This window comes from Zea mays, chromosome 1 (assembly GCF_902167145.1).
Source record: "Zea mays cultivar B73 chromosome 1, Zm-B73-REFERENCE-NAM-5.0, whole genome shotgun sequence".
NCBI lineage: Eukaryota > Viridiplantae > Streptophyta > Magnoliopsida > Poales > Poaceae > Zea > Zea mays.
The window spans coordinates 260,945,878-261,017,966 of NC_050096.1; the positions used below are offsets into that span (position 1 = coordinate 260,945,878).

The 72,089-nt window shown below is 47.2% G+C and overlaps 2 protein-coding genes and 1 non-coding gene across 4 annotated transcripts; 1 reads left to right on the plus strand and 2 right to left on the minus strand.

Moving 5' to 3' along the window:
- Positions 1-28,770: 28,770 nt before the first annotated feature.
- On the plus strand, positions 28,771-30,720 carry LOC118476160 (uncharacterized). The gene is made up of 5 exons (XM_035964317.1): positions 28,771-28,809; positions 28,891-29,103; positions 29,205-29,297; positions 29,400-29,525; positions 30,095-30,720. The coding sequence occupies exons 2-5, from the start codon at positions 28,945-28,947 to the stop codon at positions 30,482-30,484; spliced, it is 768 nt and encodes a 255-aa protein (XP_035820210.1). The 5' UTR covers positions 28,771-28,809; positions 28,891-28,944; the 3' UTR covers positions 30,485-30,720.
- A 14,883-nt stretch (positions 30,721-45,603) lies between these two features.
- On the minus strand, positions 45,604-45,709 carry LOC111590681 (small nucleolar RNA R71). The gene has a single exon (XR_004855724.1). It is a non-coding gene; the product is annotated as a small nucleolar RNA R71 (small nucleolar RNA).
- Positions 45,710-52,907: 7,198 nt separating this feature from the next.
- LOC103643733 (B3 domain-containing protein) lies at positions 52,908-57,091 on the minus strand. Of its 2 annotated transcripts, none has more exons than XM_008666910.3 (7): positions 56,823-57,091; positions 56,490-56,575; positions 54,816-56,101; positions 54,556-54,731; positions 53,919-54,279; positions 53,614-53,846; positions 52,908-53,334 (listed from the first exon to the last, which is right to left on the minus strand). In XM_008666910.3, exons 1-7 carry the CDS (start codon positions 56,823-56,825, stop codon positions 53,083-53,085), a joined length of 2,397 nt encoding a protein of 798 aa, XP_008665132.1. In that variant the 5' UTR covers positions 56,826-57,091; the 3' UTR covers positions 52,908-53,082. The 2 variants fall into 2 exon arrangements, with proteins under 2 accessions (XP_008665132.1, XP_020402427.1); XM_020546838.2 differs by lacking the exon at positions 56,823-57,091 and adding an exon at positions 56,708-56,758.
- Between the last annotated feature and the right edge of the window lie 14,998 nt (positions 57,092-72,089).

The following is a 72,089-nucleotide window of genomic DNA, read 5'->3' on the forward strand; positions in this document are numbered from 1 at the left end:
ATGTTGGCAAGTCACTTCACTTTAATGGACAAATTAAGACTATTAAAAGAAGCATATGTGTTTGCACTTGAAGACCATGAGCTAGAATATATGGGATGTTGTGGAGGAGCCTGTCGGAGGGAAAATCCTCTGGCCGGGTGGCGGAATGCACCCGCCCTAATCCTAAGATGAGGAGGGGGCATAAGCGATTGCCTGTTTGGTGAATTCGGGATGAACACAAGAGGACTCGAGGGGTTATAGTGGTTCAGGCCGCCGGAGCGTAATACCCTACCTCCACTTTATGTAAACTATATTGAGTGTAATTGAGCGTGTCTCCCCTGTAACGCTATGTGCCTTCCCTTTTATAGTTTAAGGGAGGCACATACAAGGATGCTGAGCCCCGACATGCGGGCCCAGGAGCATAATGGAAGAAATACATTATGTGAATAACTAATGCTGACAGAGTAACACATGAGTAATCAGCGGGAGTCATGCTGGCTGCAGTTCATGCAGCATTGATAGGTAGTAACCCTTTTCCTGGTAACACGGGAGTAATGGCGAGTCATTGCCCTCGATATGGTAACGTGTGAGTAACTGCACGGCCCACGTATCGTGGACTAAGCACGCCGTCTGTCAGTGGAATGGACAGGCGCACGTCTTATCCGTAATGAATGCAAAGGCGCGTGTAGCCCAGAGGCGTCATGCCAGGTTCTGCCTGTTGGCTTATGCCGCGCACACGTGGCAGTATCGGGTCTCCGCCTAAGCGGGTGTCACACCCGGTTTCAGAAGGCAAACCGAATGCGAACTATGTACGTGCCAGGATCAGAACTCACGTACACAGTGATTACATAAATGAACATCATCGCACAATGCTCGAATAATAACATAAAAGGGTATTAACTTATTACATCACAGAGTCATAGACATCCACATAGTCATCAACTTAACAGATAAATCAAAGTGCTAGCGAAACACAGTAAAGATAAGGCCTTCACAGGCAGCTGACTGGGGGTTGCCGCCAACCCACACCTAAAATTTGTCGTAGTCTTGGGACTCCTGGAAGTCTCCTTCCACGGCTTCGTCTTCTCCTGAGCAGTGGTTACAATGTGGACAACCTGGTGTTTTGTGGTAAAGCAAGGATGAGTACACATCAACGTACTCAGCAAATGCCCCGTTTGGCTGAAGTGGACTAGCTTTTATGTGGGGTTAGGCTCAGCAGTTGCTTTTAGTTGGTCAGGTATTTATTATTTGTAGGAGCCAAGTTTTATTATATAACCATCCCCTGAGTCATTTCCTCATCGAGGAAACATCATGATCATCATCGAACCAACAACATTAATAGAACCATTGTATCTCTAATCATCTGTATCTCTAATCAAAGAGGATCCCAAGGCTGCTCTTAACCGTGAGCACGGCTGATATATCAGTTTCACTACCCTCTGCAGAGGTCGCACACTTTACCCATGAGCCGTGATTCCCGTTCTGCCCGGGGAGAGCTAATCCCCATTGATCACTTCCTAGGTGGTCCGGCAGGGTATCACTACGTAGCTTTTACAAAGATTCCCTAGAGATCATAGCCGCCCGTTAGGTTTCTCCAGTTTGATAAACACAGTACCCCTCCCCGCAGGAGAGTGATTAACAAAAAGCAAAACGAAAGAACCTCGGCACTCGGCCTCGGCAGAGCAAGCACTGTGCCTGGACCCCATTGACGGCACGACGGCGAAGCAACTACACCTCTAGTTCCTCTAATTAATTAGCTAAGGGCATCCCATTTCACCCTCATGGTTGCACTGTTATCCCGGGTGGTCTCTCAACGAACAGGTCCTTACGGAGAGGTGCTCGGGAAACGGCCCGAGTCCCCTAAAATGCCACAAGTATATTACCATCGTATCCAAAATAAAAACATCGTATCATCATTGTATCTCATCATGTTCATTGATTAAATTAAAGCGCTAGCATGAAGCTAACCATAGCAATCCGAAAGGTAAACAAGGATAAGGTAAATAGAAAGCTAGTAAATCCTTAGGTTGTTCAAAGTATGCGGGACAATGTATTATAAAGTAAATGAGACATAATAGGACTGAGGACACTTGCCTTTACCAAGCTGCTGCTGCTCAGGGTCTTCTCCTGCAATTCCCTCAGACTCCACGAACGGCCCGATATCTACGCGAGTGCAGACATACATCCAACATTCTTGAAATGGTAGAAAACAGTACACCATACAACAATATAGATCAAATAAATATGCACGCGACATAGAATTCGCATCTACACTACGCGAGAACGGAACCGAGACGACTGACGCTACGGTCGAGGGATATCACGTTTACACTAAGCAAATGTGAATTATAATATTTAATTCGACGTAATCATATTAACGGACAATAATCACATGCCGAGTAAAATTACTACTTAGTCCCGATTAGTGTGTTGTTCGAATAACTGTTGCTTAAATATATATTTAATTAGCGTGAGCTATTCTAGGTGAGATGAATTATTAACGTGCGGACAGCACGCGCAACGCGCGCGAACGACACGCGACGATTTATTGCGCGACGCGTGGGCGATGGCGAACGACACGAACGCACACGAGGTTAGACGAGGGGTAGACGGGGGGTAGACGAGAGTCGTCTAGGGGTAGACGAAGTCCCGTCGACGCACTGCGCGCAAGCGGACGCGAGCGCGCGCACTAGTTGCGCGATGACAGCTGCGAGAGCACGGCGAGACACTGCGCACACGCGACTTAACGTGTGTGACACAGCTGACGGTGAGTCCGAGGCATGGCGATGGTAGACGAACGGTCGGGGCGGGCTGCAGGGACGTCGGCGGGGTCAGACTCGGTGATTCAGTCACCCTAGCTAGCCACGGCGGGGGTGCTGGGCGTGCAGCGAACGCGGCGAGCGTAGCGACTCAGCTGCGATAGCGCGGCCACGGCAGCTAGCGAGGCACGAGGGCCGCTAGGCGAGCGACGTGCTCAGGGCAAGACAGCATCCTGGCCGTACTCGCAGCAGGATGCACCGCAGGAACGATGAGGTGGGGCTGGGGCGAGGACGAGGCGCGTTGCGCAGATGGCCGGGGCTAGGTGCTGCGCGGCAAGGGAGCAGCCGCGCGCAGGGCCTCCTGGCAGCGAAACTGGACAGCGACTGAGCGAGGTCTTGCCGGCGAAGTGAAACGGCGCGACGAGGGGCTGCGGGGACGCAGCAGACGCGTACGGCGGGGGAGGAAGAATGGGAAAGGAGAGAGAGGACGGGGCGGGCTCACCTCGGCGGCGCGCACGACGACGACCGCAGCGGGATGCAGAGAGCGAGGGCGAGGCAAGGAGGAGCGGTGCTGGGCGAGAAATTAGGCACTCGGGCGAAGAAAACTGCGCGTCGGGCGAAGAAATCGTGCGGCGTGCGAAGAAATCGTGCGTCTGGCGGTTTCAAGGAGATGAACAGGGCGTCCTGACGCGCGGGCCCGGCTGGAGCGGCGGCGGCGGACGCTCCTCGCGCACTGGGCGCGGTCGCGTGCGCGGTACGCGCGCCTGCTGAGCCGCGAGCGCGACCTGGGCTGGGGGCGCGGCGCTTGGGCTGGCGCGCGCTGCTGGCTGGGCCGCGGCCGCTGGCGAGCGCAGGCGCGAGCGAGCTGGGCCGCGCGGCCGTCGCGCGCGCGTGGGGCTGGCACGCGGGCCCCACTGAGCAGCGGCAGCGGGCGCGTAGCTGGGCTGCACAGGCGCGCGCGGGCCCACGGGGGGAAGCTGGCGCGGTGGGCCGAGGGGGGGAAAAGGGGAGAGAGGGAAGGGGCGGCTGGGCCGGCCGAGCTGGGCCAGGGAGGGAGTTGGGCTGAATTCTGTTTTTCCTTTTCTTTTCTATTTCTTTCTCTTTTCTATTTATTTCAGTTGGACACTATGCGTAAATAAATAATTAGATGAAAGATTAAGCAACTCATTCATCAACCAAAAAGAACAAATGCTTTCTAACATGATGCAACAGCCATTGTTCTCTTTTCTACTAGATTATAATTACCTTTACACTTAAAAATAACCACTCTTCTTCTATAAAAAAGAGAAGGAGAAGGTTGGGGAAGATGTGAAGAGAGAAGTAACACCTGAATTTGTGAATACGAGCAAAGAAAATTTTTTATACCCCAAATTCAGGGTGTTACAAACCTATTCCCCTTAAAAGAATCTCGCCCCGAGATTCAAGGTTGGTCAGCAAAGAGTTCGGGGTATTTGGCTTTCAGATCATCTTCTCGTTCCTAGGTTGCTTCTTCCTCAGAGTGGTGGCCCCATCTGACTTTGCACATTCTGATGGTGTTCCTCCGGGTGACTCTGTCTGCAAACTCCAGAATCTGTGTTGGCTTCTCTATGTAGGTCAGATCCTCTTGGACTTCCAAGTCCTCCACTGGCAACTGTTCTTCTGGTACTCGCAGACACTTCTTCAATTGCGACACGTGGAACACATTGTGCACTGCCGACAAACTTTCTGGTAGGTTGAGCTGGTAGGCCACTTCTCCACGCTTTGCTTGAATCTGATATGGTCCAACGTACCGGGGTGCTAACTTGCCCTTGACTCCAAACCTTCTGACTCCCCTGATAGGCGACACCTTCAGATAGACGTAATCCCCCACTTCAAAATTCAGTTCTCTTCTCCTTCTGTCAGCATAGCTTCGCTGCCTTGATTGTGCTATCTTCAGATTCTCCCAAACCATTTTAATATTCTCTTCGGCTTCGAGCAAAATGTCGGGGCCAAACACCTGTCTCTCTCCAGGCTGGTCCCAATGCAGCGGAGTCCTACAACACCGTCCATAGAGCGCCTGAAACGGTGACATCTTCAAGCTGGCCTGGTAACTATTATTGTAGGAGAATTCTGCATAAGGTAACCTTTTGTCCCATCCTGACTTGTCTTGCAACGCATAGGCTCTCAGCATATCTTCTAGGATCTGATTAGTTCTTTCAGTCTGACCGTCTGTCTGCGAGTGATAAGCCGAGCTAAAGTTCAAATGCGTGCCCAAAGCTTCTTGTAGCTGCTGCCAAAAATGAGAGGTAAACTGTGTTCCTCGATCTGACACTATCTTCTTCGGCACACCATGAAGGCAGACTATTCGAGACATGTACAACTCCGCTAATGTTGCTCCAGTGTATGTTGTCTTCACAGGTATGAAATGGGCCACCTTTGTTAAGTGGTCCACAACCACCCAGATGGAATCATAGCCAGCCCGGGTACGAGGCAGGCCAACTATAAAATCCATCCCGATCTCATCCCACTTCCACTGAGGAATCTGTAATGGCTGCAACAGTCCGGTGGGCCTTTGATGCTCTGCTTTGGTTCTTTGACAGCTATCACAGATGGCGACATATTCTGCGATCTCTCTTTTCATTCCATACCACCAAAACCTCCTTTTTAAATCCTGATACATCTTTTCACTTCCAGGGTGTATGGAGTAGGCTGTCTCATGAGCTTCCTTGAGTATCAGCTCCCGAATAGGTTTGATGTCAGGAACACACAGTCGGTCCTTGAACCATATTACTCCCTCTTCATCCTCTCGAAAGTCTTTGCCTCTTCCTTCTAAGATCAGCTGTCGGATCTTGTTGATGTTTTCATCATCCTTCTGTCCTTCTTTGATCTCCCGCTCTAAGGTGGGCTCTAATTCCACTTTTACTCATTGTGTACTGTTCAGAAAACCGAGACTCAGTCTGTCGAACTCCTTGGCTAACTCATATGACATTGGGTACGTAGCCATCATATTGACTTGACTCTTCCTGCTCAGAGCATCTGCAACAACATTGGCTTTGCCTGGATGGTAATGTATCTCCAACTCGTAGTCCTTGATCAATTCCAACCATCTTCGCTGCCTCATGTTTAACTCTGACTGGGTGAATATGTACTTCAGACTTTTATGATCTGTGTAGATGTCGCACTTCTGCCCATACAGGTAATGTCTCCAGGTCTTTAAAGCATGAACCACTGCTGCCAACTCCAGGTCGTGTGTGGGATAATTTTTCTCATGGATCTTCAGTTGTCGAGATGAGTATGCTACAACTCTTCCTTCTTGCATTAGCACACATCCCAATCCGGTGTAAGAAGCATCGTAGTACACCGAGAATGGCTTGTGAACATCAGGCAGAACTAACACAGGTGCTGTAGTCAATCTATTCTTCAGTTCTTCAAATGCCTCTTGGCACTTTTGGGTCCACTTAAACTCAACTTTCTTCGCTAGCAACGCTGTCATTGGCCTAGCAATCTTTGAAAAGCCTTCAATGAAACGCCTATAGTATCCAGCCATTCCAATGAAGCTCTTGATTCCACGAACATCCTTCGGTGCTTTCCAGTTCAGGATATCTGCTACTTTCTTTGGATCCACAGCTAACCCATCTTGGTTTATGATGTGACCCAGAAACAAGACTTCATGAATCCAGAACTCACATTTGCTCAGCTTGGCATACAACTGATGCTCTCGTAGCCTTTGCAATACCATCTTCAAATGATCCACATGTTCTTCCTCACTTTTGGAATATATGAGAATATCGTCGATGAACACTACCACAAACTTGGGCTGGGGGCGCGGCGCTTGGGCTGGCGCGGCGCTGGGCTGGCGCGGCGCTGGGCTGGCGCGCGCTGCTGGCTGGGCCGCGGCCGCTGGCGAGCGCAGGCGCGAGCGAGCTGGGTCGCGCGGCCGTCGCGCGCGCGTGGGGCTGGCACGCGGGCCCCACTGAGCAGCGGCAGCGGGCGCGCAGCTGGGCTGCACAGGCGCGCGCGGGCCCACGGGGGGAAGCTGGCGCGGTGGGCCGAGGGGGGGGGAAGGGGAGAGAGGGAAGGGGTGGCTGGGCCGGCCGAGCTGGGCCAGGGAGGGAGTTGGGCTGAATTCTGTTTTTCCTTTTCTTTTCTATTTCTTTCTCTTTTCTATTTATTTCAGTTGGACACTATGCGTAAATAAATAATTAGATGAAAGATTAAGCAACTCATTCATCAACCAAAAAGAACAAATGCTTTCTAACATGATGCAACAGCCATTGTTCTCTTTTCTACTAGATTATAATTACCTTTACACTTAAAAATAACCACTCTTCTTCTATAAAAAAGAGAAGGAGGAGGTTGGGGAAGATGTGAAGAGAGAAGTAACACCTGAATTTGTGAATACGAGCAAAGAAAATTTTTTATACCCCAAATTCAGGGTGTTACAGCGGGGAGCAGGAGCGTATGCGGATAGGTCCAGATCCCACCAGACTAGGTCTGGACACGTGTCGGGTCCGGACCCCCGCCTGGGTCTTGATTAAGGTCCGGTTATGTTCTGTCCTGAAACCCTGGGACCCCACTGTGGGCGGCCCGGACCCCATATGGGGGGTCCGGATCCAGATCCCATTCTAGGGGTCTGGTTCGCACACGTGGAGGTCCTGGGCCAAACTTGGAGGCTTGGACCGTATATACAGAGGTCCAGCACTCTCCCATGGGGGTCCGGACTCACTGTTGATGCCTTGGAGTATATCACTTTCTCTAGACACGTGGTGGCCCCGGACCCGCCCATGTGGTGGGGTCAGGTGCTGTTGCTGACCCAGAGTAGTCGCCCGAGGCTGAGGCAAGTCATGGCCTGGTCCCACGTACAACTCTTTTACCACGCGACTAAAGATAGTCGTGTGGGTACTGCATCTTTATACAGTAGTAAAGTGTACCCTAGTTTCAGGGTACCGACAGAGCCTTTTGTGGTGCTTGACATGAAAGACCCAACACCAAGAGAGTAAAAATTTGCAATAGAATAATCAAACTCTCAATGTGATTTATGAGGCTCTTGATTCAAAAGTTTTCAAGTCAATCAAAGACTTAAAGTTTGCACATGAGGTGTGGAAAGACTTGATTCATATTAGGTCACATTAGTCGTGAAGGAGGCCAATTTGTACAACTTCAAGGCCACGTATGCCAAATTCAAGATGCTTGAAGATGAGAGTATGTCAGAGATGTTCTATAGGCTCAATGTCATTGTAAATGACATAAGAAACTTGGGTAACAAGGTGGATGATGAGGACTTCGATTTGACACTCTAGTCACCATCATTGTGAGAGGCAAATTGAAAGGTGAAACCCCTGCCCAAGAACTAGTTGATATGATTGTTGATGGTGAAAACATTATAATTTCATGCACTCAAAAAGCTATCAACAACCTCTAAATAAAAGAAAGACAAGAATATCATGATCATATTTTACAAATAACAAGTTCCACATGTACATGGATTAGTTCTTTATACCGCTTTGCAAAATAGAGAAATGTGAGTCACTAAGACCCACGTAGGAGGGTCAACCGAACCTGCCATTGGGTTCACTAGCCCTTATGAGTCGCCACAATTCATGTGACGCACTCTCAAGTGGTTCTCCACCCCCTATATACAAAGTGTGTTCCTTCTCAATGTCTCAAGATCAAGTGACATGGATTTATGGTCCCATAATCAAGCAAATCGACATACAAACTCAATCCAGGTAATGTGTATGCACTCTACATAAAGTGAGGACCCATCACACCAAATAGGATGGACCCACATGGTAGAGAATGGGTTGAACGACCTCCCCTAGGTCAACTAACCTTCATAATGCACCCACTGCATTAGTGCATGGTACCATGCAGGAAAGCACAACTCCAAGTGATCAAGGTCATCCATTTCAAGCCGGAATGATGCAAGGGAGGAAATCGAGAGCACATGGGGCTAGGGTCCACATCTATCCATGTACAAATAGAGACTCTCACCCCCTCTCCATTCACGCCTTCAACCACCAAAGTGAAGAGTAGTGTAGCTCTATTTTGTCTTAGTAGTGTAGGATAGTCTAGTGTGGGAGTTAGATAGAGTAGTGTGCTCTCCTCAAGTTTACAGAAGCAATCTTCTAGAGAGTATGGTATAGTTTTTGTGTCCTTCCCTTTTTAGTAAGACTTTTATTTATTCGATATATTTATATTCTCTCTCTTATTTACTTAGTGTCGGGAACCATAATTAGGGGTACCCTCAAGGCTCCTAATTCTCAGTTGGTAACCCCCATCAGCATGAAGCTGCAAAGGCCTGATGGGCGCGATTAAGTCAGGGATCAGTCCATTCGAGGGACTCGATCACGCCTCGCCCGAGCCTAGCCTCGGACAAGGGCAGCCGACCCCGGAGGATTTCTGTCTCGCCCGAGGCCCCCCTCTAGCGGCGAACATATTTCCGGCTCGCCCGAGGCCCTGTCTTCGCCAAGAAGCAACCCTGACTAAATCGCCGCATCGGCCGACCAAATCACAGGAGCATTTAATGCAAAAGGTGGCCTGACACCTTTATCCTGACGCGCGCCCCCCGGTCGGCAGAGCCGAAGTGACCGCCGTCACTTCACCGCTCCACTGACCGGCCTGACAGAAGGACAGCGCCGCCTGCACCAATCCGACTGCGGTGCCACTTGACAGAGTGAGACTGACAGGCAGTCAGGCCCTGCCGAAGGCACCATAGGAAGCTCCGCTTCGCCCGACCCAGGGCTCGAACTCGGGCTCAGCCCCGGAAGACCGCGAACTCCGCTCCGCCCGACCCAGGGCTCGGACACGGGCTCAGCCCCGGAAGACGGCGAACTCCGCTCCGCCCGACCCAGGGCTCGGACACGGGCTCAGCCCCAGAAGACGACGAACTCCGCTCCGCCCGACCCAGGGCTCGGACATGGGCTTAGCCCCAGAAGACGACGAACTCCGCTCCGCCCGACCCAGGGCTCGGACTTGGGCTCAGCCCTAGAAGACGACGAACTCCGCCTCGCCCGACCCAGGGGCTCGGACTCGACCGCGGCCACGGAAGACAGACTCGACCTCGGCTTCGGAGGAGCTTCCACATCGCCCAACCTAGGGCGCAGACCAGTCACGTCAACAGGAGGCGCCATCATCACCCTACCCCGAGCTGACTCGGGTCGCAGGGAACAAGACCGGTGTCCCATCTGGCTCGCTCCGCCAGATAGGCAATGATTGCGCCTGATAGTCGCCTAGAGGGGGGGTGAATAGGGCGAAACTGAAATTTACAAATATAAACACACAACTACAAGCCGGGTTAGCGTTAGAAATAAAAACAAGTCCGCGAGAGAGGGTGAAAAACAAATCGCAAGCAAATGAAGAGTGTGACACGTGGATTTGTTTTACCGAGGTTCGGTTCTCGCAAACCTACTCCCCGTTGAGGAGGCCACAAAGGCCGGGTCTCTTTCAACCCTTCCCTCTCTCAAACGATCCCTCGGACCGAGTGAGCTTCTCTTCTCAAATCAAAACCGGGAACAAAACTTCCCCGCAAGGGCCACCACACAATTGGTGCCTCTTGCCTTGATTACAATGAAGTTTTGATCACAAGAACAAGTGAGAAAGAAAAGAAGCAATCCAAGCGCAAGAGCTCAAAAGAACACGACAAATATCTCTCGCTAATCACTAAAGCCTTGTGTGGAGTTGGAGAGGATTTGATCTCTTTGGTGTGTCTAGAATTGAATGCCTAGCTCTTGTAAGTGGTTGAGAAGTGGAAAACTTGGATGCAATGAATGGTGGGGTGGTTGGGGTATTTATAGCCCCAACCACCAAACTTGACCGTTGGTGGAGGCTGTCTGTCGTATGGTGCACCGGACAATCCGGTGCACACCGGACATGTCCGGTGCGGCAGCCACGTCACCAATGTCGTTGGATTCTGACCGTTGGAGTTCTGACTTTTGGGCCCGCCTGGATGTCCGGTGCACACCGAACATGTACTATTCAATGTCCGGTGCCCAGTATGGGCGTGCCTGACTTCTGCGCGCTTCTGGCGCGCATTGAATGCGCCTGCAGGTGACCGTTGGCGCGAAGTAGCCGTTGCTCTGCTGGTTCACCGGACAGTCCGGTGTACACCGGACATGTCCGGTGAATTATAGCGGAGCAGCCGCTACGTTTTCCCGAGGCTGGCGAGTTCCGGAGGCCGCTCTTCCTTGGAGCACCGGACTCTGTCCGGTGTACACCGGACAGTCCGGTGAATTATAGCGGAGTCGCCTCTGGAATTTCCCGAAGGTGGCAAGTTTGAGTTGGAGTCCTCTGGTGCACCGGACATTGTCCGGTGGTGCACCGGACACTGTCCGGTGCTCCAGACCAGAGGTGCCTTCGGTTGTCCCTTTGCTCCTTTGTTGAATCCAATATTTGATCTTTTTATTGGCTAAGTGTGAACCTGTTACACCTGTATAACTTATACACTAGAGCAAACTAGTTAGTCCAATTATTTGTGTTGGGCAATTCAACCACCAAAATTATTTAGGAACTAGGTGTAAGCCTAATTCCCTTTCAATCTCCCCCTTTTTGGTGATTGATGCCAACACAAACCAAAGCAAGTATAGAAATGCATAATTGAACTAGTTTGCATAATGTAAGTGCAAAGGTTGCTAGGAATTGAGCCAATATAAATACTTACAAGATATGCATGGATCGTTTCTTTCATTTTTAACATTTTGGACCACGCTTGCACCACATGTTTTGTTTTTGCAAATTCTTTTGTAAATCCTTTTCAAAGTTCTTTTGCAAATAGTCAAAGGTAAATGAATAAGATTTTGCAAAGCATTTTCAAGATTTGAAATTTTCTCCCCCTGTTTCAAATGCTTCTCCTTTGACTAAACAAAACTCCCCCTAAATGAGATCCACCTCTTAGTGTTCAAAAGGGTTTTGATATATCATTTGAAATACTACTTTCTCCCCCTTTTGAACACAATAGGATACCAATTGATAATATGCTTGGAAACACAAAGTTTTTGAAATTGGTGGTGGTGTGGTCCTTTTGCTTTGGGCTCTTACTTTCTCCCCCTTTGGCATGAATCGCCAAAAACGGAATCGTTAGAGCCCTCGAAGTGCTTTCTTCCCCTTTGGTCATAAATAAATGAGTTAAGATTATACCAAAGACGAAGTCCTTTTCCTTGATGCTCATGCTTTTCTCCCCCAAGAATGGAGAGTGGCACGGAGCGACGGCGAAGGATGAGTTACGGAGTGGAAGCCTTTATCTTCGCCGAAGACTCCAATTCCCTTTCAATACACCTATGACTTGGTTTGAAATAGACTTGAGAACACATTAGTCATAGCATATGAAAGAGATATGATCAAAGGTATGTAAAATGAGCTATGTGTGCAAATCAACAAAAGAAGTTCCTAGAATCAAGAATATTTAGCTCATGCCTAAGTTTGCTAAAAGTTTGTTCATCAAGAGGCTTGGTAAAGATATCGGCTAATTGATCTTTAGTATTAATGTAAGAAATCTCGATATCTCCCTTTTGTTGGTGATCCCTTAAAAAGTGATACCGAATGGTTATGTGCTTAGTGCGGCTATGTTCGACGGGATTATCTGCCATCTTGATTGCACTCTCATTATCACATAGCAAAGGGACTTTGGTTAATTTGTAACCGTAGTCCCGCAGGGTTTGCCTCATCCAAAGCAATTGCGCGCAACAATGGCCTGCGGCAATGTACTCGGCTTCGACGGTGGAAAGAGCGACCGAATTTTGCTTCTTTGAAGCCCAAGACACCAAGGATCTTCCCAAGAACTGGCAAGTCCCCGATGTGCTCTTTCTATTGATTTTGCACCCCGCCCAATCGGCATCCGAATAACCAATCAAATCAAATGTGGATCCCCTGGGATACCAAAGCCCAAACTTAGGAGTGTAAGCCAAATATCTCAAGATTCGTTTTACGGCCGTAAGGTGAGCTTCCTTAGGGTCGGCTTGGAATCTTGCACACATGCATACGGAAAGCATAATATCCGGTCGAGATGCACATAAATAGAGTAAAGAACCTATCATCGACCGGTATACCTTTTGATCCACGGACTTACCTCCCGTGTCGAGGTCGAGATGCCCATTGGTTCCCATGGGTGTCTTGATGGGCTTGGCATCCTTCATTCCAAACTTGTTTAGAATGTCTTGAGTATACTTCGTTTGGCTTAGGAAGGTGCCTTCTTGGAGTTGCTTTACTTGAAATCCTAAGAAATACTTCAACTCCCCCATCATAGACATCTCGAATTTTTGTGTCATGATCCTACTAAACTCTTCACATGTAGATTCGTTAGTAGACCCAAAAATAATATCATCAACATAAATTTGGCATACAAACAAATCATTCTCAAGTGTTTTGGTAAAGAGCGTAGGATCGGCCTTTCCGACTTTGAAGCCATTAGCAATAAGGAAATCTCTAAGGCATTCATACCATGCTCTTGGGGCTTGCTTGAGCCCATAAAGCGCCTTAGAGAGCTTATAGACATGGTTAGGGTACTCACTGTCTTCAAAGCCGGGAGGTTGCTCAACATAGACCTCTTCCTTGATTGGTCCATTGAGGAAGGCACTTTTTACGTCCATTTGATAAAGCTTAAAGCCATGGTAAGTAGCATAGGCCAATAAAATGCGAATTGACTCAAGCCTAGCTACGGGTGCATAGGTTTCACCAAAATCCAAACCTTCGACTTGAGAGTATCCTTTAGCCACAAGTCGAGCTTTGTTCCTTGTCACCACACCATGCTCATCTTGCTTGTTGCGGAAGACCCATTTGGTTCCTACAACATTTTGGTTAGGACGTGGAACTAAATGCCATACCTCATTCCTAGTGAAGTTGTTGAGCTCCTCTTGCATCGCCACCGCCCAATCCGAATCTTGGAGTGCTTCCTCTACCCTGTGGGGCTCAATAGAGGAAACAAAAGAGTAATGTTCACAAAAATGTGCAACACGAGATCTAGTGGTTACCCCCTTATGAATGTCGCCGAGGATGGTGTCGACGGGGTGATCTCGTTGGATTGCTTGGTGGACTCTTGGGTGTGGCGGTCTTTGCTCTTCATCCTCCTTGTCTTGATCATTTGCATCTCCCCCTTGATCTATGCCGTCATCTTGAGGTGGCTCATTTGATTGATCTTCTTCTTCATCAACTTGAGCTTCATCCTCATTTTGAGTTGGTGGAGATGCTTGCGTGGAGGAGGATGGTTGATCTTGTGCATTTGGAGGCTCTTCGGATTCCTTAGGACACACATCCCCAATGAACATGTTCCTTAGCGCGATGCACGGAGCCTCTTCAATACCTATCTCATCAAGATCAACTTGCTCTTCTTGAGAGCCGTTAGTCTCATCAAACACAACGTCACAAGAAACTTCAACTTGTCCAGTGGACTTGTTAAAGACTCTATATGCCCTTGTGTTTGAATCATATCCTAGTAAAAAGCCTTCTACAGTCTTAGGAGCAAATTTAGATTTTCTACCTCTTTTAACAAGAATAAAGCATTTGCTACCAAAGACTCTAAAATATGAAATGTTGGGCTTTTTACCGGTTAGGAGTTCATAGGATGTCTTCTTAAGGATTCGGTGTAGATACAGCCGGTTGATGGCGTAGCAAGCGGTGTTGACCGCCTCGGCCCAAAACCGATCCGAAGTCTTGTACTCATCAAGCATGGTTCTTGCCATGTCCAATAGAGTTCTATTCTTCCTCTCCACTACACCATTTTGTTGTGGGGTGTAAGGAGAAGAGAACTCATGCTTGATGCCCTCCTCCTCAAGGAAGCCTTCGATTTGAGAGTTCTTGAACTTCGTCCCGTTGTCGCTTCTAATTTTCTTGATTCTTAAGCCGAACTCGTTTTGAGCTCGTCTCAAGAATCCCTTTAAGGTTTCTTGGGTTTGAGATTTTTCCTGCAAAAAGAACACCCAAGTGAAGCGAGAATAATCATCCACTATTACAAGGCAATACTTACTCCCGCCGATGCTTATGTAAGCAATCGGGTCGAATAAATCCATGTGGAGTAGCTCAAGCGGCCTGTCGGTCGTCATGATGTTCTTGTGTGGATGATGGGCTCCAACTTGCTTTCCTGCCTGGCACGCGCTACAAACCCTGTCTTTCTCAAAATGAACATTGGTTAATCCTAAAATGTGCTCTCCTTTTAGAAGCTTGTGAAGATTCTTCATCCCAACATGGGCTAGTCGGCGGTGCCAGAGCCAACCCATGTTAGTCTTAGCAATTAAGCATGTGTCGAGTTCAGCTCCATCAAAATCTACTAAGTATAGCTGACCCTCTAACACACCCTTAAATGCTATTGAATCATCACTTCTTCTAAAGACAGTGACACCTACATCAGTAAAGAGACAGTTGTAGTCCATATTGCATAATTGAGATACGGAAAGCAAATTGTAATCTAAAGAATCTACAAGAAAAACATTGGAAATAGAATGGTCAGGAGATATAGCAATTTTACCCAATCCTTTGACCAAACCTTGGTTTCCATCCCCGAATGTGATAGCTCGTTGGGGATCTTGGTTTTTCTCCCCTGTCATGTGGTTTGTGCACCCGCTGTCGATGATCCAACTTGAGCCCCCGGATGCATAAACCTACAAAACAAGTTTAGTTCTTGACTTTAGGTACCCAAATGGTTTTGGGTCCTTTGGCATTAGACACAAGAACTTTGGGTACCCAAACACAAGTCTTTGACCCCTTGTGCTTGCCCCCAACATATTTGGCAACTACCTTGCCGAATTTGTTAGTTAAAACATAAGATGCATCAAAAGTTTTAAATGAAAGACTATGTTCATTTGATGCACTAGGAGTTCTCTTCTTAGGCAACTTAGCACGGGTAGGTTGCCTAGAGCTAGATGTCTCACCCTTATACATAAAAGCATGGTTAGGGCCAGAGTGAGACTTCCTAGAATGAATTCTCCTAATTTTGTCCTCGGGATAACCGGCAGGGTATAAAATGTAACCCTCGTTATCCTGAGGCATGGGAGCCTTGCCCTTAACAAAGTTAGACAATCTTTTAGGAGGGGCATTAAGTTTAACATTGTCTCCCCTTTGGAAGCCAATGCCATCCTTGATGCCAGGGCGTCTCCCACTATAGAGCATACTTCTAGCAAATTTAATTTTTTCATTTTCTAAGTTATGCTCGGCAATTTTAGCATCTAATCTTGCTATATGATCATTTTGTTGTTTAATTAGAGCCATGTGATCATGAATAGCATTAATATCAACATCTCTACATCTAGTACAAATAGATACATGCTCAACAATAGATGTAGAGGGTTTGCAAGATTTTAATTCTACAACCTTAGCACGTAACATGTCATTCTTAGTTCTAAGGTCGGAAATAGTAGCATTGCAAACATCAAAATCTTTAGCCTTAGCAAGCAATTTTTCATTTTCAATTCTAAGACTAGCAAGAGATATGTTCAATTCTTCAATCCTAGCAAGCAAATCATCATTAACATCTCTAGGATTGGAAGTTGAAACATTACAAACATGAGAATCAACCTTAGCTAACAAATTAGCATTTTCATTTCTAAGGTTGTCCATTGTCTCATGGCAAGTGCTTAGCTCACTAGATAATTTTTCACATTTCTCAATTTCTAGAGCATAAGCATTTTTAACCTTAACATGCTTCTTATTTTCTTTAATAAGGAAGTCCTCTTGGGAATCCAAAAGGTCATCCTTTTCATGAATAGCACTAATCAATTCATTTAATTTTTCCTTTTGTTCCATGTTAAGGTTGGCAAAAAGGGTACGCAAATTATCTTCCTCATCACTAGCATTATCATCACTAGAGGACTCATATCTAGTGGAGGATTTAGATTTAACCTTTTTCTTTTTGCCGTCCTTTGCCATGAGACACTTGTGGCCGACGTTGGGGAAGAGAAGTCCTTTGGTGACGGCATCCTCGTTGTCGGAGGAGTCACTTGAGCTTTCATCGGAGTCCCACTCCCGACAAACATGGGCATCGCCGCCCTTCTTCTTGTAGTACCTCTTTTTCTCCTTTCTTCTCCCCTTCTTGTCGTCGCCCCTGTCACTATCACTTGATAATGGACATTTAGTTATAAAGTGACCGGGCTTACCACACTTGTAGCAAACCTTCTTGGAGCGGGACTTGTAGTCTTTCCCCCTCCTTTGTTTGAGGATTTGGCGGAAGCTCTTGATGACGAGCGCCATTTCCTCATTGTCGAGCTTGGAGGCGTCGATTGGTTGTCGACTTGGTGTAGACTCCTCCTTCTTTTCCTCCGTTGCCTTGAATGCGACGGGTTGAGCTTCGGATGTGGAGGGATCATCAAGCTCGTTGATCTTCCTCGAGCCTTCGATCATGCACTCAAAACTTACAAAATTCCCGATTACTTCCTCGGGGGTCATTAGTGTATATCTTGGGTTGCCACGGATTAATTGAACTTGAGTAGGGTTAAGGAAAATAAGAGATCTTAGAATAACCTTAACCACCTCGTGGTCATCCCACTTTTTGCTCCCGAGGTTGCGCACTTGGTTCACCAAGGTCTTTAGCCGGTTGTACATGTTTTGTGGCTCTTCTCCTTTGCGAAGCCGGAAGCGACCGAGCTCCCCCTCGATCGTTTCCCGCTTGGTGATCTTTGTAAGCTCATCTCCCTCGTGCGCGGTCTTGAGCACATCCCAAACCTCCTTGGCGCTCTTCAACCCTTGAACTTTGTTATACTCCTCTCTACTTAAAGAGGCAAGGAGTATTGTTGTTGCTTGAGAGTTGAAGTGCTCGATTTGGGCCACCTCATCCTCATCATAGTCTTTATCCCCTACGGATGGTACCTGTGCACCAAACTCAACAACATCCCATATACTTTTGTGGAGTGAGGTTAGATGAAATCGCATTAAATCACTCCACCTAGCATAATCTTCACCATCAAAAGTTGGTGGTTTGCCTAATGGGACGGAAAGTAAAGGTGCATGTTTAGAAATGCGAGGGTAGTGTAGGGGGATCTTACTATACTTCTTGCGCTCTTGGCGCTTAGAAGTGACGGATGCCGCGTCGGAGCCGGAGGCGGATGGCGATGAAGAATCGGTCTCGTAGTAGACCAATTTCCTCATCCTCTTTTTCTTGTCCCCACTCCGACGCGTCTTGTGAGAAGAGGATTTCTCCTTCTCCTTTTGGTGTGAAGAAGACTTCTTCTCCTTCCCTTTGGAGGAGTTCTTCTTCTCCTTTCTCTTGGTGCGGGACTCCTCCGATGAAGTGCTCCCATGGCTTGTAGTGGGCTTTTCGCCGGTCTCCATCTCCTTCTTGGCGTGATCTCCCGACATCACTTCGAGCGGTTAGGCTCTAATGAAGCACCGGGCTCTGATACCAATTGATAGTCGCCTAGAGGGGGGTGAATAGGGCGAAACTGAAATTTACAAATATAAACACACAACTACAAGCCGGGTTAGCGTTAGAAATAAAAACAAGTCTGCGAGAGAGGGTGAAAAACAAATCGCAAGCAAATGAAGAGTGTGACACGTGGATTTGTTTTACCGAGGTTCGGTTCTTGCAAACCTACTCCCCGTTGAGGAGGCCACAAAGGCCGGGTCTCTTTCAACCCTTCCCTCTCTCAAACGGTCCCTCGGACCGAGTGAGCTTCTCTTCTCAAATCAAAACCGGGAACAAAACTTCCCCGCAAGGGCCACCACACAATTGGTGCCTCTTGCCTTGATTACAATGAAGTTTTGATCACAAGAACAAGTGAGAAAGAAAGAAGCAATCCAAGCGCAAGAGCTCAAAAGAACACGACAAATCTCTCTCGCTAATCACTAAAGCCTTGTGTGGAGTTGGAGAGGATTTGATCTCTTTGGTGTGTCTAGAATTGAATGCCTAGCTCTTGTAAGTGGTTGAGAAGTGGAAAACTAGGATGCAATGAATGGTGGGGTGGTTGGGGTATTTATAGCCCCAACCACCAAACTTGACCGTTGGTGGAGGCTGTCTGTCGTATGGTGCACCGGACAATCCGGTGCGGCAGCCACGTCACCAATGCCGTTGGATTCTGACCGTTGGAGTTCTGACTTCTGGGCCCGCCTGGATGTCCGGAGCACACTGGACATGTACTGTTCAATGTCCGGTGCGCCAGTATGGGCATGCCTGACTTCTGCGCGCTTCTGGCGCGCTTTGAATGCGCCTGCAGGTGACCGTTGGCGCGAAGTAGTCGTTGCTCTGCTGGTTCACCGGACAGTCCGGTGTACACCGGACATGTCCGGTGAATTATAGCGGAGCAGCCGCTACGTTTTCCCGAGGCTGGCGAGTTCTAGAGGCCGCTCTTCCTTGGAGCACCGGACACTGTCCGGTGTACACCGGACAGTCCGGTGAATTATAGCGGAGTTGCCTCTGGAATTTCCCGAAGGTGGCAAGTTTGAGTTGGAGTCCTCTAGTGCACCGGACATTGTCCGGTGGTGCACCGGACAGTCCGGTGCTCCAGACCAGAGGTGCCTTCGGTTGTCCCTTTGCTCCTTTGTTGAATCCAATATTTGATCTTTTTATTGGCTAAGTGTGAACCTGTTACACCTGTATAACTTACACACTAGAGCAAACTAGTTAGTCCAATTATTTGTGTTGGGCAATTCAACCACCAAAATTATTTAGGAACTAGGTGTAAGCCTAATTCACTAGTAAGAATGTGATCATCAGTGACGATTTTCTAGTGACGCTGGTGACTTCAGTCACAGATTGATACATTTCTATGACCAAATTGATAGCTTCGTCAACAATTACAAGGGACGAAGATTAGACTTGAATATTAAAGACGAAAATGAAAGGAACGTCATAGACGAAAATGAAAGGAACGTCACAGATTAATTTGGCTTGATCGGCTGACGTAATGCTGAAATAAATTGGTCACAGATGAGTTTTAGTACAAAACGGCCCACGTGTACACACGGCGTGGGATCCTTGGCCTACATGGGCCGTAGTTTTTTGGGACACAGCCCCACCTGGCGACGCGGACCCGGCCCAGTACGAAGCGGCAGTTAGTTATTTGGCAAAAAAAAGGTGCGCCCGCGGAGCTTCGAACCAGGGACCTGCGGCTTGTGTTAAATCTTTGCTACCACCAGACTACGGACTTGTTCGTGTATATAAAGAAACTTCCCGTTTATTAATGTGTTCCCATCTGTCGTTATGTTAACAGGTTTTCCCAGCCGCCATTCTGCGATCACGCCTGTTCTGTTTTTTCCTGCTGCGATCTGCGCTTGTGCGATCGGCCGTCAGGTTACGGCACACAACGACGCCGGCGTCTGTCGTCGTCCGCTTGATCGGCAACTGGGTAGCGTCGCAGCGAACGAGCGATCTTGTCGCCTGATCCATTGATCCAACTGTGTTGGAAGAACGGCGTCGTCTGCAAACAGCGAGGCAGAGAAGCTTCGGGCGCGGCAAAGCAGCGGCGTCTTGCGCATAGCTACGGCGGGCGTGGACAGAACAGCGGCAGGGCGGGGAGAAAAGACAAGGTTTGATGTGTTGTGTTTTTGACAATAAGGTTCTATGTGCGTTTGAATTTTATTTCATATATGCATGTGTTTGATGTGGTTTTCAATTTTGTTCAATGTAATCATAGTTATGGAGTTAATGCAAGTTTTAATTTATTGTCAAAATAGATGGATAGAAGATGGGTTTATGGGAAACAATTCACACCTGCATATGTGAAAGGAGTTGAAGAGTTCATGAATTTTGTTACTGAAAGATACCCAGAAGACACAGACATTCGTTGTCCGTGCGTGAATTGTCTTAATCAAAGGTTGCGACCTCAGAGTGAAGTAGAAACTCATATACACATTTATGGAATGTCAGCTACATACACGAGGTGGATTCATCATGGGGAGTCGGCAGATACAGAAGTTGAGGGTATAGAGGAGGATGTCGAAGGATATGATAATGACTTTGGGATAAATATGGATGTGGACGATGATGTTTACGATGATGATCATGGAGTACCTGAGATGATCGGTGAACTGTTTGCAGCGGCAGAGGCTGATGGAGAAGAGCCAAGATTTGCAGGAGTTCTTGGAGATGCAAAGAAGGCACTTAGTCCGGGTTCTAGCCATTCAAAATTTTCTTTTATGGTGAGGATGTTGTATATGAAGTCTCGTTATCGAATCAGCAATACAGCATTTTCAGCAATGATGAAGCTGATGTCCGATGGATACCCTAATAGTGAGTTGCCAAAATCATATAATGAGGCCATGCAATATCTTAAAGAATTGGGCCTTGGATACGAAAACATCCATGTGTGCAAGAACAATTGTGTGTTGTTTCGGAATGTTAATGCTAAATTGAATGAGTGCCCAGTATGCACAGAGTCTAGATGGAAAGATGAAACTGGTTCGAAGCGGGTTCCACATAAGGTTTTGAGGCATTTTCCACTGTTGCCAAGGTTGAAAAGAATTTTTGCTTCAAAACAAACTTCAGAGGAAACACAATGGCACAAGAAAGTGAGGAAGCCAGTCGCCAATGTGATGAGCCATCCAGCTGATGGGGAAGCGTGGAAGGACTTTGACCGAAAGTACCCAGGTTTTGCAAATGATCCGAGGAACCTGAGGCTAGCCTTAGCTACCGATGGATTCAATCCATTTGGCAACATGAGTACCCAGTACAGTATGTGGCCAGTGCTTGTGACACCGCTTAATCTCCCACCATGGGAATGCGTGAATCCAACAAACTGCTTTATGTCTTTACTCATCCCAGGTCCAAGATGTCCAGGAAAGGATTTTGATTTGTTCCTTGAGCCCCTAATTGAAGAACTGCTGAAGCTATGGAAGGGTGTCAAGACATATGATGCATGTACTGGTAGGAAGTTCGACCTTCGTGCTGCTGTACTATGGTGTATACATGATTATCCAGCGCTGGCCACGTTATCTGGGCGAACAACAAAAGGGTATTATGCATGTATTTATTGCGACAAGAATCCGTTGTCTATGGCAATAAGGAACAAGTTATGCTACATTGGACATCGTCGTTACCTTAAAAGGACACATTCATGGCGGAATAGCTTGGATTTCAATGGTAAGCGTGAAAACAAAGTTGTGCCTGGCAGGTTCACTGTGGATGAGGTCCTACAAGAGCTAGAGAAGGTGAAAGATGTCAGACCAGGGAAGCAGGCTGACATTACTGGAAATAAAAGGAAGCGTAGTAGTGACGGTCCAAAGATTTATAGCCGGAAATCTGGGTTGTGGCAATTGCCATATTGGAAAGATTTGATGCTTCCACATAATCTCGATGTGATGCACATAGAGAAAAATGTATGTGAAAATATTCTTTGCACACTACTTAGTATACCAGGCAAGTCCAAGGACACACATAATGCAAGGCTAGATTTGTATGATATGGGCATAAGACCTGAACTGCACTTGCAACAAGATGGCAACTCGGCCTGCAGGGCTCCACCTGCTCCATATGTGTTGGGGAAGGATCAGAAAGTCGAGTTTTGCAAGTTCCTCAAAGGTATCAAGTTTCCTGATGGATTTGCGGATAACCTAGCAAGATACATAAGTGAAGATGGTTCAAAGGTGGTTGGAAAACTGAAAACACATTCTTGCCACATACTCCTACAGAGAATCATAGCCGCTGGCCTTAGAGGACTGGTGAGGAAGGATGTATATGAAGCAATTGCAGAGCTGGGGACCTTCTTCAGGGAACTATGTAGTAGAAATCTACGGATAGATGTTGTGCAACGGCTAAAAGGAGATATTCCATTGATCCTATGCAAGCTTGAGAAAATATTTCCACCTGCCTTCTTTGATGTCATGGTGCACTTGAGTGTCCATCTTCCCGATGAGGCAATGCTTAGAGGACCTGTTCAGTATGGATGGATGTACCCAATAGAAAGGCGACTAGGCACTTTGAAAAATTTTGTAAGGAACAGGGCTAGGCCGGAAGGATCAATTGCTGAGGCATATATGGCAAGTGATACCTTAACATTTTGTTCTAGGTACATGAAGGATGTTGACACTAGATTTAACCAGGATGATGATAGTGGTACAGAGATGCCATTGCCTAATGACATGTCTGTTTTTAAGCATGGTGCTACTCTTGTTGGAGGTACTAAGACTGAGTACATTGATGATGCTACCATGAATAAGTTAGTTTGGTATGTGCTACATAATGCTGATGAAGTACAGGAATATTTGACGTAAGTTAGTTTGGTATGTGCTACATAATTTATGTTATGTTTATTAAATTTGAAAATATGCTTATGAATAAAGTATGCCATGCAGTCTGTACAGGGAGGAGCTATCGCAGCAAGGTGCACGTCCAAATGATGTTGATCGAATGGTTCAACAAGGATTTGCAAAGTGGTTTATGTCCCATGTAAGTCACTAAACGTTTATGTTATAGGTTTACTAAATTTTTGGGTATGCATATGTAATTGCTCAGCTGAGTAATTTTGTTGCAACAGGTTGAGAAGAAGCGTAATGAGAATCCAGAATTGGTTAGCGAAGGACTGTGGGCACTGTCATGTGGCCCAGCTCGGCGAGTTAAGACTAGTACAGCTTGCAAGATTAATGGAGTGCGGTTTAGCACAGTGGATCGTGAGAAGTTCATGCAGACACAAAATAGTGGTGTAATGACTGAAGGTGAACATAATGGGGAGAACATAGATTTTTATGGTGTCCTTAAAGAGGTAATTGAGTTACAATATAACTCGAATTATCAAGTTCGTCGGTCGGTGGTTGTATTTCGATGCGATTGGTACAACCAAGTAGGAAAGACTGTGGGCATTCGAGATGACAGCCATTTCAAATCCATCAATGTGCAGTCATTTTGGTACAAGTCCGATCCTTTTATCTTGGCAGACCAAGCGAAAAAGATATTTTACCTGCAAGACACAACTCCACAATGTAAAGATTTCCGAGTTGTGCAGAAATTTGAGCATAGGAATATTTATGATGTGGCTGAAAAATATGAGGGCAATAATGATGTGCATCAGGATGATTATTGTTCTGATACAGACCATATAGTGCAAGAAGGTGATGATAATCAGGTTCTGCACAATGTTGAAGGTGGAGAAGCCAGTCTAATTAAAGGCAATTTAGAGGAACTAATAAGAAAAAAGAAGGAAGCTGCTATTATTCTTGAAGATAGTGAGGATGAGGAGGAAGATGATACAATGTTTCAATATTTTAATGATGGTGGCGATGACAACAATGATGACATGTCCATAGAAGATGAAGATGAGGATTTCTAGTATTGATAGTTGATTTATGAAGTGTTCAGTTCAGATTAGTACGGATAGATGATACAATGTATTTTCTGTATTTTCAGAACTGAATGTGTGTCTGAAATACTGAGTTTGGGGTGAACTGAACTTGTGGTGAACTGAATGTGTATTCTGTATTTTCTGTATTTTTAGAACTGAACATCTGAAAATTTTCAGTTCATGTGATCTAAGCTGGGTTTATGGGAATCAATTTTCAGTTCATGTGATCTAAGCAAGTTGTAATTTATTGTCAAAATTTAAGCTGGGTTTTAATCTGAAAATGCAGAAGTCTGAACTGATCTCTGAAAATGAAATGACCATCTGGGCAGTTTAGAATCTAAACTTTGAACTGGGCAGTTTAGAATCTGATTGCTTTGAACTTTGAACTGGGCAGAGTTCTCAGATTGCTTGAACTGAACTGGGCAGATTGCTTGAACTGAACTTTGATCTGAGAATCTGATTGCTTGAACTGAACTGAACATCTGAAAATTCTCAGATTGCTTGAACTGAACTGGGCAGATTGCTTGAACTTTGAACTGGGCAGAGTTCTCAGATTGCTTGAACTTTGAACTCTGAACTGGGCACCAATCTGAACTGGGCAGCAGAGTTAACTCTGAACTGAACAATCTGAAAATGCAGACTCTGAACTGGGCGCTCGGTTACATCCTGGACAGAGAACAGTTTATGCTTAAATATAACTGCGCTCTGTTACTAACGAACAAACGTGACTAGTCCAATGGTAACTCCTTGCTGCTGTGAACCCAGGCGTCTTGTGTTCGAGCTTTGGGATAGGTAGGTTTTTTTTTGTTTTGTTTACATTTTTCAATCATTTTCGAATTTTTCTTTTATTTATTTACATGTATAGCACCCGTTTCTCCAAATCATTTAAACCTTTTTTTGGGGTGTTAATGGAGGTGTACCATGATGTTTTGTGCCGGTGCAATTTTTAGAACTAGTTTAACTATTAATGTAAGTATTTGTTATTTTACTAAAGAATAAGTGCTAAAAAACCTTAGGTAGCTAGAAACATCTATAAACTTGCATGTACACTTCATTTTGGTGTACAATGTTGACAAAAACATGCAATTCGTTCTGACAAAGTGGTGACATACATCCTACAAAAATGCATACAGCCCTCATATAAGGCTAATTACTAAGTGAGACATGTTCATGCTTGTGATGGATCTATACTACCACTTTCTCCAAATCATTTTAAACTTTAATGGCATGTTTATTGAACCAACCTATGATGTTGTGTGCAGTTATGCATTTTTCAGACCTAGTTTACTAATTACTGTAATTATTTGTTGTATTTCGTAAAGATATTTGTTACAATACCATAGCCTAGCTAGAAAACTCTAAAAACTTGCATGGACCATTCATTTTGGTGTACAATGTTCACAAAATAGTTTCAACTCATTCGGACAAAGTGGTGACACACATCCTAAGAAAGGCATACATCTCTCATACAAGGCTAATTACTAAGTGAGAGATGTTCATGCTTGTGATGGATCAATACTACCACTTTCTCCAAACCATTTTAAACTTTAATGGCATGATTATTGAACCAACATATGATGTTGTGTGCAGTTATGCATTGTTCAGACCTAGTTTACTAATTACTGTAATTATTTGTTGTATTTCGTAAAGATATTTGTTACAATACCATAGCCTAGCTAGAAAACTCTAAAAACTTGCATGGACCATTCATTTTGGTGTACAATGTTCACAAAATAGTTTCAACTCATTCGGACAAAGTGGTGACACACATCCTAAGAAATGCATACATCTCTCATATAAGGCTAATTACTAAGTGAGAGATGCTATTGCAAGTGAGAGATGTATAGTACCACTATTGCAAAAATATTTCAAAATATTATAACATGATCATAAACCCAACTAATGTGTCCATGAATAGATAATTGCAAAAAAAAACATAGAGATAAATAAAAAACAAAGAATTAATATAAAATGGTATGCAAAACACAAAAAAAGTCTCCTTGCAGGCGCTTGAACCTTGGAGCTCGGCCTTATAGTTAGCAAGTCAAACCATTGGGTTATGCACGTGTTTTCGACATATACCCAGCGCTAGTATACTTAAACGCATTAGACTCCGCATTGCCAAACACATTGGGCGCCAAAAACATTTTCGCCGTCGTCACTAAAACATACTCCGCTCTCATCCTCTATCTCCCGCACTCCTCTTATTTCTCCCCCACTCTTCTTTCTCCCCCACTTCTCCAAACCTAATCGCCGCCGCCGGGACACGACGGCTGTCGACGACCTGCCCCCTCGACCAGGAACCTCACCGCCGCCGCTGGGACACATCCGCCGTCGACGACCTGCCCCCTCGACCAGGTACCTCACAGCCGCCCCCTTACCTCTAATCGCGTCGATGAGCTGCGTCGGCGCCGACTTCACTCGCCGCATCCCGCTCTATCTCATTGCCATCCCCATTTCTCTCGCCCCTTCCACCTAACACGCCCCATCCACATTGCTCTCGCTAACCCCTAAACCCTAACATCGCTGGATTTGGGTCATCGCAGACGACCTTGATGGTGAACAAAAGGAGGCACAGAAGTCAGAAAGGTCCAACCCCTAAACCCTAAGCATCGCTAGATTTAGTTTAATTATTCATTCGTTGTTATCAGAGATATTGTATATTGATTTATGTAATCATTGTGCACTCATACAGTTGTGTTTGGTTCCTTACATTGTGTTATATGCAGTCACATCCATGTTTTAGTAGAGAACTTATGTTTCTAGTACTGGTAGACAAGGTTCAAGAAAGCGCGATTAGGCGTGCGATTAGGCGCGGTTAAGCGCTGCGCAGAGGGTCAACGCATCGCTTACCTACTAAGCGGGCAATTAAGCGCTGGCCCTGCTTAATCGTGCCCATTCGGCATGTTTAAGGGAGTAGAGGAGGGAGAGGAAGAGGAGGAACACCTCCGGGGTCAATCCAGCAGGCAGCAAATCGACGGATCAACGAGAGAGAGAGAGCGGACGGACCTACGATGGCTGCAGGCAGCAGATTGGTGAGAGAGAGGCGGAGCGGCTTCACGGTAGAGGTGAAGATCGCACGAGGGAGGAGAGGCTTCGGGAGAGGGAGCCGGAGAGCGTACGGCACGGAGGAGAGGTCATCACGGGAGAGGGGTTTTGCGTTTTCCTCCTGGCAGGTGGGCCTAGTGGGCTGCAGACTCATGAAGAGAGGAGGTGGGGGTTAAGGGCTGCTGCAGGGTGGCCCAATATCATGTATTTTTTTCTTTTTTTAACAAAAATGATTAAGCACGATTAATCACGCTTAAGCATTTTCACCACCATACCGCTCGCTCAGCGCTTAGTGCTTTCTTGAACCTTGCTGGTAGAAAGAGATGAGAATATCTTCACTTTTTTTGTTCATCAGCTTGTGTAAATCTACATCGCCTAATCAATGTACTAGCTAGTACTTTGAACATTGTTTAAGCCTGCATAAAGATTTCCACAACCAAACAGGGGAAACACTACAGTTACAGTGCAACCACAATTATGAACTTGCACAATCATAACCAAGCTTCATAATGACTGAATCTACACATCTTATCTATTTGCTTTTAGTCAAATCCTTCCCTGCAAATAGTAGTACCTCTTAGCTTTTAGTAAAATCCTTTACATTATCTAATACACACAGTATGCTTGTTCTTATCTATCTTGCAAGTAGTTCAACATGAGCGAACTGCTTATGAGAGAAGACGGGATAAACAAGTGGAGGAGAATATAAAGAAGATGCAAGATTTGGGTCTGAACAAATATACTTCTGTTCTAAATAATTCTGTCTCACCATCTGCATCAACAAAGGGGAAACATGCAGCAAACAAGATAAATACTAGTTCAGATTCGGATTCATATGTCTCTTTCTATCTCCTTGACGATGATGATCAAGGAGATACTGATGATGACAGTGAATATTATGAGCAGCCAAAACCCCTGGCAATGAAGGTGCTCCTTCTATCTTCAAAGTAGTGGATGCCAAATAGTTGCATTGCATTTCAATGTTTTTTATCTGGTGTTTAATATATGCTCATGCCTTTAGATTCATATTCTTTATTTCATACCTCTTAATTAATATATGGTCTTGCTTTTTAATGCACATGACTTTTTTTTGTGGACAGTATCCTAGAAGAGGTAGAAACACAACCCTTGCTTCAAAGAAGAAGATAGACCCCAACATGGCTCCAGGCATTAGGTTCAGCAAGAGAGTGAGGGCAGGTGCACAACCAGAGGAGCAATCTTCAAAAAGGTTTCACTCTACAGAGACAGATGGCCACAATGTACAGGAACCAACAGATGGAAATGATCACATACCAAACAGCCCTACTACACCTGGACTTGCTGATCATTTCAGCAGAGCTGCAGAGGAAGCCATGGCATCTGCTGCTCATGAGAGTACAGGTGATGCTGAAGGCAACAGCCGTACTACACCTGGACTTGCTGATCATTTCAGCAGAGCTGAAGAGGAAGCCATGGCATCTGCTGCTCATGACAGTACAGGTGATGCTCAAGCCAATGTAGCTAGAGATGAAGAAACTGAAGGCAAGTTCTATTTTTTCAGTCAAATAAGGCATCTCTTTTGCTGATTTGCATGAAACAAAACAATTTCATTATTCAATAAAAGCGAATTATATTTTGTAGCTCCTACACAGCGAGCACCAAGGAGACCCAGGGCAGCAACCAAGGGAAAACAACTGGACAGGATGACTAAAGTTATGCAAAGGAGACTGCCCATAGCTGTTGAGGAAGGCAAAAAAAGGCCACATGAACCTGTTCAAGCTGCCAAGTTTGCATCAGAGGCTGGCATCATTATTCGGGAAACCATGCCTATCCTAACTCGTTGGAAAGATTACAAGGACGACCAGAAATACTACAACAGCTTTGTGTCACAGCTAAATGTAAGTGCATTACTGATTCTATGGTTCACTTGTATACTGCTTAACCTGAATTGACTAACTATGGAATTGTCATATGCATAGGGGCGCTTGTCCGTTAACACTGAGGACAAGGCAACAAAGGAAGCTTGCACCGATATGCTACGCTCTGCGGTAAAAAACCAGCGTTATCGGCTCAAGCAGAAATACTTCAATGGTGTACCTGCAAATGAGATTAGCACAACTTCTCCTGTATCTTACATGACTGATGAACAGTGGAGGGCATTAGTTGCAAAGTGGTCTGATCCAAAGAACATGGTATGGGTATCTTGTCATATATTGTTCTTTCACTATACGTTTGCAAAGGATCTTCGCATATTGAACCTATGATCTAATCTGACATGTTCATTCTCTTGTAGGAAATAAGTGCAAAGAACAAGCAGAACCGCAGTCAAGTCAAGTTTCATCAGGCTACGGGTTCTCGCTGCTATGTGGCACACTTACATGCATATGTAAGTAACTATTACCTTGTAGTACTACCTGCACTTGTGCACTCAACTTCTATTGCATTTGATCTGAGCAAACTTCGCTGTGATTGTTTATCCACGAAACAGAAGCAGAAGAGAAACCGAGAAGAACCCAGCTTAGACCAGACTGAAGAACTAGATGCGGTGGACGCCTTCAAGACCTATCATACCAGCTCCAAACGTGGCCTGAGTGAACCGGCAAGAGAAGCACTTGTAAGTTCATTTGTTTTCTTTATTTAGTGTAATTTTTATGAGATCATATGAGGGAGGCTGGCTGTGGGTCGATGGAACGAAGGGGAGTGAGATCGATGAGTGAGATCGCTTGTCCCATCCCAGGGGAGTTCAGATCATAGTTTATTTTGTCTGCCATCAAATTTCTGAAATGAAAGTAAATATCATAGTCTATTTTTTGTAGGACCCGTGCACTAGAAATGTATAGGTTTTAGAGTCTTTGTTAAGCAAATCTGCTATAATTTGTAACTGTTTTCACATTATTTTTCATAGTCTATTTATAGAGTATTTCAAATGAATAGCTTTTAATTTGCCATCAAATGTATAGCTTTTAAGCAAATCTGCTATAATTTGTAACTGCTATAATCTGCTATAATTTGCCATCAAATGTATAGCTTTTAGAGTCTGTCAGTCTATTTTTCATACTCTTTGTTAATGCCTTGTAGGACCCGTGCACTAGAAATGAAAGTCACTGTTTTCACATTATTGTCAGCATCTTGCTGTTGCTCATTAGCAATAACATGTAACTGTTTCTGTCCATGATATTTCAGTCTCATATGGAGGCTTTGAGGGCTGAACCTGTTGCTGAAGGTGAGATGCCAGCATCCAGTGTGCACCTTGTGTCGAAGGTGCTGTCCCAGAGCAGCTCACACCAATTCCTGAAAAGCGTCGGCATCAAAACATCGGCAACCTCCAAGGCTTCATCATCAAATCATAGTGAGCTTCGGGAACAACTTGCAGCTGAAGCGACGGCTGCTGTTCAAGGTGAACTCGACCAGCTCAGGAAGAAATGCGAAGAAGCTGAGGAACAGCAGGCGAGGACACAAAGGGAGTTGGAGGAGTACAAGAAGATAACAGAGAAGAACAGCAAGGAGATGGAGGAGACCAATGTGCTCATCAAGAAGCTCTTGTCCTTGCATGGTAACTCTTCTTCGACATGAGGGCTGCTAGTCAGAGCTGCTGTTTTTGGCCTGTTCTTTGACATGAGGGTACCCAAAAACTCTAGTTGCTCGTGGGTGTCAACTTTTGATTATATGCTGTTATGTTTGTGCAAACTCAACTGAAATGTGAACTCAAGTGGTGATGCTATGAACTGAGTTTAGTGTTGTCCACTTAGTTTGTATGCGCACTGGAATACTAGTTGTATTCATCTATGGAATATGGAATTGTGTGCTCATTCCTCTGTTCTAGTATATTTTGCAATTTCCAATAAAATTATTCTCTGCACATCTGTGACCAAACTGGTGGCATATAATAAAACATATGCCACGTCAGCTGCCACTGTACTAGCCACGTCAGCGTTACGTCAGCGCTGACGTCAGCTGCCACGTCACTAGCCACGTCAGCGCTGACGTCATACGCATCAGCACCTTCCAAACGGCTGGTAATGACCAAACCACGGCTCTATCTGTGACGATACCGTACCGTCACAGCAACCAAACGGCGTTAACAACGCCGTCAGTTTGCTCGGGCAGACGACGAATTATGACGGAACAGTGTCTTCCTCTATGACCACAACTGATCGTCATAGCATGCATTCACTTCCATGACAACGCGCCTTTCGTCACAGAATGTATACACATCGATGACGAAACTGAGTAGTCCGTCACAACACAACAAATGTGACGCGACCCCTATGACCAAATCGAACTCGTCACAAATTCGTCACAAACCTTACTCTGTGACGATATATACACATGCAGTGACGCAATACGAACGTCATCGATGATAAGATCTCTACTAGTGAATTCCCTTTCAGCGCCCCGCATACTCTGTGACGACGGCGGCTCTCAGCCCCCTTACGGAAGCAAGAGGACGTCAGCAAGGACTCGACCGCTCCGACAGCTGTCCCTCCGCCAGACTCCATCGCTCCTCTGACGGCCACGACCTCACACCAGCTGGGTGCCAAAATCTCTCCGGCTGCCACAACGGCATGTACTTAGGGCGCTAGCTCTCCTCCGCTAGACACGTAGCACTCTGCTACACCCCCACTGTACACCTGGATCCTCTCCTTACGCCTATAAAAGGAAGGACCAGGGCCCTCTTAGAGAGGGTTGGCCGCGCGGGGACGAGGACGAGACAGGCGCTCGCTTGAAGCCGCTCGCTCCCTCTCCCACGTGGACGCTTGTAACCCCCTACTGCAAGCGCACCCGACCTGGGCGCGGGACGAACACGAAGGCCGCGGGATTCCCACCTCTCTCACGCCGGTCTCCGGCCGCCTCGCTCTCCCCCCTTCGCGCTCGCCCTCGCGCTCGACCCATCTGGGCTGGGGAACGCGGCGACATTCACTCGTCGGCCCAGGGACCCCCCGGTCTCGAAACGCCGACAGTTGGCGCGCCAGGTAGGGGCCTGCTGCGTGTTGACGAACAGCTTCCCGTCAAGCTCCAGATGGGCAGTCTCCAGCAACCTCTCCAACCCGGGACGGTGCTCCATTTCGGGAGTCTTGAGTTCATGTCCCTCGACGTCAGCTACGACATGATACTCCTTCCACCGCCGCGCGACAACGACAATGGCGGCCGACAGCCCGCCCGCCGGCGGCGAAATCGACGACGTCTTCCCCGCGTGGTGGAAGAACAACCTTCGAGCTCATCCCGCCCTCTTCCCCGCCGACGGAGGGGAAGACAGGGCAACCAAGGCCAAGCAGGAGGCAGCGCCTCATCGGCTGTTGAGCGAGTCGACAGCGCCGGCACCCCAACGGGGGGCACACCGGGTATCGACTTCGCGCTTGAGACGAAGACGAACGCCGTCTCCCCGCGACACGCCAATCCCGAGCAAGCGGACGACGCCAGCGCGCTCGCGAAAAGCTTGCTGGACGTCACCCTCATACCTGAGACGACGGTGCAGTCAGTCCCCGACGTGACTTTATCGCCGCTCGTCGACCAAGAGGTACCGACTGATTCCCATCCCACGTCATTTGGATTCAGCCTCAACCCGCCTAGCGACCCCGCTTTGGCGGGCGCTCTCGTAGAGGCGAGTCCAAACCCTTTGGGGTTTCGCATGCGGTCGACTTGGGACCGGCTGACGGACGTCCCGACCTACGGGCCCTCTGGGTCCGAGGAAGACGACGAGCCCAGCATCTGCTGGGATTTCTCTGGACTTGGCAACCCCAGTGTCATGCGGGACTTCATGACCGCATGTGACTACTGCCTCTCCGACTGTTCCGACGGTAGCCGCAGCCTCGACGACGAGGACTGCGGCCCAAGCCGCGAATGTTTCCACGTCGATCTAGGGGGTCCCTCCGAAGGCAATCATCTCGGCATGCCGGAGGACGGTGATCTCCCTAGGCCGGTGCCCCGCGTTGACATCCCACGGGAGCTAGCTGTGGTCCCCATTCAGGCGGGGGGCCATGACCCACAGCTCGAGCAAATCCGCGGGGTGCAGGCCAGGCTCGACGAGGGAGCAGGAGCGCTTGAGCCGATCCGCCGGGACGTCGGGCAGGCATGGGCGGGCCAACCCCCGGCCGGAGAAATATGTCATCTGCCCCAGGGCTTCCAGCACCGCGGCGCCGACGACGTCAGGGTCAGGCCACCACCCGCATCTAGTGGGGTCGGCCAGAACCTGGCTGCAGCAGCGATGCTTCTCCGTGCGATGCCGGAGCCATCAACCACCGAAGGCCGGCGAATCCAGGGGGAGCTCAAGAATCTCCTGGAAGGCGCCGCGGTCCGACGGGCCGAGAGCTCTGCCTCCCGAAGGCAGGGGTACCCCTCGGAACCTCATGCCGCGACTTCCCGATTCATGCGGGAAGCCTCGGTCTACGCCGGGCGCACGCGCAACACCGCACCTGCGGCCCCGGGCCGCCTCGGCAACGAGCACCATCACCGCGACCGTCGGGCCCACCTCGACGAGAGGGTGCGCCGAGGCTACCACCCCAGGCGTGGGGGACGCTACGACAGCGGGGAGGATCGGAGTCCCTCGCCCGAACCACCCAGTCCGCAGGCCTTCAGCCGGGCCATCCGACGGGCACCGTTCCCGACCCGGTTCCGACCCCCGACTAGTATCACAAAGTACTCGGGGGAGACGAGACCGGAACTGTGGCTCGCGGACTACCGTCTGGCCTGCCAACTGGGTGGAACGGACGATGACAACCTCATCATCCGCAACCTCCCCCTGTTCCTCTCCGACACCGCTCGCGCCTGGTTGGAGCACCTGCCTCCGGGGCAGATCTCCAACTGGGACGACCTAGTCCAAGCTTTCGCCGGCAATTTCCAGGGCACGTACGTGCGCCCCGGGAATTCCTGGGACCTCCGAAGCTGCCGGCAGCAGCCGAGAGAGTCTCTCCGGGACTACATCCGGCGATTCTCGAAGCAGCGCACCGAGCTGCCCAACATCACCGACTCGGATGTCATCGGCGCGTTCCTCGCCGACACCACCTGCCGCGACCTGGTGAGCAAGCTGGGTCGCAAGACCCCCACCAGGGCGAGCGAGCTGATGGACATCGCCACCAAGTTCGCCTCCGGCCAGGAGGCGGTCGAGGCTATCTTCCGAAAGGACAAGCAGCCCCAGGGCCGCCCATCGGAACATGCTCCCGAGGCGTCGACTCAGCGCGGCGCCAAGAAGAAAGGCAAGAAGAAGTCGCAAGCGAAACGCGACGCCGCCGACGCGGACCTTGTCGCCGCCGCCGAGTACAAGAACCCTCGGAAACCCCCCGGAGGTGCCAACCTCTTCGACAAGATGCTCAAGGAGTCATGCCCCTATCACCAGGGGCCCGTCAAGCACACCCTTGAGGAGTGCGTCATGCTTCGGCGCCACTTCCACAGGGCCGGGCCACCCGCGGAGGGTGGCAGGGCCCGCGACGACGACAAGAAGGAAGATCACCAAGCAGGAGAGTTCCCCGAGGTCCGCGACTGCTTCATGATCTACGGTGGGCAAGCGGCGAATGCCTCGGCTCGGCACCGCAAGCAAGAGCGCCAGGAGGTCTGCTCGGTGAAGGTGGCGGCGCCAGTCTACCTAGACTGGTCCGACAAGCCCATCACCTTCGACCAAGCCGACCACCCCGACCACGTGCCGAGCCTGGGGAAATATCCGCTCGTCGTCGACCCCGTCATCGGCGACGTCAGGCTCACCAAGGTCCTCATGGACGGAGGCAGCAGCCTCAACATCATCTACGCCGAGACCCTCGGGCTCCTGCGTGTCGATCTGTCCTCCATCCGAGCAGGCGCTGCGCCCTTCCATGGGATCATTCCCGGGAAGCGCGTCCAGCCCCTCGGACAACTCGACCTTCCCGTCTGCTTCGGAACACCCTCCAACTTCCGAAGGGAGACCCCGACGTTCGAGGTGGTCGGGTTCCGAGGAACATACCACGCGGTACTGGGAAGACCATGCTACGCGAAGTTTATGGCCGTCCCCAACTACACCTACCTGAAGCTCAAGATGCCGGGCCCCAACGGGGTCATCACCGTCGGCCCCACGTACAAACACGCGTTCGAATGCGACGTGGAGTGCGTGGAGTATGCCGAGGCCCTCGCCGAGTCCGAGGCCCTCATCGCCGACCTGGAAAGCCTCTCTAAGGAGGCGCCAGACGTGAAACGTCATGCCGGCAACTTCGAGCCAGTGGAGATGGTTAAGGTCGTCCCCCTCGACCCCAGCGGCGACGCCTCCAAGCAGATCCGGATCGGCTCCGGGCTCGATCCCAAATAGGAAGCAGTGCTCGTCGACTTTCTCCGCGCGAACGCCGACGTCTTCGCGTGGAGTCCCTCGGACATGCCCGGCATACCGAGGGATGTCGCCGAGCACTCGCTGGACATTCGAGCCGGAGCCCGACCCGTCAAGCAGCCTCTGCGCCGATTCGACGAGGAGAAGCGCAGAGCCATAGGCGAGGAGATCCACAAGCTAATGGCGGCAGGGTTCATCAAAGAGGTATTCCATCCCGAATGGCTTGCCAACCCTGTGCTTGTGAGAAAGAAAGGGGGGAAATGGCGGATGTGTGTAGACTACACTGGTCTCAACAAAGCATGTCCGAAGGTTCCCTACCCTCTGCCTCGCATCGATCAAATCGTGGATTCCACTGCTGGGTGCGAAACCCTGTCTTTCCTTGATGCCTACTCAGGGTATCATCAAATCAGGATGAAAGAGTCCGACCATCTCGCGACTTCTTTCATCACACCCTTCGGCATGTACTGTTATGTCACCATGTCGTTCGGCCTGAGGAATGCGGGCGCGACGTACCAGCGGTGCATGAACCATGTGTTCGGCGAACACATTGGCCGCACGGTCGAGGCCTACGTCGATGACATCGTTGTCAAGACGAGGAAAGCTTCCGACCTCCTTTCCGACCTTGAAGCGACATTCCGATGTCTCAAGGCGAAAGGCGTTAAGCTCAATCCCGAGAAGTGTGTCTTCAGGGTGCCCTGAGGCATGCTCTTGGGGTTCATCGTCTCCGAGCGAGGCATCGAAGCCAACCCGGAGAAGATCGCAGCCATCACCAGCATGGGGCCCATCAAGGACTTGAAAGGCGTACAGAGGGTCATGGGATGTCTCGCGGCTCTGAGCCGCTTCATCTCACGCCTCGGCGAAAGAGGTCTACCTCTGTACCGCCTCTTAAGGAAGGCCGAGTGCTTCACTTGGACCCCTGAGGCCGAGGAAGCTCTCGGAAACCTGAAGGCGCTCCTCACAAAGGCGCCTATCTTGGTGCCTCCAGCTGCCGGAGAAGCCCTCTTGGTCTACGTCGCCGCGACCACTCAGGTGGTTAGCGCCGCGATTGTGGTCGAGAGGCAAGAAGAGGGGCATGCATTGCCCGTTCAGAGGCCAGTTTACTTCGTCAGCGAGGTACTGTCCGAAACCAAGATCTGCTACCCACAAGTTCAGAAGCTGCTGTATGCAGTGATCCTGACACGGCGGAAGTTGCGACACTACTTCGAGTCTCATCCGGTAACTGTGGTGTCATCCTTCCCCCTGGGGGAGATCATCTAGTGCCGAGAGGCCTCGGGTAGGATTGCAAAGTGGGCGGTGGAAATCATGGGCGAGACAATCTCGTTCGCCCCTCGGAAGGCCATCAAGTCCCAGGTCTTGGCGGACTTCGTGGCCGAATGGGTCGACACCCAGCTATCGACGGCTCCGATCCAACCGGAGATCTGGACCATGTTTTTCGACGGGTCGTTGATGAAGACGGGAGCCGGCGCAGGCCTACTCTTCATCTCGCCCCTCGGGAAACACATATGCTATGTGCTACGCCTCCATTTCCCGGCGTCCAACAACGTGGCTGAGTATGAGGCTCTGGTCAACGGGTTGCGGATCGCCATCAAGCTAGGCGTCCGGCGCCTCGACGCCCGCGGTGACTCGCAGCTCGTCATCGACCAAGTCATGAAGAACTCCCACTGCTGCGACCCGAAGATGGAGGCCTACTGCGATGAGGTTCGGCGCTTGGAAGACAAGTTCTACGGGCTCGAGCTTAACCACATCGCTCGACGCTACAACAAGACTGCGGACGAGCTGGCTAAAATAGCCTCGGGGTGAACAACACTTCCCCCGGACGTCTTCTCCCGGGATCTGCACCAACCCTCCGTCAAGATCGACGACACGCCCGAGCCTGAGGCGCCCTCGGCCCAGCCCGAGGTATCCTCGGCACAGCCCGAGGCACCCTCAGCTCGGCCCGAGGCGCCCTCGGTTCAGCCCGAGGTACCCTCGGCCCTCGAGGGTGAGGCACTGCGCGTTGAGGAGGAGCGAAGCGGGGCCACGCCTGATCGAAACTGGCAGACCCCGTACCTGCAATATCTCCACCAAGGAGAGCTACCCCTCGACCGAGCCGAGGCTCGGCGGGTGGCGCGGCGCGCCAAGTCGTTCGTCTTGCTGGGCGATGAGAAGGAGCTCTACCACCGCAGCCCCTCTGGCATCCTCCAGCGATGCATCTGCGTCGCCGAAGGTCTGGAACTCCTGCGAGAGATACACTCGGGGGCTTGCGGCCATCACGCAGCGCCTCGAGCCCTTGTCGGGAATGCTTTCCGACAAGGCTTCTACTGGCCGACGGCGGTGGCCGACGCCACTAGAATTGTCCGCACCTACGAAGGGTGTCAATTCTACGCGAGGCAGACCCACCTGCCCGCTCAGGCTCTGCAGACGATACCCATCACCTGGCCCTTCGCTGTGTGGGGTCTGGACCTTGTCGGCCCCTTGCAGAAGGCACCCGGGGGCTACACGCACCTGCTGGTCGCCATCGACAAATTCTCCAAGTGGATCGAGGTCCGACCTCTGAACAGCATCAGGTCCGAGCAGGCGGTGGCGTTCTTCACCAACATCATCCATCGCTTCGGGGTCCCGAACTCCATCATCACCGACAACGGCACCCAGTTCACCGGTATAAAGTTCTTGGACTTCTGCGAGGATCACCACATCCGGGTGGACTGGGCCGCCGTGGCTCATCCCATGTCAAATGGGCAAGTAGAGCGTGCCAACGGCATGATTCTACAAGGGCTCAAGCCTCGGATCTACAACGACCTCAACAAGTTCAGCAAGTGATGGATAAAGGAACTCCCCTCGGTGGTCTGGAGCCTGAGGACAACGCCGAGCCGAGCCACGGGCTTCACGCCGTTCTTCCTAGTCTACGAGGCCGAGGCCGTCTTGCCCACAGACCTGGAATACGGCTCCCCGAGGACGAGGGCCTACAGCGATCAAAGCAACCAAGCTAGCCGAGAAGACTCGTTGGACCAGCTGGAGGAGGCTCGGGACAAGGCCTTACTACACTCGGCGCGGTACCAGCAGTCCCTACGACGCTACCACGACCGAGGGGTCCGGTCCCGAGACCTCCAGGTGGGCGACCTGGTGCTTCGGCTGCGACAAGACGCCCGAGGGAGGCACAAGCTCACGCCCCCCTGGGAGGGACCGTTCGTCATCGCCAAGGTTCTGAAGCCCGGAACGTACAAGCTGGCCAACAGTCAAGGCGAGGTCTACGACAACGCTTGGAACATCCAACAGCTACGTCGCTTCTACCCTTAAGATGTTTTCAAGTTGTTCATATACCTCGCACCCACGCAAAGTTTAGTCATCAAGGAAGGGTCGGCCTCGCCTCGGCAAAGCCCGACCCTCCCTCGGGGGCTAAAAGGGGGGAACCCCGTCTGCGTCGAAATTTTCCTCGAAGAAAGATCTCTTCTGCCAGAATATCTTTCGTGCTTTTTGACTACTTCGAAAAGTGGATCCTGAAAACGACGGAGTACACGTAAGCAGCCAAGGCTGACCGAGCCGAGGGACTCCTACGCCTCCGGGATACGGATACCTCACTCATCACCTTCTGCGATAAGTAACTCACGTTCGGATAAGTGATTCCGCGGACCGAACAAGTCTTCACGTTCGGAAGCTCTTCTGCCGAAGCGATCCTTCGAGCCTTCTCGACTGAGTCGGTTACAGAGCCCCATGGACGGGTAAGAGTGCGCGTAAGCGGCAAGGCCGACCGAGCCGAGGGACTCCTACGCCTCCGGGATACGGATACCTCACTCATCACCTTCCGCGAGAAGCAACTCTCGCTCGCACAAACATCCCTGTTACCGACAAAAAAAGTCCAGATACTCGAAACAAGAGGAAAAGATACGCAGCTTTACAACACGGTGAGGGTGTGTTCTGGCCTCGGCGGCCGCAGGAGACACACGCTACAAGACAATCCGATCCTGCAGGCTCGGGTCTTGACGCTGGAAGGGGGCAGCAACACCCTCGGCATCGACGACACCTTCGGCGAGGTCCGACCTAGCCTCGGACGGCGACGCGGTCCGAGGATCTCCACTCTAAAGGACGACGTCATCGCCACGCCCGGGCAATCGCTGCCAGGGTCTTCTCCGGGAATCCGGCCCGAGCAGGCGGCTCGGCCGGTCACCCTGGGGCCTCGGCCAGCCGTCCTCCAAGGACGTCAGCCCGACCCGAGGCCTCGGCTGGTCAACTCCGGCGTCGGTCCCGCTAACGGACGACCCGGCTAGGCTCCGGCCAACCAGGTTTCCTTTTCGAGCCAACTCTGCCCCTGTTCATGCTGATACCGCTACCCCTGGCCTCGGCTCATCGAAGAGCGGCCAAGGGGTCCCTTTAACTAAGCTAGAGAAGCCTCGGACAACAAGGCCGACCAAGCCGAGGGACTCCTACGCCTCCGGGATACGGATACCTCACTCGTCACCTTTACACGGGGCGACTCACGCTTGGTGAAGCGGTCCAGACAACCAACAGGCGAGTCTTAGTGCTCGAAAATGAGGAAAAAACACGGCTCCGTGCCAAAATTACATACATGTTCAGGCCTCGACAGCCACAATGAACAAAAACATTGGCATTCAAAGTGCCATTACAAACGGAACTCCGGTTCCACCTCCGCAGGTACGAACAACCCCACTCGATGGGGGAGGGCCTGCGGAGCAACAGAAGACTGACGGGCGGCTCGCCGCCGCCCGCTCTGACAACAACAACAACGACCCCCGCTCCGGGTGGCCGAACTGCAGCAGCGTAGGTCCCAGGGCGGGTGCTGCTGCAATCTTGCCCTCGCCCACGCCAAAGCTCGAGGGGCGAGGACAAGTACAAAGAGTCGGAAGCCCGAAGCGCGGATGGTGGCGGTGATCCCGTCGGCGACGGGGACTTCTCGAGCCGCCTCCACCTCGACACCGACGATAGGGGCCGTCAGCCCTCCGGCAGATCCCCACTCAGATCCTCCCGGACGAGTGGGGCACCGACCTCCGCGCGGACACGCCATACCGGTGCGAAGGCAGGACCGCCCCAGAACACGAACGCCGCCCTAGCAGCGCGCGACATCTTGGGTGGCCCTCCCGTGCACACGGCGCGGCAGCCGCCTTCCGGCAGGAGGGGGCACCGGGGGCCAAGCCGACGAGCTCGACACGCTGAGGCTGGCGACGCCCGCCGTCGACTAGCCCCGCGTTGTCGAAGTCCGACTCGCCCGCGGGGCCAGTGAGCGCCCTCTCCCTCGAACGTCGTAGGAGAGGGTGACCCACGAACCCGCGCGGGAGGTAGAGCTCCGGCTCAGCCCGGCCTCCACCCCAGCGAGGATGATGAACATCCTTGAAGCTGAGGGTGGGACCAAGATCGCAGCCCGGCTTGCTTCTCCCCACCCAGGGGCTGGTGGTCACCGTCTTGGGTGACCGCCGGTGGAGGGGTGCGGCCGGGCTGCATGATGAAAATCCTTGAAGCCGAACGATGGCTGAAAGGTACCAACTCCCACGGAGTTGCGTTCCTCCAACGATGAGGCGGAAAGACGGCGGGTATCCCCCATCCGGGGGCTTGGAAGGTGGAAAGACACGATGCATAAGGGAGCGCGAAGACATGGTCGCCTTCCAAAGGGGGTCAACCTCCTTTTAAAGGCGACTCTCCCTACTTGCGCCCCCAACCGTCGCGGGCTGAGTCTTCTCCAACACACTCCAAGGTCCTCCCCTGCGGCGCGGGGGCTGGGTCCCACACGTCATGCAAACCAGCTCAGAGCAGAAGAAGCCAAACCGCCGTGCGCGGTGCGCACAACCGCCCAGCGGTTACAAGTGACCCTCCACTTTTGCCCAGACCAACGGGCGAAAGGGGCGGGCAGCCATGCAGGCGGCATGCAACCGCGCCAAGTGGGCATGCTTCTCCGACTCCCAACACACCCAGCATGGAGGCCCAGGCCCACGCGTCATGCAACCGGCGCGCCGAATGCTTCGTGCATGCAACTGCACCGCCACTTGCGCCACCACCGTGCCTCCTCGACTGCGGAACCAATACCGCGACTCGAGGCGACCCAGCGCACGACCCAGCAGCGCCAGCCTGGCGCGGCGGTCAGTGCGGCCAAAAATGGGCCGGCAGTAATGACGGTGGCAGGCGGGCAGGAGCAGCAGTCACGTCGTCAGCCAAGCTCACGTCCCATCCGGGGGCAGCGAGAGAACCCTCTCTCACGGCGTGAAGACAACGCGCCCGTGTTCCATTCCTCGAACGGCTCGCGCATGCGCAACGGCCGCCCCGCCAACCACTCGCCCCGTCGCATTAACTCCGCGGCGAGACAGGCGGCGCCTCTGGCAGGAGAAGCGGGCGACGCTTCGCCTTCGCCATAATGACCGCGTCAGTAAAGGTACGCCGCGTCGTTCGATTTCGTATCCTTTTCCTTTTTTTCCTCTTTCTCTCTCTTGCAACAGGGACTGGGAAAGGGAGATACCCCGAAAAGGATCCTTTCCCGGGAAGGAACCAGGCTCCGAGCCTCCCTACTGATCAGAGGTTCGAAGGCTGGCCCCCCGGAAGGGTTCGATAGCCGCCTCAGATCGCGTGGGCCCTACACCCGCTACTGGTCAGAGGTTCGAAGGCCGGCCCCTCGAAAGGGTTCCACGGCCGCCTCAGGCTACTCGGGCTCCGCGCCCATTACTGATCAGGGGTTCGAAGGCTGGCCCCCGAAGGGTTCACAGCCGCCTCAGACGCCGAGCGAGGGATGACCATGGGTACGTTCGATACATAACCGAGGCTCGGGCTGTGCTCCCGAGGTACCCTAGGACATTTCCGAGACCAGCGGGAACGATCTTGTAACGGAATCCCATCAGAGGGAGGCATCGAGCCCTCGGACCCCGTCGCCAGGGGACCGGGTCCGGCAGATCACCCGCAGGTACTTTTGGGCGTGCCTCTGGGCCCCTAGCCGACCCCTAACGAATGGGGCACGGACGTCCACTCGGATTACCCGCTTGCAGCTCACCGGAGACACCATGTTCGGCGCCCATCGAGGGCAACATGGCGCTTTCCCCCCCTCCTCCTTGCGGAAACGCGACGCAGGGGCGTATGTAAAAAAGCCGAGTCTGTCCCTGATCGCCCTCTCGCCCTGTGCAGAGGCTCGGGGGCTGCTCTCGCAAACCCGGCTCTGGCCGATCCGTTGACAGCGTCAACATACCAGCCCGAGAACTTGGGACCCGACCGTACACCCGGGCTACGACCAGCTCACATGAGGGAACAACCAGACCAGCCGAAGCATTACGCGAGGCATTAAGACCTCGAAGGAGTGAAACCACTCCTCCGAGGCCTCGGGGGCTACACCCGGCGGGTGCGCTCGCGCGCACCCACCGGAACAAAACGCAACCGAGAAAGGCTGGTCCCCTTGCAAAAAAGTGCGACGAAAGCCTCCAAGCGAGTGCTAACACTCCCTTCGAGGCTCGGGGGCTACTGTCGGGGACCATAATTAGGGGTACCCTCAAGGCTCCTAATTCTCAGCTGGTAACCCCCATCAGCATGAAGCTGCAAAGGCCTGATGGGCGCGATTAAGTCAGGGATCAGTCCATTCGAGGGACTCGATCACGCCTCGCCCGAGCCTAGCCTCGGACAAGGGCAGCCGACCCCGGAGGATTTCCGTCTCGCCCGAGGCCCCCCTCCGGTGGCGAACATATTTCCGGCTCGCCCGATGCCCTGCCTTCGCCAAGAAGCAACCCTGACTAAATCGCCGCACCGGCCGACCAAATCGCAGGAGCATTTAATGCAAAAGGTGGTCTGACACCTTTATCCTGACGCGCGCCCCCCGGCCGGCAGAGCCGAAGTGACCGCCGTCACTTCGCCGCTCCACTGACCGGCCTGACAGAAGGACAGCGCCGCCTGCGCCACTCCGACTGCGGTGCCACTTGACAGAGTGAGACTGACAGGCAGTCAGGCCCTGCCGAAGGCACCATAGGAAGCTCCGCTTCGCCCGACCCAGGGCTCGGACTCGGGCTCAGCCCCGGAAGACCGCGAACTCCGCTCCGCCCGACCCAGGGCTCAGACACGGGCTCAGCCCCGGAAGACCGCGAACTCCGCTCCGCCCGACCCAGGGCTCGGACACGGGCTCAGCCCCAGAAGACGACGAACTCCGCTCCGCCCGACCCAGGGCTCGGACACGGGCTCAGCCCCAGAAGACGACGAACTCCGCTCCGCCCGACCCAGGGCTCGGACTTGGGCTCAGCCCTAGAAGACGACGAACTCCGCCTCGCCCGACCCAGGGGCTCGGACTCGACCTCGGCCACGGAAGACAGACTCAACCTCGGCTTCGGAGGAGCTTCCACATTGCCCAACCTAGGGCGCAGACCAGTCACGTCAACAGGAGGCGCCATCATCACCATACCCCGAGCTGACTGGGGCCGCAGGGAACAAGACCGGTGTCCCATCTGGCTCGCTCCGCCAGATAGGCAATGATGGCGCCCCGCATACTCTGTGACGACGGCGGCTCTCAGCCCCCTTACGGAAGCAAGAGGACGTCAGCAAGGACTCGACCGCTCCGACAGCTGTCCCTCCGCCAGACTCCATCGCTCCTCCGATGGCCACGACCTCACACCAGCTAGGTGCCAAAATCTCTCCGGCTGCCACAACGGCATGTACTTAGGGCGCTAGCTCTCCTCCGCTAGACACGTAGCACTCTGCTACACCCCCACTGTACACCTGGATCCTCTCCTTACGCCTATAAAAGGAAGGACCAGGGCCCTCTTAGAGAGGGTTGGCCGCGCGGGGACGAGGACGAGACAGGCGCTCGCTTGAAGCCGCTCGCTCCCTCTCCCGCGTGGACGCTTGTAACCCCCTACTGCAAGCGCACCCGACCTGGGCGCGGGACGAACACGAAGGCCGCGGGATTCCCACCTCTCTCACGCCGGTCTCCGGCCGCCTCGCTCTCCCCCCTTCGCGCTCGCCCTCGCGCTCGACCCATCTGGGCTGGGGCACGCGGCGACATTCACTCGTCGGCCCAGGGACCCCCCGGTCTCGAAACGCCGACACTTAGTACTTTGTGAAATTTTTTACGTGTTATATCAATGTTGTGGTCTATCTTAGCATATAGTTGTTGTATATTATATTGTGATCCAATACCACACATATATTATGATAATCGGTTTTCATTAGATGCTCTAGTCGGTATGTGTGTACACAATTATAGTAGTGAGAGAAGGGGTAAGTGTGGTGCTTACACACTATCTTACCTTTGGTTACCTCTTATTGCATAAGTTGTTTATTGTAGCTAGAAAGTGGTGACAACCTTATCTAGCCTTTGTATTCCACCACATGTTTATACCCAAGTTCTTAAAAGGTAAGACCCACAAAAGGTAGTTGCTTTGGGTTGGAGTTACATCTCCTATTCTTTCATCTATCACTTAGTATACTTATTGTGTGTACTCAATTTTTGTGGTGAGGCTGTGTAATTATGGTAGAACCATCAAAGTAGAGTTTGAATCATAGGAATCCTCTACTCTCTCACTGTCTCCCACCTAGCTATATTTTACTACTTATCTTGAGCTATCTTTATCTTGGCTTGTTGCATCAACCCTTCCTTCGTATTTCGATTAATCCTATACACTAGTTGATAATAAGTTGTTGCAAAAATAAGGGTCTCCCATTTAGTATCATTCTTAGCTATTGCTTTCCCTTGGGATTAAATAAATAATGATACCTTGGAATACTCCTTGGTGATGTGCTACAATGTTACTTTGTGCACTTACAGAATCCTCTACTAAGCATAACAAATACCAACAAACATTTATAGTGTTGTTTTCAGAGAAAGCATAAGCTTAGGAATTTTAATAAAATTTGAATCCAAAATTTACTATCATTTTAGCTTCCAATTAGTGGTAGGGGCTTACCCTTGCATTTGTTTCTCTTTAGTGTGAAACAAGGCATTGCATGAGTAGTTTCCAATTGTCGAGCAACTTTGTTGAAAATTCTAAAAAACTTTCAAGGAGTTCTAGATGTTGTATAGTTCCTCCTCAAAATTTTATCTTGAATTTGGATCCATTCAAGTATGGAGGCTCTACAATAATACCAAAGGAGACTATGGCTCAAAAGACAATTTTTGAATTCCTGGCTCTGTTGGCTACCAATGGGGACACAAGACCGCAAAGGCAATTTGGGGGCGCCTAATTTGAGCTCAAGCTCACACTTATCAACATGGTGTAAGCCAATCCATTATGTGGGAAGCACCATGAGGACAAAAACACACACCTACAAGTTTTCATTGATGTGTGTGACACTTTCACTTTCAAGGGAGTGAAGTATGATGTCACTTGTCTTTGCCTTTTCCCATTATCACTACTTAGGAGGGTGATGGCGATGGTTCAACACCAACCATTAAGTGACCACCAGCTGAGATAGTTGTGCTAACATCTTCCTTAAGAAGTTTTTCTGGAGGGGCAAAACCAATACCCTTCAAGGGAAGATTTCAAGCTTCCAACAACAAACAAATGAGACGATTCCTGAAGCAGGTGAACATCTTTGGGGTATATTTGCCCATGTCCTCATCATGGGATTAAAGAATGACTCCTGAATCAAGATTTCTACCATGGACTAAATAGATAGGCTATAGTCACCTTGATGCTATCGTTGGAGGAGTATTATTTTCACTCAATGTGAGAGACACAAAAGATCTCATTGAAAACATGGTGATTAATCAAGGGTGGAATGATGAACAGCTCCAACCTAAGAAGAAAGGTATGCACATCGTTCATGAGGTGGACATGCTCTCTACTTGATGAAGAAAATAGATGACGACACAAATGTAAAGAATAATCAAAATATGATCTAACACTGCATTATGGCACAAACCATTAAAGTTGATGACTGGTGCGAGGTCTGTGGTGCAAATGAACATTTGGGTAACAATTGCCTTGAAACAAGGGAAAACATGAACTTCATCAGCAACAACAATAATGGGTATTGATCCCCCACGTAATGGATGGAATTTACGCCCCTCCTACCAAGGTAATGGAGTTGTTTCCATGATAATTTCAATAATAATCATAGTAACCAACCTTCATCAAAAGATCTTATCTTATACCAAGCTAAAATCAATGAAAACATAAATAGAAGTTTTTTTGCCAATTACAATATTCTTGAGAACCTTCGAATTATGAATTAGTTGGGCTCTAATAGAATGCTAGAGACTCCATCATCACATCCTTCAATCAAGGTAACATCCTTGTATAGCTTAAAAATATTGTAAGTATTAGTGTTGTAACCATGAGGGGAGGTAAAAACACTAATGACCCGCCACATTCTAACATGATAGGGAAGTCAACAAAGAAGGACAAGGAGGATGATCAAAAGAAGAAAATGTGTCCACACAAGACTACAACATCAAGTTCCATGGAAGTAAGGCTCCACATGAGTACTATGACATGAATGTGTTGTTGCAATTTCCAAACAATCCAAGGAAGTTGTACACTAACAAAAAATTTAGGTGATTTTTTTGAGGTCATACGTAAGTTATACATCAATATTCCACTACTTGACGTGATTCAGTTTTGAACTTATTCCAAGTATCTATGGAATATGCTCAACAACAAACACCTAATGATGACAATTGAAGTAATCAAATTGATAGAAGAGTGTAGACAACTATACTCAACCAACTCTCGCTGAAGAAGAAAGACCCATGATGCACCATCATAAATTGCTCAATTAGGATGCAACACTTTGACCATGCATTATACGACTTGGGTGCAAGCATTAGCATCATGCATCATGTAGTATTTGATAAACTCAGCCATATTACTTTGACCCCTACACCAATGTGCTTGTAGATGGTGGATCAATAGATCTGCAATGTCGTGAGAATAGCCAAAGATATCCCTATAAAAGAAGATATTTCTTTGTCTCCATAGATTTTGTTGTACTAGACATGGAGGTGGATAAGAAAATCCTACTCATCCTTCGAAATCCATTACTTAATACCACCAATGCACACATCAATGTAGGGACAGGATAAATTCAGTTGAACATCAACAAAACTCAAGAAAAGCTCACCTTTAAACCAAAAGTTGAGCAGTGGTCAATCATTAAGGTAAAGAAACCAATTCAATTTTTACTAAGGTTTCATAGGCAAATAAGGCCAATTTGCAACCCTGTTCAAAACCCAAACCGGTGTGGTGGAAGAAGGTGGTGCAACTTATGTGTTTCCATCTTTGGGATTGGTCAATGCACCTGAATAATGAACAAGGCAGAAAAGTTTTGTTTTAAGGACTTCTAACTTTGATCCCTCGCCAAAAGGTAAATCAGTAGTTATCTCATATTTCCTTTTGAATTGCATTTGCATTCAGCATTTTTATTTCGATTTTTTCTTGTTTAATTTTCAACCACAAATTAACTCTTTCATAAATATAATATTGAGAGAAGTTCTTCAAAAAAATCTAATATTTTTGGGACAATGTGGGCACCGGACCCCCCATCCCATCTGCCAACCACTATGTTGATTCTAACCTATGTTTTCAGCTAAGGGATTGAGTGGGGAGGTAAAAGGTAGCAATTGGAGGCAAAGTAAGGGGTCCTCTAACCCTTATATTGTCAAATCTAGCATGTGCATTGTCTTCTTTTACCTATCCAGTACTGCCATGCACTACTCAAATGAAGAAGAAGATAATTAGGGGTTGGTCGACCCCCCTACTATTGCCTATCCCATCTTATTTTCCCTAAATTTTGGTACATAACATCCAATGGTTCATGAACCAATAAATTGCAGTAGAAGAGGCAATGGAGGGTTAGGTGACCCCGTATGGTGCACCCATCACCCCCTTCCTCTATTATATAAACAAAACTAGTAGAAGATCAAATGCATACATGAGTTAATAAGAAAATCATTAACTTCAATCTCCATTTCTATCCCAAGTTCTTGTCAAAAATTGATCTCTAGTTTAGTTCTTTGGTTAGTCGCAAAGGAAATTCAAAAAAGTAGTTGTTCTTCTCATGCATTATTAAGCTTGTATTGGCTCCCAAGTACTCCCCAAATAATATTTGTGGTGATCCTTAAACTCAAAAGAATGATTTATGGAGTGTCACTATCCATAAGAATGGTGTGTGGAGGTGACCACACCCCACAAGAACGATAAACTTTGCACTAACTACTAATCAATAATGTTACTTTTGATGTGCAAGTTTCATTCTTGTCCTTTTTCTTTTGTAGGATGAAGAACCTATTTAAGAAGATGGTTAAAAAGATGAAGGATGCTATAGGAGGAAGCTCATCTAGGTGCTCTCATTGTTCTGATGATGGCTCATAAGGGTGGGTGACATCTCATGACACCATGCCTTGCCAATCAGGATCCTGAGAGGAACATAAGGAAGCCTATGTTTGTCCCTTTAGGGAAACTGAGGAAATACCAAGTGACGAAGAAGGCTTTAAGGGACAATAATATGGTGGGTATGCACCCATGTCACCAAGTGTTGAACAACACTATGGTGAGTACAAGAAAACACCACCAAGTGAAGACCAAGGTGCATACTATGCACCTCCGACATGTGTAATTGATCCCAAAATACTACTATTGTTCAACCAACAAGAGTACCACACTGACCCTAGGATATACAACCTCATCTTCAAACATACAAAGGTATTTGACCAAAATATTCTCACCAAGACAAGGCATGAACGTAGATTTTGATACTATATTTACCATCATTGAGTGGAGTTGCTTTTGGCATCTTGTTAAAGATCTAGGGAGTAGACTTATCACTTTAGATTTTTTTAAGCACTTTACATGTTTCCCATGATGAAGTATATTCTACATGTTCAACCAAGAGTACAGTCTTACTTGGAGTGAACTAAATATTGCTCTTGGCTTTGATGAAAATTGTTTCTTGATCTTGAATATGCCACTCGTTGGTCCAATAGTCTTGAAATTTTTTTCATGCAATGACCAATCTTAATGATTGTGAGTACCCCCGAACAAATGAAATTCCCAATTCCACTTTGTGTTTCCTCCATCATTGGATGGGCAAAACCTTGTTTCTTCGTGATGATGTACGGATTGTAAGAAATGATTATTTAAGACCACCTTATGCTATGGCTCACAAAAATCTTGTCTCTCATAGGAAAGCCATGGTTGCACAATGGAAAGGTGTTTCTAAAAGAATTGGACCAGTTTAATTTACTTCAACAATTTCTAGACTTGATGATACTTTATGTTCGCTCAATAGCGCTACATAATTTATTTCCATGCCTCAAAACCTTGTTACAATAGAATACTCTATACAAGATCATATTCTAGCAAGAAATATGCGGCTCTATGGTAATGGTTTATCATGAGTTCATGACCATACAACAAAGCCCCCTACCTTGTGAGAGACTTCATATGTATAGGGTCCACCATCGTTTGATTTGGACCAAGAGACTAGACATAGGAGCCTTGCATATATTAGCACAAAGCGACGAGTGACATGTAGCATGGTACAAACCACACAACTTGAATAAAGCGACACATCATGAGGCATTAATTATAACAATAATAAGGAGGAGAATACATCAAATGCTATGTACATTTCATGTTCAAGTGGGATGCCTCCGCTAAGACCACCACACACCTTAAGTGTGATTTTCTTTCTCGTCCATAAGAGCGAAATATTGTGGCTTGCGGAAAGACATAAACAATCTCACCAATCAATTGAGTGAGATGCATGTGGAATAATGGGCCATATGAGGCACAGTGGAACCAACCATTAGCTTCTCCTAGCCATGCAAGAAGAGAACACACGTCAATGGAAGGCATTTTGGGCACTAAGAGGCGCCTACCCACCACCACTACACCATGAAATGGCAAGCTTAAAGGAGGTTCCCTTCCCCACCAAGGTAGGTTCTATTTTTCTTGTGTTTATTTTAGATTATTTTTATTTGCACTCAATAAAATCTGAATAAAATGCAAAAAAAATCTTTGTTTTACATATGCTTCATGTATGTTTATCTCTTCCCATCTTGGAAATGATGAATAATTGTTCTGCTAGTGCTTCTCTAGTGTCTAGTTTACAAGTTAGTATTTTTCTATTTTAGAGTTATTTAGCTCACGTGAAACAATATGAACCTAAAACTATATGGGATGCAAGTGTTGTAACTTAGTCTAAGTAGTTGTGAGATTTGATATAGAAAAGACAAGAACAGTTATAATATTGTTACAAATGAGTATGATTACCAAAGTTTTATCTTTGGAAAAATAATGAAAACATTGATGACTCCTTAATGGTGATAATTTTCTATGAAAGCCATATACAATATTTTGTGATATCAAAGCCATTAAGGGACTTGCAATTAGTAAAGCCTCATGGAAGCTCAAATCAAAATGAAGATGAAGATTCCTGAGTACACATTGGTCATGACTCAATCCCTCATCATGGACCATACAATGTCCATGGTGGTACCTTTCCATCAAGGAGTAATCATGGAGGAAATGCAAATGATATATAAGATTAATATCAAGTATTTAATAGAAGTGAAGACCATGAAAAAAATCAAAATTAATTTCAAGTCCAACATGTTGATCAAGCTGCAAGTGAAGATGATTCTCAATAAGCTCATAGTTTTGATCTTCCAATCAATCAAGACAATGATAATGTTTGACCAATTCAATCAAGGGTCTAAGTGCCACACCCTAGAGTGCATGAAAGTATGCAACGAGATTGTCTTTTTGACAACATTCTAGGGAGCATCCAAAGAGGGGTAACTACTTGTTCTTATTTATCAAGTCTTTGTGAATATTACTCATTTATCTCTCCTTTAGAATCCCTTAGGGTCAAAGAAGCACTAGATGTTCTGAATTGAGTTATGGCTATGTAAGAAGAGTTGAACGACTTTACATGAAATGAAGTCTGATCCTTGGTGCAAAGGCGTGAGAAAATTTTGATTAGAACTAAATGAGTTTTCTATAACAAACAAGATAAGAATGACATAGTAAGGAATGGTTGCTCAAGAATTTACTTAGATGAAAAGCTTGGATGTTAGCAAAACTGTGCCCCATTAGCTCGACTGATAGTAGAAGCATAGCTTGTATATCTCTTCTCCACTAATACTAATATAAAGCAGGAGTTTCTCCATGTGTCACCTCTCCTTGCTTTCTGCGTGTCGGCCCATGGCTCAATAGGTCTATAACAACACATACTAAATGGTAAAAATTAGCTCACATTATGCACAAGTGGGAATTTGAACCATGGTTGTTGGCTCCATATTCACACCCACCTAGCCAATAGAAAAAGAAAACACATGCTTTATGTTTTATAGTCTATACTCAAGCATTATATATATATAAGAAAAATAAAATGGGGCCATGTTGGGCCAAGTCCTTCATGCTGCTCCTAAGACATAGGCACGACACGGTTATTAGGTTGGACCGGCACGAGGCCGATGGACAATAGGCTAGGTCGTGCTCGAACTGAGCTAAACTGTGCTGAGGCATAGACCGTCCAATAGAACTGGTCCATTTGGACATGTATACACATACATCGTTGATGCGCCCGTGTAGGCAGGCAATGGTGCAAGCAAGATGATAGTCCGTGCAGCGGGGCTACCAGGTGTTAGCACAATAGAGCTGTCAGGTAATCGATTGAGGTAAATAGGTTTTTGATTTGGTAAATTTAGGATTAGTTAGGTTCGACTCGAGATTGTAGTTGTTTGATTGAGGAGAGGGACACCGGCACGGGCACCCATCATGGCGCCGCCGCTCGCCACGTCTGCAAAGCCTGAAGTCGCAAGGAGGACCTCGCCGCCACCATGGTCGTAAGTCGCTCGTGACTTTCAATTGCTCATTGTAAAGGTTTGAAACGTGTTTGTACACCTTTTTCTATTTAAACAAGGTCTACCTATGTGATATATAAAAATTGTAACAACACATGGGCATCTAACTAGCTCATTTATAGTGGATGTGTTTGTATGATAAATTACTAGAAGTACAAATAATTAAAGGAGCAATTATGATTATACTCTTCTCTTCTCTGATTTTACAATTGTGATTTTATCTCTCGTTTTTTCAACTTTGTGATTTTACCTCTCTATTTTGAAAATGAAGTTGCCGTTTGCCTCTTTCAAACACCGTTAGTGAAAATCAGGATTAACAACTAAAAAGGAGGATTAAAATCACAATTGCAAGGTGGAAGAAGGGTATAATTATAATTAATCCTAAAAATTTCAACATTATTTTTAGGATTAATTGTGATTATACCCTTCTCTCACCTTGCAATTGTGATTTTACACTTGAATTTTATTTTTTAATCATTAATTCTGATTTTCAGTGATAGTGTTAAGAGGGAGGGACAAACTGCAGTTTCGTTTTCAAAACAGATGTGTAAAATCACAAAGTTGAAAAATAATTGCAATACCGGATAAGGATAAAATCACAATTGCTCCGTAATTAAATTAACTTACACTGTTCATTTAATTAGTTTGCTCGATGTGTGGTTGGGTGTCACCCAAAAGAAGCGGTAGGACATAGGAGTATATTTTTATTGCAGCTGACAAACTCAAAGAGAAGATCAAGATAAGAAACAGAGGATTGTGCAAACCGCTTTGAGAATTTCATTACATTTGTTTACCTAAATTAGTTTTGCTTCCAAACACATTGCATATTCTCCATCTTCACTTTCTGTTTTCTGTGGAGAGGCGACCTAGTGCGGCTGAAACTCAAGCTGCATGTTCAACCTACTGCCGTACAATCAAATTTTGAAAAGCAAACAAAACTGTGCTACATGTACACATAAGTAAAAGCAAGGCGACATTTCGGCATAATAAAGGATGTTATATATACATCATGCTAAAACATGTTGTCAGCAGATAGCTACCAGCCTACCAACAAACGTTACAGATTGAGATTGGTCTCTAATCCATCCAGAGATCAGCCACAACCATGGATTAACTACATGCCAGCCCAACCTAAAACTGCTCCTTGCGAATGATATGGACTGCCATGGTAAGCGTACTCTTTTTCTTCTTCAGTTCGAATAGACACATGTCACCGACGCGCAGGCCATTGCCACGAGCAAAATCGGGCCAACCTCCATTAAGAAACCACCTTCTGCCATTATGAAACATCATTTTGGCTTCCCACGTCTTCCCCTTGCACTGGAGCAATATGTTTTGCCCTTTAGTTGGGAGATATACCGAAGCATATCGTGAACATAATTCCTGATGCATTATGGACGAGTAGTTAGCAACACATACAAATACAATGTTGGTTCAACAACTGCGTGAGGGGTTTATATATATTGGTGCGGGTGTATTTGTATATTGATTGTTATGGAGAATATATTGCATTTTTATGACTGGTATGAAGGCAGGTGAATCGGTGAGCTCTCAAATGACAAAAGGATGCCCACTTAGACAAGATAAGGTTAAGATGACAGGAACAGCAACATTAAGGATGAAAAAAAATAACAAGACTAAACAAAAAAGAATTGAGCTTACTAGCATCCAACGCTGAGCAATGCCAACGTTATTGTTCTTCATTACTGCCACACAAATGGGAACTTCAGATCGGATAGCTCGCACTCGCTGCTCAACCATTCTCTTTTGGGATTTAGATAGAGGACTCCTGCATGGTACAAAGTATGGAGGTTCAAATGGATCATCCGAGTCTCCGCTCTCCAGAGGTTCATGAGAATTTTCTGGCATATCACTGTCCGACGAAACATGTTCTCCTGCAGACAGTTTTAGATCATAAGGAATAATCTAGATAGCTAATAGTTTTTTTTTATGTTTTGCAACAATACCAGCGGTTGGTTCATCCTCAATATGAACTTCTGAAGCCATCTTTGCACTGGATGCACCACCAAGGCATGGGCCAACCCTTTGAAAGCCAGCCCCACATCTAGAATGGGTTGTTTCATGAAGAATATAGACCATAAATGTGTGTCTTATCTCATCTTTTGTCGGTAAAAAGAGGCAGATATCTCCCTCCTGCACATGATTGTCACGGACAAAGTCTAGCCATTGTCCCATAAGCAAGTTCTTTCTACTTTCATCTCTTTTGTAGAATTTGGGATGCCACTTCTTGCTCTTGCCAGGCGTCTCAAGAGTGACATTTGTGGTTTTATCTGGGAAATGTGCAATTGCATATTCCTTGGTAATTCCCTGATAGCAAATGGAGCAAGATGCTAAGAAGATTTCATAACAACCAGAATCTGATAGGTTCCCATACATTGGCACTATTATCTACTCCCTTCGTTCCAAATTATAAGATGTTTTGGTTTTTCTGGATATATTGATTTTATTATGGTATATATATAAGTGCATTGCAAAAGCTATGTGTCTATAAGTCAAAATGTCTTATAATTTGGAATGGAGGCATTACAAACAGTTAATGTTGATATAAATGAGTTGACTATTCAATATGAGTAGTGGAGTTACCAGAAGAGGACCTGGGAGTTTCACATTGCTCATCCGCATTATTGATATAAAAACTGTGAATTCAGGTTGAATTTCCTGAATAAGCTTCGTTACTCTCTTCTTTTGTGCTTTAGATAGAGAACTTCTACATGCCAAAACATACCCCAAAGATACGTTTTCAGAGATAGTGTCTTCTCCTGTACAAAATTTCGCAACAGAGTTTAATAACAACTGATGTACAATTCGAGTTAAATATGCAAGGAACTTGAATAATGTATAACCTGACTCCTCAGATGATGAGGACACCATAGCCATCTTCACAGTTTTCCTGCGACGACACAAGCTAGCTTTTTGGCATTCCATGAATCTTTCACTGCTTTCGGATGCTTCTATGGTATCATGAGAATCACTTGAAATATTAATGGGATCTACACTTCTTTCTCGAACACTTGGGGTGTTTTTTATGCCAGGGCAGGAAAATGATTCCTCACAACCACCATTGGGTGAATATGGCATGACTGTGTCCACAACATCGTTTTCCAGAGTGGCTAGCTGTGGTATATTGGTGGCCGTGCTTCTCGGCAGCAACTCATTGCTAGCCCTATGATCCAGCTGGACTGTGACATCATTTAAGATATCCCTATTACTATCACCATATACTTCAGACTTGTCCTTGACGTTTATCAGTGAGTCCACTGTCCAAGACGTGTTTTTATGTGCATCAACCACAGTATGTTTAGCCTTTACAGACTTGCCTTCCATGTTCTTCGAGCCAACTAAAGTGTGTTGATTTGCCTGATTGCCATGATCATTGTGTTTGGAAGACAAGTTTGCACCAATATCCTTCATTCTATTCGATTTGTCTCCACTTTTTCCAAGAACCGAGCTTCCAAGGTCAGCTGTGAAACAAGATGACCCTAAATTATTTGATCCCAAAACCACATTGTCTCTCTTCTCTAATCTTTTCAATGGTGCTGCGAGTGATTGTGGAACTTTCTTGAATTTGCAAGCCAACCCTTCTGTTGTTTCTAAGAGGTGATACTGGTGATTATCTCCCAATGTACCCAAGCTATTCACAATCAAAGGGAAAGACTGCTCAGTGTTCAATGCGACAGGGTTTGCATGGTCCACCTGCTGGTTCTTCCCATGGTTGCTCTTAGATGATTCTGTCCCAATGGTTTCACAAGAACGTGACGCTTCGGCACTTGTATGGGTGGTAACTTTAGCCATTCGCACTTTTCTATTTGTGCAGTTACCCATTGGTTTCACAATCGGCTTCTTTTTAGTGTGCTTCTTAATTGAAGGATATGTTCTGTTGAGAGATGGATATTTAGTCGCAATTGATTCATTTTTCCGATCTCTCCAAGGCCCTGCATCCCTTACTGACTCTACACTCTTGGTAATTAGCTGCTGTACTGGAGAACGAGAATGGACCTGACTTAGTGGTCTTTCACTTGACAACTTCTCTAGAGAACTGATGCGAGTAACTTCACCACGCCTTTGTAGGCATTCATAACAGAACCATTTTATTAATGATGCCTCGTAGACAACTTTGTCCAAACAGTATCTACACATGGCAAATGATAATGAAATAAGGCGAACCATAAATTAATAAGCTGTAACAACATAAATACATTACAGAAGGTAATTGAGTTTTCATTTAGTTATTATATAGATGATTTGCAAATGTCCATTTATAAGCCAGTGGAATGTGTCCCGTTATCTAAAAAAAAAGTCATTGGAATGTGAAGATAAGGATAGATTCATATATTTTGAATTGGTTGGGGAAAAATAAATGATGTTAAGCGCTGGATAGAAAGTAGGCAGGCCCCGCGATGATAGCGTTGTTTGTCATATAAGGGGGGAAAAGTTGGTGCCTACACCTATTAATAAGCATAACACAAAATGGAATGTAATAGTAAAATAAAACATGATTGGGGTAAAAGGAAACATACTGGTGCACAGCACAACGCTTGCAGTCTCTGCAACAAAGCAGAAGTTGTCTGTAACCAATATCCCCACAAACTTCACACACAGTGTTCTGCACAATCACAAAAAGATTTGGTGTCACCACTCACCAGCAACTTACTAACAAAAAATAACACCCTAATTAATCTCGCAGCGCGACGGAAGCAATCCAGATGAGGCCGGTACCCCGGCCAAGAAAGGGTACCCACACTTGAAGGGTACCACACTTGTGTGGGCTCATTAAATGCCAGCCAGCCGGAAGTAGTAGCGCAGGAAATCGTAAGAGGACGAGAGAGGAGGAAATCGAGTACCATACATACCATATCCACCGGTCACCACCACCAGGACACTCCAAGAAACGACAAGGGAATGCCTCCGCCGGCAGCAGCAGCTCAGACCGAACTCAACCCCGGAACCTCCAGGAGGCCGCCGGGGTTTCGGCCGGTCAGAGGGCTTAACGAACGAACAGGAGTGGGCGCAGCGGCGGTCGGTCAAAGGAATATAGGCGGCGGGCGGGGAGAGAGAGACGATGAGCTGCGGCGTTAAAATGCTAGTACACCCGTGCGGGAGATTTTTGCGACGCTCTCTTTTGCGCAGGGATGAAAACGGGACGGATACATCCGGATACCGGGTCATCCCGTATCCTACCCTAATGTATTTCTCTCGGATACGGGACCGGATACGGGTAGTTAAGATTCGGGACGGATACAGGACGGGACCAGGTAATAATCCGGACGGGTAAGAAACGGATAACGGATACTACTCGGGTAGGTACCGGATAATTGTCGGTTAGTTCATCCGATAATGTTAATTGTCCAACCATCCATAAGTTAAGCAATATATAATCATGTATATGATAGATCAGACGTAAGAAAGGAAACCGGTAAAAATTGACATCATGTAGTTCAAAGTTGCTTATCACTAGGACATTGTAGAACCAACACCGTAATATTTAAAATTCATAAAATATTCTAGTTTCACTAAAAAATTGCAAATAAGTTACAAAAACTAATAAATATTTTATATGAAGATAACTCAAGTCCTCGTATGAAAATGATAAAGTGAAGTACCGATTATGTTGAAACTTGGATACTTACACTAATTTCATATGTAACTCATACAAATAAGTGAAAGTGAAAGGAAAGAAACGTGGGCATCTTATAGATCTTATAATCCAAACATTTTTTATGGTTACATATGGACATATGTTGTATCTCCGTAAAATTTCACGATTTTTTGAGGCTATTTATGTATTATTAATTTCTTGTCATAGAAAATCATCAAAATACAATTAAATCATTAAAATATTGTTTAAACAAAAAATTGATGTATTACAAAGTCATAGATCTCTTCACGCTCTACAATTTTTATATAAACTTTATCTTGATCTGATTTCATATGTAAAAGTTATGATTTTATAACTATATTATGCAGAAAGAAAAAAAACGGGTACCCGAATTCCGGGTACCCGTATCCGACCCGGGATTTTCGGGTACTGACCGGGTATTAGTGATTCTGTATCCTACCCGTATTCGAGGTTCAATATCCGGGTAATACCCGTATCCGTCCCGACAAACAAAATACCTGTATCCGTATCCAAAATTACGTCCCATTTTGGTACCCGTATCCGATACCCGTTCTGGGTACTCGTCCCGTTTTCATCCCTACTTTTGCGGGCGTCACACTAATTGGCACCCTCGTCGAATCGATTACAACAGTTGCATTATAATATATCACGAACTGAAGAAATAGCATCGGGTTGTCCCGACTGTCATTAGCATATTTCCCGTGCCGGTCCTGCGCTCCGTTCGTTGTCTTCTATCTCCCTTGGGCGTCATCTTCTACCTCTCGCTCTCTGTGTTCATTCGAGTTCGTTTCCCCAACGGCCTTCCCTTCCCTTCTCTCGCCGCAGATCTCGCCCGTGAAGGTGAAGGTAGGAGATTGGAGATCTCGCCAGAGTTGGTGTCCTGTGCCGCAGACGCCATTGGACACTGTTCTCCTCGGTTCTCAAGGTAAAATCCATGACCGGTTCGTTCAAATCTCATGTACATCCACCATTGAACTCGTTTTGTATGGCCGGTTCTTGCAGGGGGTCGACACCAGTGTCCAGATCTCGTTGAACCCTACCTGTTGCACATTTGACTACCAGGAGCCGAGCCCTCCCCCCCCCCATTTAGCTGTTGGTTTGTGCACTTTAGTTTGAATAATAGTATGAACGATGAGGTGGTTCCCCATGGATGAAACGAATGCATGCATTGTCGAAGAGTAAGAGTGGGCATTGACTTGTATTGGACATGATGATCTTGAGACACACACTACACTGGTTAGTTAGTTCGATTTGTTTGTATGCAGTTTAGTAGTTATATATGATATTACAACTATTTTTTTATTAGGGGAGTGCACATGTTATGCATGGTATCGATTGGGATTCAATAATAGTAGAAGAAATGACTAGTGAAGAAGGAAGAAATGATGTTACTAGTGAACAAGGACTCTACTTTCAACTTGGACTAGCTACTGAAGATGATGGAAGGGAAGATGATTGTAGTGCTCCCCGTTTTGGAAATAGCATTCCATGTGAAGATGAATTGGGAGCAGTCATTCCATGTTCATATTTAGTGCTTGATGAGACTAGGACCATATATGGTATGAACAATCCAGTAATGGAGTGAAAGGGAATTAGGCTTACACCTAGTTCCTAAATAATTTTGGTGGTTGAATTGCCCAACACAAATAATTGGACTAACTAGTTTGCCCAAGTGTATAGATTATACAGGTGTAAAAGGTTCACACTCAGCCAATAAAAACATCAAGTTTTGGATTCAACAAAGGAGCAAAGAGGCAACCGAAGGCACCTCTGGTCTGGCGCACCGGACTGTCCGGTGTGCCACCGGACAGTGTCCGGTGCACCACCGGACATGTCCGGTGCACCAGAGGACTCCACCGCGAACTTGCTACCTTCGGGAATTTCCAGAGACACTCGCGCTATAATTCACTGGACTGTCCGATGTACACCGGACAGTGTCCGGTGCGCCAAGGAAGAGCGGCCTCAAGAACTCGCCGGCTTCGGGAATCTCCAACGGCTAGTCCACTATAATTCACCGGACATGTCCGGTGTGCACCGGACTGTCCGGTGCAACTCCGGAGCAACGGCTATTCGGTGCCAACGGCTACCTGCGACGCATTTAATGCGCGGTCTGCGCGCGCAGAAGGCAGGCGCGCCCATACTGGCGCACCGGACAAGGAACAGTGCATGTCCGGTGTGCACCGGACATCCAGGCGGGCCCACAAGTCAGAAGCTTCAACGGTCAGAATCCAACGGCAGTGATGACGTGGCGGGGGCACCGGACATGTCCGGTGTGCACCGGACTGTCCGGTGCGCCATCGAACAGACAGCCTCCCAACGGACACTTTTGGTGGTTGGGGCTATAAATACCCCAACCACCCCACCATTCATTGCATCCAAGTTTTCCACTTCCCAACTACTACAAGAGCTCTAGCATTCAATTCTAGACACACCAAAGAGATCAAATCCTCTCTAAATTCCACACAACGCCATAGTGACTAGAGAGAGTGATTTGCTTGTGTTCTTTCGAGCTATTGCGCTTGGATTGCTTCTTTTCTTTCTCACTTGTTCTTGTGATCAAAGTTCCATTGTAATCAAGGCAAGAGGCACCAATTGTGTGGTGGCCCTTGCAGGGAAGTTTTGTTCCCGGCTTTGATTTGAGAAGAGAAGCTCATTCGATCTGAGGGATCGTTTGGGAGAGGGAAGGGTTGAAAGAGACCCGGCCTTTGTGGCCTCCTCAACGGGGAGTAGGTTTGCGAGAACCGAACCTCGGTAAAACAAATCTGCGTGTCTCACTTGTTTATTCGCTTGCGATTTGTTTTGCGCCCTCTCTCGCGGACTCGATTTTATTTCTAACACTAACCCGGCTTGTAGTTGTGTTTATATTTGTAAATTTCAGTTTCGCCCTATTCACCCCCCCTCTAGGCGACTATCAATTGTTATCAGAGCAAGTGCTTCATTAGAGCCTAACCGCTCGAAGTGATGTCGGGAGATCACGCCAAGAAGGAGATGGAGACCGGCGAAAAGCCCACTACAAGCAACGGGAGCACTTCATCGGAAGAGTCCCGCACCAAGAGGAGGGAGAAGAAGAAGAGCTCCTCCAACAAAGGGAAGGAGAAGAAATCTTCTTCTCACCACAAAGAAAAGAAGGAAAAATCTTCTTCCCACAAGCCGCATCGGAGTGGGGACAAGCAAAAGAGGATGAGGAAAGTGGTCTACTACGAGACCGACACTTCATCAACATCGACCTCCGGCTCCGATGCGCCCTCCGTAACTTCTAAACGCCAAGAGCGAAAGAAGTTTAGTAAGATCCCCCTACACTATCCTCGCATTTCTAAACATGCACCTCAACTTTCCGTCCCATTAGGCAAACCACCAACTTTTGATGGTGAAGATTATGCTAGGTGGAGTGATTTAATGCGATTTCATCTAACCTCACTCCACGAAAGTATATGGGATGTTGTTGAGTTTGGTGCACAGGTACCGTCGGTAGGGGACAAGGATTATGATGAGGATGAGGTGGCCCAAATCGAGCACTTCAACTCTCAAGCGACAACAATACTCCTCGCCTCTTTAAGTAGAGAGGAGTATAACAAAGTGCAAGGATTGAAGAGCGCCAAGGAGGTTTGGGACGTGCTCAAAACCGCGCACGAGGGAGATGAGCTCACCAAGATCACCAAGCGGGAAACGATCGAGGGGGAGCTCGGTCGGTTCCGGCTTCGCAAAGGGGAGGAGCCACAACACATGTACAACCGGCTCAAGACCTTGGTGAACCAAGTGCGCAACCTCGGGAGCGTAAAGTGGGATGACCATGAAGTGGTTAAGGTTATACTAAGATCTCTTATTTTCCTTAACCCTACTCAAGTTCAATTAATTCGTGGTAATCCTAGATATACTAAAATGACCCCCGAGGAAGTTATCGGGCATTTTGTAAGTTTTGAGTGCATGATCGAAGGCTCAAGAAAGATCAACGAGCTTGACGAACCCACCACATCCGAAGCTCAACCCGTCGCATTCAAGGCGACGGAGGAAAAGAAAGAGGAGGCTACTCCAAGTCGACAACCAATAGACGCCTCCAAGCTCGACAATGAGGAAATGGCGCTTGTCATCAAGAGCTTCCGCCAAATCCTCAAGCAAAGGAGGGGGAAAGACTACAAGTCCCGCTCCAAGAAGGTTTGCTACAAATGTGGTAAGCCCGGTCATTTTATTGCTAAATGTCCTATATCTAGTGACAGTGACCGAGGCGAAGACAAGAAGGGGAGAAGAAAGGAGAAGAAGAGGTACTACAAGAAGAAGGGCGGCGATGCCCATGTTTGTCAGGAGTGGGACTCCGACGAAAGCTCAAGCGACTCCTCCGACGACGAGGACGCCGCCAACATCGCCGTCACCAAGGGACTCCTCTTCCCCAACGTCGGCCACAAATGTCTCATGGCCAAGGACGGCAAAAAGAAGGTTAAATCTAAATCCTCTACTAGATATGAGTCTTCTAGTGATGATAATGCTAGTGATGAGGAGGATAACTTGCGTACCCTTTTTGCCAACCTTAACATAGCTCAAAAGGAAAAATTAAATGAATTGGTTAGTGCTATTCATGAAAAGGATGACCTTTTGGATTCCCAAGAGGACCTCCTTATTAAGGAAAACAAGAAACATGTTAAGGTCAAAAATGCTTATGCTCTAGAAATTGAGAAATGTGAAAAATTATCTAGTGAGCTAAGCACTTGCCGTGAGATGATTGACAACCTTAGGAATGAAAATGCTAGTTTAAATACTAAGGTTGATTCACATGTTTGCAATGTTTCAACTTCAAATCCTAGAGATGATAATGTTGATTTACTTGCTAGGATTGATGAGTTGAATGCTTCCCTAGCTAGCCTTAGAATTGAAAATGAAAAATTGCTTGCTAAGGCTAAAAATTTTGATGTTTGCAATGTTACTATTTCCAACCTTAGAACCAAGAATGACATGTTACAAGCTAAGGTTGTAGAATTAAAAACTTGCAAACCCTCTACACCTGTCGTTGAGCATGTATCCATTTGCACTAGATGTAGAGATGTTGATATTAATGCTATTCATGATCACATGTCTTTAATTAAACAACAAAATGATCATATAGCAACATTAGATGCTAAAATTGCCGAGCATAACTTAGAAAATGAAAAATTTAAATTTGCTAGAAGTATGCTCTATAGTGGGAGACGCCCGGGCATCAAGGATGGCATTGGCTTACAAAGGGGAGACAATGTCAAACTTAGTGCTCCTCCTAAAAGATTGTCTAACTTTGTTAAAGGCAAGGCTCCCATGCCTCAGGATAACGAGGGTTACATTTTATACCCTGCCGGTTATCCCGAGAGCAAAATTAGGAGAATTCATTCTAGGAAGTCTCACTCTGGCCCTAATCATGCTTTCATGTATAAGGGTGAGACATCTAGCTCTAGGCAACCAACCCGTGCTAAGTTGCCTAAGAAAACTCCTAGTGCATCAAATGATCATAACATTTCATTTAAAACTTTTGATGCATCCTATGTTTTGACTAACAAATCCGGCAAGGTAGTTGCCAAATATGTTGGGGGCAAGCACAAGGGCTCCAAGACTTGTGTTTGGGTACCCAAAGTTCTTGTGTCTAATGCCAAAGGACCCAAAACCATTTGGGTACCTAAAGTCAAGAACTAAACTTATTTTGTAGGTTTATGCATCCGGGGGCTCAAGTTGGATACTCGACAGCGGGTGCACAAACCACATGACAGGGGAGAAGAAGATGTTCTCCTCATATGAGAAAAACCAAGATCCCCAACGAGCTATCACATTCGGGGATGGAAATCAAGGTTTGGTCAAAGGTCTTGGTAAAATAGCTATATCTCCTGACCATTCTATTTCCAATGTTTTTCTTGTAGATTCTTTAGATTACAATTTGCTTTCCGTTTCACAATTATGTCAAATGGGCTACAACTGTCTTTTCACTGATACAGGTGTCACTGTCTTTAGAAGAAGTGATGAATCAATAGCATTTAAGGGTGTGTTAGAGGGTCAGCTATACTTAATAGATTTTGATAGAGCTGAACTCGACACATGCTTAATTGCTAAGACTAACATGGGTTGGCTCTGGCACCGCCGACTAGCCCATGTTGGGATGAAGAATCTTCATAAGCTTCTAAAGGGAGAACACATTTTAGGACTAACAAACGTTCATTTTGAGAAAGACAGGATTTGTAGCGCATGCCAGGAAGGAAAGCAAGTTGGCACACATCATCCACACAAGAACATCATGACAACCGACAGGCCACTGGAACTCCTACACATGGACCTATTCGGCCCGATTGCTTACTTAAGCATCGGTGGGAGTAAGTACTGTCTAGTTATTGTGGATGATTATTCTCGCTTCACTTGGGTATTCTTTTTACAGGAAAAATCTCAAACCCAAGAGACCTTAAAGGGATTCTTGAGACGGGCTCAAAATGAGTTCGGCTTAAGAATCAAGAAAATAAGAAGCGACAACGGAACGGAGTTCAAGAATTCTCAAATTGAAGGCTTCCTTGAGGAGGAGGGCATCAAGCATGAGTTCTCTTCTCCCTACACACCTCAACAAAATGGTGTAGTGGAGAGGAAGAATCGAACTCTATTAGACATGGCAAGGACCATGCTTGATGAATACAAGACTTCGGATCGGTTTTGGGCCGAGGCGGTCAACACCGCCTGCTACGCCATCAACCGGTTATATCTACACCGAATCCTCAAGAAGACATCATATGAACTCCTAACCGGTAAAAAGCCCAACATTTCATATTTTAGAGTTTTTGGTAGCAAATGCTTTATTCTTGTTAAAAGAGGTAGAAAATCTAAATTTGCTCCTAAAACTGTAGAAGGCTTTTTACTTGGTTATGACTCAAACACAAGGGCATATATGGTCTTTAACAAGTCCACTGGACTAGTTGAAGTCTCATGTGACGTTGTGTTTGATGAGACTAACGGCTCTCAAGTAGAGCAAGTTGATCTTGATGAGATAGGTGAAGAAGAGGCTCCATGCATCGCGCTAAGGAACATGTCCATTGGGGATGTGTGTCCTAAGGAATCCGAAAAGCCTCCAAATGCACAAGATCAACCATCCTCCTCCATGCAAGCATCTCCACCGACTCAGAATGAGGATGAAGCTCAAGTTGATGAAATAGAAGGTCAAGCAAATGAGCCACCTCAAGACGATGGCAATGATCAAGGGGGAGATGCAAATGAGGAAGACAAGGAGGATGAAGAACAAAGGCCGCCACACCCAAGAGTCCACCAAGCAATCCAATGAGATCACCCCGTCGACACCATCCTCGGCGACATTCATAAAGGGGTAACCACTAGATCTCGTGTTGCACATTTTTGTGAACATTACTCGTTTGTTTCCTCTATTGAGCCACACAGGGTAGAGGAAGCACTACACGATTCGGATTGGGTGGTGGCGATGCAAGAGGAGCTCAACAACTTCACTAGGAATGAGGTATGGCATTTAGTTCCACGTACTAACCAAAATGTTGTAGGAACCAAATGGGTCTTCCGCAACAAGCAAGACGAGCATGGTGTGGTGACAAGGAACAAAGCTCGACTTGTGGCCAAAGGATACTCCCAAGTCGAAGGTTTGGATTTCGGTGAAACCTATGCACCCGTAGCTAGGCTTGAGTCAATTCGCATATTATTGGCCTATGCTACTTACCATGGCTTTAAGCTTTATCAAATGGACGTGAAAAGCGCCTTCCTCAATGGACCAATCAAGGAAGAGGTCTATGTTGAGCAACCTCCCGGCTTTGAAGACAGTGAGTATCCTAATCATGTCTATAAGCTCTCTAAGGCGCTTTATGGGCTCAAGCAAGCCCCAAGAGCATGGTATGAATGCCTTAGAGATTTCCTTATTGCTAATGGCTTCAAAGTCGGAAAGGCCGATCCTACACTCTTTACTAAAACTCTTGAAAATGACTTGTTTGTATGCCAAATTTATGTTGATGATATTATATTTGGGTCTACTAACGAGTCAACATGTGAAGAGTTTAGTAGGATCATGACACAGAAGTTCGAGATGTCTATGATGGGGGAGTTGAAGTATTTCTTAGGATTCCAAGTGAAGCAACTCCAAGAGGGCACCTTCATTAGCCAAACAAAGTATACTCAAGACATTCTAAACAAGTTTGGGATGAAGGATGCCAAGCCCATCAAGACACCCATGGGAACCAATGGGCATCTCGACCTCGACACGGGAGGTAAGTCCGTGGATCAAAAGGTATACCGGTCGATGATAGGTTCTTTACTCTATTTATGTGCATCTCGACCGGATATTATGCTTTCCGTATGCATGTGTGCAAGATTCCAAGTCGACCCTAAGGAAGCTCACCTTACGGCCGTGAAACGAATCTTGAGATATTTGGTTTATACTCCTAAGTTTGGGCTTTGGTATCCTAGGGGATCCACATTTGATTTGATTGGTTATTCAGATGCCGATTGGGCGGGGTGTAAAATCAATAGGAAAAGCACATCGGGGACTTGCCAGTTCTTGGGAAGATCCTTGGTGTCTTGGGCTTCAAAGAAGCAAAATTCGGTCGCTCTTTCTACCGCCGAAGCCGAGTATATTGCCGCAGGTCATTGTTGCGCGCAATTGCTTTGGATGAGGCAAACCCTGCGGGACTACGGTTACAAACTAACCAAAGTCCCTTTGCTATGTGATAATGAGAGTGCAATCAAAATGGCTGACAATCCCATCGAGGATAGCCGCACTAAGCACATAGCCATTCGGTATCACTTTTTGAGGGATCACCAACAAAAGGGAGATATCGAGATTTCTTACATTAATACTAAAGATCAATTAGCCGATATCTTTACCAAGCCTCTTGATGAACAATCTTTTAACAAACTTAGGCATGAGCTAAATATTCTTGATTCACGCAATTTCTTTTGCTAACTTGCACTCATAGCTCATTTATATACCCTTGATCATATCTCCTCATATGCTATGACTAATGTGTTTTTCAAGTCTATTTCAAACCAAGTCATAGGTATATTGAAAGGGAATTGGAGTCTTCGGCGAAGACAAAGGCTTCCACTCCGTAACTCATCCCTCGCCGACGCTCCAAGTCACTCTCCATTCTTGGTGGAGAAAGCATGAGCACCAAGAAAAGGACTTTGTCTTTGGGGAGAAAGGGAAGAAAGCACTTCGAGGGCTCTAATGATTCCGTTTTTGGCGATTCATGCCAAAGGGGGAGAAAGTAAGAGCCCAAAGCAAAAGGACCGCACCACCACCAATTTCAAAAAAAAACTTAGTGTTAAATATCTTTCAATTGGTATCCTATAGTGTTCAAAAAAAGGGGAGAAAGTAGTATTTCAAAAATGGTATATCAAAACCCCTCTTAAACACTAAGAGGAGGATCTCTTTTAGGGGGAGTTTTGTTTAGTCAAAGGAAAAGCATTTGAAACAGGGGGAGAATATTTCAAATCTTGAAAATGCTTTGCAAAATCCTATTCATTTACCCTTGACTATTTGCAAAAGAACTTTGAAAAGGATTTACAAAAGAGTTTGCAAAAACAAAACATGTGGTGCAAGCGTGGTCCAAAATGTTATAAGTAAGAAACAATCCATGCATATCTTGTAAGTAGTTATATTGGCTCAATTCCAAGCAACCTTTACACTTACATTATGCAAACTAGTTCAATTATGCACTTCTATATTTGCTTTGGTTTGTGTTGGCATCAATCACCAAAAAGGGGGAGATTGAAAGGGAATTAGGCTTACACCTAGTTCCTAAATAATTTTGGTGGTTGAATTGCCCAACACAAATAATTGGACTAACTAGTTTGCCCAAGTGTATAGATTATACAGGTGTAAAAGGTTCACACTCAGCCAATAAAAACATCAAGTTTTGGATTCAACAAAGGAGCAAAGAGGCAACCGAAGGCACCTCTGGTCTGGCGCACCGGACTGTCCGGTGTGCCACCGGACATGTCCGGTGCACCAGAGGACTCCACCGCGAACTTGCTACCTTCGGGAATTTCCAGAGGCACTCGCGCTATAATTCACCGGACTGTCCGGTGTACACCGGACAGTGTCCGGTGCGCCAAGGAAGAGCGGCCTCAGGAACTCGCCGGCTTCGGGAATCTCCAACGGCTAGTCCACTATAATTCACCGGACATGTCCGGTGTGCACCGGACTGTCCGGTGCAACTCTGGAGCAACGGCTATTCGGTGCCAACGGCTACCTGCGACGCATTTAATGCGCGGTCTGCGCGCGCAGAAGGCAGGCGCGCCCATACTGGCGCACCGGACAAGGAACAGTGCATGTCCGGTGTGCACCGGACATCCAGGCGGGCCCACAAGTCAGAAGCTTCAACGGTCAGAATCCAACGGCAGTGATGACGTGGCGGGGGCACCGGACATGTCCGGTGTGCACCGGACTGTCCGGTGCGCCATCGAACAGACAACCTCCCAACGGCCACTTTTGGTGGTTGGGGCTATAAATACCCCAACCACCCCACCATTCATTGCATCCAAGTTTTCCACTTCCCAACTACTACAAGAGCTCTAGCATTCAATTCTAGACACACCAAAGAGATCAAATCCTCTCCAAATTCCACACAACGCCATAGTGACTAGAGAGAGTGATTTGCTTGTGTTCTTTCGAGCTCTTGCGCTTGGATTGCTTCTTTTCTTTCTCACTTGTTCTTGTGATCAAAGTTCCATTGTAATCAAGGCAAGAGGCACCAATTGTGTGGTGGCCCTTGCAGGGAAGTTTTGTTCCCGGCTTTGATTTGAGAAGAGAAGCTCATTCGATCTGAGGGATCGTTTGGGAGAGGGAAGGGTTGAAAGAGACCCGGCCTTTGTGGCCTCCTCAACGGGGAGTAGGTTTGCGAGAACCGAACCTCGGTAAAACAAATCCGCGTGTCTCACTTGTTTATTCGCTTGCGATTTGTTTTGTGCCCTCTCTCGCGGACTCGATTTTATTTCTAACACTAACCCGGCTTGTAGTTGTGTTTATATTTGTAAATTTCAGTTTCGCTCTATTCACCCCCCCCTCTAGGCGACTATCATGGAGCCTGGTAGCTTGTGTGCAAAAATGCATCACTTTAGACTCGCAATCAGACAATACGCCATAAATAAAGAATTTGAGCTTGGAATTAAGGCTACCAACAAGACTAGATTTAGAGGGTATTGTAAAGGGCCTGATTGCCCCTGGAGCATTCATGCTAGACCGGAGACGAAATGGGCTATAATAATTCAAGTAAGCCCAGAATCTTGTTGTTTATTTAATATCTAACTAATTATTTTTGTTATAATCTAATAGACACTTTTCCTAAATTTTCAGGTGATCGTCTTGAATGGCAAACATACTTGTACCTCCAGTGGTAGACGAAAGACGGCTACACCTACAGGAGCTTGGGTTGCGGCACGTGCGCTTCCATTACTAATGAAGAAGCCTCATATGGGTGCTAAGGAGCTACAAACTACATTGCAGGGCACTTTTGGTTGTACCATTGCATATGACACAGTTTGGCACGGTAAAGAGAAAGCTTTGAAGGAATTATTTGGTAGTTGGGAAGAGAGCTTTCAGCTTTTGTGGCCTTGGAGAGAAGCAGTTATGCAAAAGTCGCCGGATAGTGTCATTGAGCTTGATGTAAAAATGGATGAGGGTCGTCCTTTCTTCAGTTGATTCTTTTGTGCACTTGGTCCATGCATTTATGGTTTCAAGGGTGGTTGCTGACCATACCTTAGTGTTGACTTGACAACTCTTAATGGAAGGTGGAATGGTCACCTTTGTTGTGCCATAGGTGTTGATGGGCAGAATTGGATGTATCTAGTTGCATATGGATTTTTTTGAGGCAAAAAATACAGAAAACTGGACATGGTTCTTTCATTAGTTGCACAAGGTTGTGGGGGATCTGCCTTTGTTAGCTTTGTGTTCAGATGCTTGCAAAGGTCTTAAAAATGCTATGAACAATGTCTTCCCATATGCCGAGAAAAGGGAGTGCTTCAGACATCTGATACAGAACTACATAAAGTAGTTTGGTGGGTCTGAGTACATGTATCCAGCCGCTAGAGCGTATAGGAGAGAGGTCTTCGACCACTACTTTAGAAGCATCTAAGAAATACCAAAGGTCAACACTTGGCTAAATGAGCATCACGACAGTCTTTGGTACCGAAGTGGCTTCAATACGGACATCAAGTGCGACTACATAACCAACAACATTGCTGAGGTTTTCAACAATTGGATTAAGGATTGGAAGGATTTGCCTGTTTGTGACTTGGCTGACATGATAAGGGAGGAAATTATGGAGCTGTTTCACAGGAGGAGGAGGATTGCACAAAAGTTGCAAAGACGGATTTTACCGTCGGTTCTGCATATCCTACACGCCAGGACAAGAGGTTTAGGTCATTTAGCAGTACAGAAAGCTGACAACTACATTGCAGAGGTAAGGGATAACAATGATGTGCATTCAAAGCACATTGTAAATGCTCAGCTGCGGGAATGTTCGTGCAAAGAGTGGCAGCACACGGGCAAACCATGTATCCATGCCCTGTGCTTGATAACAGCTCAAGAATTTAGGGATGACAGGATGGAGGGTTTTGTCGACGAGTACTACTTTGTAGCTATGTTCACCACAGCGTACTCAAGGGTGGTCCAGCCAATCGGTGACAAATCGTTTTGGCCAAATGTTCCTTTTGCAAAAGAAGTGGGTGCTCCAATTGGGAAACGTGATGTGGGTCGACAGATGAAAAATAGGATCAAAGGATGCCTTGAGGGAGGCAGTGGTAAAAAGAAAACTAACAATGAGAATGGGAAGAAAAGCATTCGGGGAAAGTTCAAGTGTCCAAACTGTGGTGAATTAGAGCACAGAAAAACAAGCTACAAATGTCCATTTAATGGCACAAAGAAAAGGTAATGGATGTATTGCGTTATTATTTGTGATATTTTCTGTTATTTACTTTATGTACTAATTTCTGCAAAACAGGAAGAGAAGGCCTGAGAAAAATTCTACTAAAGGTTGGCTCCCAAAAAATGTACCTAAGTCATCACAACAGGTTGTCGAAGAGAGTCAAGCACATCTCGCAATGACATAAGCTGATGTAGCTGTTGTTGAAAGACCTTCTTTGTCACCAGAAGAACGTGTAGTTCGAGTTCTAGTTAAAAGATCACACCTAGGAAGAAGAATGTTTGAGTAATGCGATGAACTTGTGTGATGTATGCCATTTGTATGACATTATGGTCTTTGTGTCATGAACTTGTGGGGTGTATGCCATTTGTATGACATTATGGTCTTTGTGTCATGAACTTGTGGGGTGTATGCCATTTGTATGACAATATGGTCTTTGTGTCATGAACTTGTGGGGTGTATGCCATTTGTATGACATTATGGTCTTTGTGTCATGAACTTGTGGGGTGTATGCCATTTGTATGACAATATGGTCTTTGTGTCATGAACTTGTGGGGTGTATGCCATTTGTATGACATTATGGTCTTTGTGTCATGAACTTGTGGGGTGTATGTCATTTGTATGACAATATGGTCTTTGTGTCATGAACTTGTGTGGTGAACTTGTGGATGTGTCATGAACTTGTGTTCTATCTATATGGCTTTATGGTATGGTGTTCTATTTTGTTCTATGTGAGAACTGACAATTGCCATACTCTCTTTGAAAACTGACAATAACCAACAGATAGAACAACATATATATCCCAGATATTGCACAAACACCATCATACCAACAACATACAATTTGAGAACTCACAATACCCAACAGATAGTTCATTACGTGAATATAAAATGTCATGTCTTACAAGAGCCAGATCCGACAATATCCAACACATGCATTCAATACTTGTCCAACTTAGTGAACACAAAAGAACTACACATGAGATATTACATAGATATATCCCAGATCTCATTGAAGCTAAGCCCCCCATTTAGCACAGTGCTCACCAAGCGTCTCCGCTTCTAAAGGCTGATTCATAATTTCTCGGTCACAGAATACGTCCTCCCACACCGCACTGTCTTCACTTCCATACCCATAGCTTCTAATACAGCAGCAGGGTCCATCATCGAAAACTGGCAGTCCATTGAAGTGACATCTAGAATTTCAGCTAATTCATCCATTGGCCGAGCAATTTGCGTCATCATGAAACCATCTACAACATCCTCATCTGTGTAGCAGAAAGCGGCAATATCTTGTAGTTTCTTAGCTGTAGCTTGCATCTGAGACACATCATAGTTGAGTGTGTCTGCAATTTTTTTGTTCATCTGCAAAAAAATACATAAATATCATCATACATTGCATAGGGAACAACGACTACGTTTTGTGTATTTGTATGTGGAAACCTGCAGCTGGCATATATCAGGCCTCAGCTTTTTTGGACAATAACATCAAGTGTCACAGCAAAGAGTGGGCACTATGCACTGGCAACAAACAACCATATGCATCATCACTAGCCTCAGTACCATCACTGGCCTCACTACAATCACTTACCACTAAAAAGAACAGCCCTCAGTTTTTTTGGACAAAAAACA

Coding starts and splice junctions, on each gene's coding strand:
- LOC118476160 (XM_035964317.1), top strand. CDS start 28,945: ATGCTACGCTCTGCGGTAAAAAACCAGCGTTATCGGCTCAAGCAGAAA. Junction 29,298..29,399: donor TGGCACACTTACATGCATAT/GTAAGTAACTAT, acceptor TCCACGAAACAG/AAGCAGAAGAGAAACCGAGA. Junction 29,526..30,094: donor AACCGGCAAGAGAAGCACTT/GTAAGTTCATTT, acceptor ATGATATTTCAG/TCTCATATGGAGGCTTTGAG.
- LOC103643733 (XM_020546838.2), bottom strand. CDS start 56,743: ATGAGCCCACACAAGTGTGGTACCCTTCAAGTGTGG. Junction 53,847..53,918: donor TGAGGATGAACCAACCGCTG/GTATTGTTGCAA, acceptor AACTGTCTGCAG/GAGAACATGTTTCGTCGGAC. Junction 53,335..53,613: donor TTGCTCAGCGTTGGATGCTA/GTAAGCTCAATT, acceptor ATAATGCATCAG/GAATTATGTTCACGATATGC.